General features: G+C 47.5%; 2 protein-coding genes across 3 annotated transcripts; one reads left to right on the top strand and one right to left on the bottom strand.

Annotated features, from left to right (window-relative positions):
* Nucleotides 1-11,125: 11,125 nt before the first annotated feature.
* On the bottom strand, nucleotides 11,126-55,475 carry OXNAD1 (oxidoreductase NAD binding domain containing 1). 2 transcript variants are annotated; one of them, XM_052640888.1, is made up of 9 exons: nucleotides 55,280-55,475; nucleotides 47,417-47,566; nucleotides 45,221-45,353; nucleotides 44,841-44,904; nucleotides 30,209-30,315; nucleotides 21,565-21,706; nucleotides 13,025-13,267; nucleotides 12,164-12,272; nucleotides 11,126-11,487 (listed from the first exon to the last, which is right to left on the bottom strand). In XM_052640888.1, exons 3-9 carry the CDS (start codon nucleotides 45,328-45,330, stop codon nucleotides 11,333-11,335), a joined length of 930 nt encoding a protein of 309 aa, XP_052496848.1. In that variant the 5' UTR covers nucleotides 45,331-45,353; nucleotides 47,417-47,566; nucleotides 55,280-55,475; the 3' UTR covers nucleotides 11,126-11,332. The 2 variants fall into 2 exon arrangements, with proteins under 2 accessions (XP_052496848.1, XP_052496843.1); XM_052640883.1 differs by having other exon boundaries at nucleotides 45,221-45,338.
* Nucleotides 55,476-55,732: 257 nt separating this feature from the next.
* DPH3 (diphthamide biosynthesis 3) lies at nucleotides 55,733-61,075 on the top strand. The gene is made up of 3 exons (XM_052635455.1): nucleotides 55,733-55,964; nucleotides 56,938-57,012; nucleotides 58,429-61,075. Exons 1-3 carry the CDS (start codon nucleotides 55,857-55,859, stop codon nucleotides 58,492-58,494), a joined length of 249 nt encoding a protein of 82 aa, XP_052491415.1. The 5' UTR covers nucleotides 55,733-55,856; the 3' UTR covers nucleotides 58,495-61,075.
* The last annotated feature ends 10,555 nt before the right edge of the window (nucleotides 61,076-71,630 follow it).

The raw sequence follows: 71,630 nt of genomic DNA, 5'->3' as shown, positions 1-71,630 counted from the left end.
ATAGTTAAACCTGCTGCTCACTAGTCATTAAACCCAATATGGCTTTGGATTTTTCTGCTGCCTCTAAACAATATAAAAGTCTCAGTGATGGTAAGAACAGCCTTCACTTATCAAGGTGAGTATTAAAACGCTCCTTGTAATGGACCCCTGTGTCTGAGACTCCTCAGTCCTGTACCTTTCCTGTCATGGATTCTTCAACAAAAACAAGGAAATCATCCTAGAAGGAAGGACAACCAGCAAGCTTGCCAGTTCCTGGATCCAGAAATTGCCCAAGTTGCTGTGTACACCCTCCCTTCCTCGAAGCTGGGGAACTATCGATTCAGCCCTGTCTCCGTGCAGCCCACCTGAAGCCCCAGCAGGCAAATGTCTGTCATCTTCTCTCTTATTAATGGGGATTCCACCGTTTCTCTTGAGCCCCAACTCCAGAATTTAATCAGTGGCACAGTACAAGAGTCCTCTACATCAAACCAAACTTCTCCCTTGCTTCAGTCCAAGGCGATTTCGTCTTATGCTAGAGATGCAAACCACAGTCACTGTGACAATCAGTCACGTGCCTGAGGACAGTTAAGACAGCCTTTGGTCCTTGCTCATCAGAATGGCCAACCGCAGCTCCCCCGGGGTCCGCAAGGCCCGCTTTCCATCATGAAACCGTGGGACGGTAAGGCGGAAAGGGATTTCAGCCGACAGTCCTAGCTGCTTGACGGATGACGGCAGGTCCAGAGACGGGCGCACCACGCGGGTCTCCGGACGCCTGGCGCCGCGCTCCTGCCACCAGACCACACTCTCTCTACGCTTGCTCTCTAGGCGCCTGACGACAGAGACGCTAGTGGGATTTAGGAACCTCGCCCAGAGGAGCGCTCTGCGATGGGGTGTTCTGGTTAGCTGAGTCTCCCTCGGAAGGCGGGGAAGCGCGGGCTTCCCTGGTGGCCCAGCGCTTAGGGCTCCAGGCTTCACACGCAGGGGCGTGTGCTCCAGCCCTGGTCGGGGAACTAGGATCCCGCAGGCCGCCGAAATGAAACTCGAAACAACCAGAAGCGAAGAAGACGGAGGAGAGCCCGCTCCGTGGTGGTGGGAAAGGTTGGGAACAAGGCCAGGGCGGAGTCTGTGCAGAGGAAAGTCCTCGGACGGGAGGGGAAGAAGGCAGAGTCCCAGACGCCTGGCCGTGTCGCTCCCCGCCGGGTGGACCCAGGCAGGACCTCTAACTACCGACCGTCACCCGCCTCAGAGGGAAAACGGGGCAGCTTCCTTCACACGGCCTGTTGCACGGAAACATTGTCATTTAATGAGACAAACGCCAAGTACTTCTGTGAAAGTCACTCAGTTGTGTCCAACTCTTTGCAACCCCATGGACTATACAGTGCATGGAATTCTCAGGCCAGAACACTGGAGTGGGTGGCTTTTCCCTTCTCCAGGGGGTCTTCCCAACCCAGGGATCGAACCCAGATCTCGGCACTGCGGGCAGATTCTTTACCTGCTGAGCCACCAGGGATGCCCATCACCAGTGGATCTTCCCGACCCAGGGATTGAACTGGGGTCTCTTGCATGGCAGGCGAATTCTTTACCAGTTGAGCCACACACTCCCACCAAAACCCAGACCACCAGAGTTCAGGGTATCCCCAGAGGTATTATTCCTGAAGAAGATGAAACAGATGCGGTAAAGAGAAGGCAGAATAATGCTAATGAAAACAGTGTGGTCTCAAAGCAGCAATAAATCAGCAGACTTGGGAATCAGAGCAGTGAGGGGATTTAAGCATGTGATAAAGGGGGAATTTCAAAGCAGGGGGGGAAAGTGTGGAATATCTGATGAACGGTGCTGAGCAACTGGAGCGCTATATGGAAAAAGTCAGACGAAATTAATTCCCAGTGGATTAAAGACCTGCAGAAGTATCAGAAGAAAGTATATCCATAAAAACCAAGGGAGGGGCTCCCAGGTGGCTCAACGGCAAAGAATCGCCTGCCAATGCAGGAGGCCTGGGCTCGATCGCTAGACCGGGAAGATGCCACAGGCCGCGGAGCAGCTAAGCCTGTGCACCACACCTTCTGAGCCCGTGCTCTGGAGCCTGGGAGCCAGACCCACTGAAGCCCAGTCACCCAGAGCTCATGTTTCACAAGAGAAGTCGCTGCGTGAAAAGCCTGTGCGCTGTGAGTAAAGAGGAGCGCCTGCTCGCCACAACGAGGAAAAAGCCCACGCAGCGAGGAAGGCCCAGCAGGCCCAAGCATAAATAAATAATAAACTTGAAAGAAAAAAAGGGGGGAAAGACTGACATACTTTATTACAGACACATTTAAAATTCTGGTATACATTATAAAAAACGGAATTCGGAGACAAGCAGCAGACTGGGAAAAGATATTTCCAATATTTATAAGAAAGGATTAGCACACATTCTATTTTCTAAGGGGTTACAAATCAGATATCAAGATGTATAGAAAATGCGAACACACCATTCTCCAAAGAAAACAAGAGACATGGCTAAAACACTTAAAGGAGTAAAAGTGTTAGAGAACAATCAGAAAATGGTTTTTTTTGTTAGAGGCAACTCTCACCCAACTGACTAGGAAAGCCTTATACAGACTCAGAATATCTAGTGTTAGCCAGAGGCAGGGCAACGGGCGCTTTCACGCTCCATCACTATAAATCGGCTAGGCACTTTACAAAGCAGTTTGACAATACCAGTCAGTTTTTGATTCAGAAATGACAATCCCAGTGGTTGCAGTTTGTGCACCAAAATTATGTGAAAAAGTGTATACACTGCGGACTGTTTGCAAGAGCCCCAGACAGGGAGCAATCGAGATGTGGGTCATAAGGACGTGGTAAAGTACATTCTGACACACATCCGTGATCTGGAGTGTGTGAATGATGGAAACAAGCACGGATATTTCATGCGTGCCCCATGTTGTTATACTTAAACTCTCTAGAAGGGTACCCAGCAAGCTTTTTACACAGCAGTTCATTCCGGGTGAGTGAGTGGCATGGGGTGGGGAATGACTTCAGCTTTTCGCTTTACATACCTTCATATTATTAGATATTTTATAATCATACTGATCAGGTAATTATAAAGAACCAAGAAATGGACAGAATCTTGGTACACTCAGGCACAGCAAAAGGGGACACGGGTGGGATGGAAGAGACCAGCTCAGGCTAAACGGGCCCCACAGGGTATGGAAGAGCTCGGACAGACTGTATCGAGACGGCTGCTCAACATCCAGGATGGTTCTCGGTTCCTGAGCGCAAGGCATTTGAAAATCCGTGCTTTGATCTGACGGTGGTCAGGAGATACCTTTAAAGGTCATCACCAGGCTTCGTCATATGTGCGTATTAGGAAAGAGTAAGATCAAAAGACAAGACAGCTCACTGTTTCTCTCAAGCGAGAGCAGCATGCCTCTCTGGCTTTCACTGAAAATACAGTGAAATAGTAGCTCCCAGGTTGAATTATCTGGATAGGACCATCTGCAATACCCAGGAATGAAGGAAACTGCTGTTTTCCATTCAGAAAGTTAAAAAAATCTCAGGCGAAGGCTGGATGCTGTTTGACAATCACCACGTGTGTTCACACACTGGTACCTGCACGTGCACCTGCCTGCTTGCAGCTCTGCGTCCCATGGGAACAGTTCTGAGCATGTCGCCAGAGTGGGCCAAACCTTCTCCACTACCCCTTCCCACCGCCCCATCACCCAGTGACTTGTCCAGTCAACCACAATCCACAGCTTCCCTCACTCAGATATGAGTTGCAAGAAAAAAAAAAAATTTCCTGCAAAGCATATCTGCTTTAAATCATAAAAAAAGTTTCCCAAAGTATCTAACTTGTTCCTCAAGATAATTCTATCTTACATTTCCCATCTTAAATTTCTAGCACAGTGACAGCACACAGTAGATGCTCAGAAAACAGCAGCTAAGTTATCACCCTCTAGAAAGAGGCCCACTGGCGGCCTGCTAAATGGTTCTTTCAGAGGTTTTCATATAATCAGGCTGTTACCTCCCTCATCTTAAAAAAAAACAAAAAAAAAACCAACAACTGTGGTGTGGTTTAAAGTATTGTACCAATTTAACTGTGCTATTGGTCCTTAGTTTTGATAAGACCATAACCAGACCATGGTTATAAACATGCTGCCACTCAGGGAAGCTGGGTAAAGGGTGTATAGGAACCCTGTACCATCTTTGTAACTCTTCTATAAATCTAAATTATTTCAAATAAAGTTAAAAAAACAAATATTAAGAAATGAGTAAAATCACATGCTCTTGGGTTGGAAGAAATAATATTGTTAAAAGCACTATACTACCCAAAGCAATAAATAGCTTTGATGTGATTCCTACCAAGTCACCCATAGCATTTTTTAGTGAACTTGGACAAGTCATCCTAAAATTTACATGGAACCATAAAAGACCCAAAAGTGCCAAAGCAACACTGAAGAAAATGAACAAAGCTGAAGGCATAACCCCCTCGGACTCCAGACAATACTACAAAGCAACAGTCATCAAAATGACGTGATATCGGCACAGAAACAGAACAAAGACCAGAAACAAACACACGCACCTGTGCTCCGTGAATCTTGGATAAAGGAGGCGAGAACAGACAATGGGAAACAGTCTCCTCAGCAAGTGCAAATCAACAGTTAGAGCACACACCCTCACACCATATTCAGAAATAAACCCAAATAAACTCAGAATAAATAAAATGCTTAAAGACTTAAATGTGAAACATGACACTGTAAAACTCCTACAAGAACACAGGCAAGACCTTCTGTGACATAAATCGTACCAGTTTTCTTAGGTCAGTCCCGAGGCAACAGAAATAAAGGCAAAAATAAACAAATGGGACCCAATCAAACTTATAAGCTTTTGCACAGCAAAGGAAACCAGAAACGAAACGAAAATAATCTGTGGAATGAGAGAAAATATCTGCAAATGATGCGGCCAACAAGGGCTTAATTTCCAAAATATACAAACAGCTCAGACCAAATGACCAAAGGACAATCAGAAAATGAGCTGAAGACTCAGACATTTCTCCAGAGAAATACAGGCCAACCAGCACACGGAAAGACGTGCATCGTCGCTAATTATCAGAGAAATGCAAGTCAAAACAACAGTGAGGGGCTGTCTCACGCTGGTCAAAATGGCTGAAGTCTGCAAGATAATAAATGCTGGAGGTGTGGAGAAAACGGAGCCCTCCTACACTGTTGGTGGGAATGTAAACCGGTGCAGCCGCTGTGGAGAACAGTACAGAGGTTTCTCAAAAAACTAAAACTAGACCTACCACACGACCCAGCAAGCCCACTCCTGGGCACATACCCAGAGAAAAGCATAATCCAGAAAGACACACGCATCCCAGAGCTCACTGCAGCACCGTTTACAATAGTCAAGACATGGAAACAGCCTGAATGTCCATCAAAAGATTTGACTGGATATAGAAGCTGCCGTGTACATAGACAGAATGGAATATTACTCACCCCTTAAAAAGAGCAAGTCAGAAAGAGAAAGACAAATACCACATATCACTTATATGTGGAATATAAAATACTACACAGACGAACATACCTGTGCACAGAGACAGACTCACAAACATAAAGATCAAACTTGCGGTTCCAGGCGGGTGGCGGTGGGGGACGGACAGGGAGTTTGGGGTGAGCAGGTACAAACTCATGTATAGGATGGATAAACAACAAGGTCCTACTGGACAGAGCAGGGAACTGTACTCAATATCCTGTGATAACCCATAATGGAAAAGTGTGACAGAATGTGCAGACGTACCGCCAAATCACTTTGCTGTGCAGCAAAAATAAATACATCGTAAATCAACTGTCAGTTCAGTTCAGTCGCTCAGTTGGGTCCGATTCTTTGCAACCCCATGGGCAATCACTACACTCCAAAAAACTTTTGTGAGTGAAAAAAAAAAAAGAGCTCTTTTGACCCTATTTCCCTTTCCAGCTACCATCCTATCTTTTTCCTTCCCTTAACAGTAAAATTCTTTGCAATTACAATTTGACACTCACTCATTGTAATTTGTATTTCCCTCTTAACATCCCTCTTATCACAACCACTGGTGACCTTCCAGTTGCTGCGTCAGTCGCTGCTCATTGGAACCTCGCTCTCCTGTTACTTCAAGCACAATACAGCTGACCGGCCCGTCCTGCCTGAAACACTTTCCTCACGTGGGGCTCTGACACCACGCTCTTCGAGTCTATTTGAGCACTTTCTGCAGCTCTAGAAGCGCCGAACCTCATCAACCCGCCACAGCTTACTGAGGGCAACTCAGCCCAGGCAGCCCCAGACAAGCTGAACACTGAAGATCTGAGCACAGTGGATGCAAGCAATCAAACATACAAAAAGCCAAGAGTTCACAGGGAGACACAGAAAAACCTTGTCACTTCGGAGGTTGCTTGGACACCAACTCATAGCAGGTTAGTTAGTAAACAAAGGGAAAGAATCAAGCGCTGATCCTGCCTTTCCAATTCAAACTCATTTCAGGGCAAAGTCAATGAGAGAAAGTTTTTCTTAGAAGAATCATGGGCGATAAATGCAGGCAAGATGATAGAAATGGGCCATCAGTCCTTAATGAAACAGCACACAATGATCAACAGCTACTAAGATAACTCGGGTGAAAGGCTGAGAGAGAACTTTATATTGGGGGGAAATCAGGCTGACAAAAGCTGAACCCACTGACCAATCTTAAAAAAACTGAAAGTGGGACAGACGTTAGATGCCACCTCAGGATGCAACAGAAATACGTACCACCACTTACGATGCAGTCTTCCAAAGGAAAAAAAATCTTGAGTCTGACTCTAAATAAGCTCCAGATCTACTTACCAGTTTATGTGACATACAGAGCATAGAGGGGTCATGTTCAACCACACCGAGAGGGTACCGCGGGTGGGGTTCACAACATGGGAAAGGCTGCAGGACGACCGGCTTCTTCAACAAGGTATCTGGGTACATGTGTGTGGAGGGGGAGGGGGCTGTGGATTGAAACACGCTCCCAAGAGGCACCAAGAGAGCTGCGGGCTTCCCGCGATGCAGGGAGAACGACGTGGGGACGTCTCACGACCGCCAGCGGGCGTTGTTATCTGTGCTGCATGACGACAGCGGCGCGGTCATGCTGAGGTGATACAGCTGTTACATGCCCGAGGATCACAGGTATGATTTCTAGGGTTTGCTTCAAAATACCCCTGAAACATCAAAACCCAAGAACTGGAGGACAGACAAAAAGAGACAGCAGCACGCGGCAATCAATGACGTTGGCGATGGGCGTGTAAGAGTGAATTCCTGTCTTCTCTGCTTTGCTGTGTCTGCCATGTCCTTCTCCAGGGCATCTTTGCAGCCCAGGGATCAAGCGCATGTCTCCTGCATGGGCGGGGGCGGATTCTTTACCGCGGAGGCACCAGGGAAGCCCAGCGAGGAGCGGGTGACGCCAGTGTGTGCCTGGTAGTCGCTCGGCCGTGGCCGACTCCTTGCGACCCCAGGGACGGCAGCTCGCCAGGCTCTGCTGCCCGTGGGATTCTCCAGGCAAGAATAGCGAAGCGGGTGGCCACTGCCTTCTCCAGGTGTAGCTAATATTAAAAAAAAAAAACAAAAAACAAAGGCCAGTTCATCAGCTCTGGGAAGGCCCTTTCACCCATGGACGAAGTATCTGCTAAGTGCCTATCGGCCGCTCAGGACAGCGCTGACCGAGGCAGAGCCCTCCTCACGGCAGGCTCCAGGCCGGCGGACGAACCCCGGGCGTCCGGCCTCACACATCCTGAGCAGGAAAGGGGAACGCGGAGCCACGCTGCGGTCCTGCTCCCGCCCTGCCCTGCCGTGCCGTGCCCTCCCCGGGCACCTTCACCCTCGCCCCGTGAACGGCCCTGCGCGGAGGTGGCGCTCTTCTGTCTCACATGCGGGCGCAAGTCTGTGCCCAGACGTGGGTAATTACAAACCAGGGCATCGCGCAGGTCACCCACCGGCGCGGGGCGGGGCTGAGCCGCGAACCCAGGCGGTCGGCTCAGGGCTCCCCAGCCACCGCGCCAGCAGTCCCAAGGCACCGGGGCTGGGCTTCCCCGAGACGAGCTAGGAGCTCCCAGAGGGACCCTGAGCGGCCTGGCGGGCGAGGGCAAACAAATATCCTTGAGCAGCGGACCAGAAGCACCGTTCCCTGCTCATCGCCAGGAAAGACGGAGCTGGAAGGGGCCGCCGTCCAGGCAAAGGTCACAACCTGGCCCCTCAGGGGTTTACAGGCGGTGAGCAGCTGGTGAGTGAACGCAGGCCGGGAGTCCGGCAGTCCGGGCCCTTCCGGGAGGAGGCGAACGTTCCCGCCCATGCCTTCCTTAAGCGTGTGCAGCGCTGGATCCTGCCCGAGAACTGGGCTTTCTTGAGGAGCTAAGGGTCATACGGCACAAGGTCTTACTCGTGGAAATGCTTTTCTTAGGCTCTGTGTTAACGACTGTAATTGTAACGAATCTTGCCGGGGACCTGTTTCTCAAGACTTGTCCCCCTGTTGACACAGCAAGTCTGCCTCGCCCGGAGACGTTGCCCAGAAGCCGTTCTCCCTGGCTGGTCTCGCCGGTTCTCTCAGGATGTCTGCCTTGGGGGAGGGTCTGGGGGAGCTCTTAGGACCCCGAGGTATTCTTTTCCTCTATTCTCAGCCTTCAGCTGAGAAGTATCCAATGCCCTGCCTGAAACAGTGGGGGCGGGTACTCTTTCTGCCCCCTTCCGATGTCCATGTCCGAAGCTTCATCTCACTTTCACTCCCGATGGACACCTGCCCAAGGCTGTCACGGACGAGACGGCCTCTGGTCCCAGAGGTGAGTCTTTGGAGACCACGGACTCGGCGCCGAGGCTCACTGTGAGCTGTCGCGGGCAGCGTGCCGGGCAGAGTTGGGTGCCCCTGGGCGGGAGGCCCTTGTTCTCTGACAGCACAGAGCCTGCCCCAGGCCGCGCTGCAGATGCCCCAGCACCCCGCGACGACGTAAAGGCCCGGGGCGGCCCCCTGCACAAGCATCTCCTCTGGAGGGCCGCCTGGGCCTGGGGCCGAGCGCGCTGCCCCCATCCCCGCCCCTCCCCTCACCTGCTCCTTGGCCTCCTGAGTGCGTGGCCCCCAGGCCCAGCCCTCGCCTGGACACCCCGGGGCCTCCTGACTCAGGGCTCCAAGGAGCCAGAGCCCCCCGTGCACCCGCCACCTCTGAACAGTGCCAACCGCTGCCCTGAACAGACTCCGACGTTCCCATCAGGTCACGGGGCCCCCTTTGCTCCTCAGTTCAGTTCAGTCATTCAGTCGTGTCCGACTCTTTGCGACCCCATGGACTGCAGCACGCCAGGCCTCCCTGTCCATCACCAACTCCTGGAGCTTGGCTCAAACTCATGTCCATTGAGTCGATGATGCCATCCAGCCATCTCATCCTCTGCTGTCCCCTTCTCTTGCCTTCAATCTTTCCCAGCATCAGGGTCTTTTCAAATGAGTCAGCTCTTCACATCAGGTGGCCAAAGTATTGGAGCTTTAGCTTCAGCATCAGTCCTTCCAATGAATATTCAGGACTGATTTCCTTTAGGATGGACTGGTTGGATCTCCTTGGAGTCCAAGGGACTCTCAAGAGTCCTCTCCAACACCACAGTTCAAAAGCATCAATTCTTCGGCGCTCAGCTTTCTTTATAGTCCAACTCTCACATCCATACATGACTACTGGAAAAATCATAGCTTTGACTACATGGACCTTTGTTAGTAAAGTAACATCTCTGCTTTTTAATTTGCTGTCTAGGTGGGTCATAACTTTTCTTCCAAGGAGTGTCTTTTAATTTCATGGCTGCAGTTGCCATCTGCAGTGATTTTGGAGCTCCCCAAAATAAAGTCTCTCACTATTTCCACTGTTTCTCCATCTATTTGCCATGAAGCAATGGGACCAGATGCCATGATCTTAGTTCTCTGAATGTTGAGCTTTAAGCCAACTTTTTCACTCTCCTCTTTCACTTTCATCAAGAGACTCTTCAGTTCTTCTCTGCTCCTAGTGAAATCAAATCTGGGATTGAAACAGCTGACCAATGATCTTTGCTTAAAACATAACAAAATTCAAAATGTCCTAGTCGAGGCTAACGCGGTGATGCCAGCCATCACGGGGCCCCACAGATGGAAAATGCATTTACGCCCTGGAGTCCCCGAGACCTGCCCCGGAGAGGAGAAAGGGCCCCTGCCCTCTCTCCTCAGCTGAGGACTGGACTCTCCATGGTCTCTGCACCTCCACACTGGTCTGCCTCTCTTCCCAGACCCCATGCACCTCATGAGGTTCTCTAAGAAGCCAGCCGCGGTCCTTGTCACAAAAAGGAGGGCCTGGCCTAAGCCTGGGGACATTTCTCAGATTTTTAAAAATCTATACAAGTTAAAGAGTATAGTCTCTTTCCTAGCAGTTCCACCAGAGCAGCCTCGGACAAGGTTCTCAACTCTATCCCCCCATTCTGGGGACCGCCTCCTGACCCCGGGCTTAGCAGGCGCTTAAATGGTAGCTGCTCTCTTTCAGCCACTCAACAGCCGTGGTGCCAGGAACAACGCTGGCCAAAGAATGAAATACGAGGCAGAACAGCAGGTCTTGGAATCAGCTCTGCACCCCCGGATCAATCCTGAGCACACTTCTACAGCCCATCAAGCTCAGCCACTGAGGGCAGAATCACAGAGAACGCAGCACTCATAGTCACCTTGGTCCTGAAAGAGAAGCCGCCTCCCACGTGGAGCGCTGAGACAGCCAGCCAAGTCACGGGCCTCAGAAAAGGTTTCATCTGAGAAGAAACTCACAGTCAGGATACACACTTAGGATATTCATTAACAGAAACAAATAAGCTGGATGTTCAATACCCTAAAGCAGTTTTCCTAACAGCTTTCTATTTCCAAACCCAACTTTTAACGGTCTGAAGAAATGAGGCTGCAGGCCACAAGAAGGAAAACTAAGACATTAAACAGAAACCATTTCAAATGAAATTACATTTACGTTTATTCAACAAAAGATACATAGGTGGCTGTCAAATAATTTAAAGAGCCTGCACTTCACACACAAAACCGTGGTTTCATATGGTTGAAGGATGTGTCTTTTTTCCCTTAAAAGGAGAGAAAATATGTATTGACCAGTTCAAGGTACACCATGAGATAATCAGTTATTCATAAGAGAAAGTCAATGCAGTAAAAATAAGTTTAATTAATGAAGTTTTTGCAACAAGTTTATCATTTGACTGTCAGCTGATTTTACTGGTTTCTCCAACTGGGCAGAGTCCACAGCCTTAAGAGGAGAGTAGGCAGAGGAAAATCATGGGCCGAACCACAGAGCGCCCTGTGTGTGAGCCTTACGGACCTCGTCTGCCTCCTTCTCCCGGCCCCACCTGCCCCTACCACCACTTCTCAAAGCAGATGTGCTCTCTGGGGACACGGCTGCTCTCCAGCTCCTTGGAGAAGAAGTCTGTCATGGGAGGTGGGCCACAAATGTAGAACAAGGTCTCTTTCGAAATGTGATCTCTTATCTCCTTCTGCGTTATTCTTCCTTCTGCCGAAAACACAGAATAAACACCAAGTTGAGCCAGATGTGTTTGTACTGAAAGGAGGAAGCACTGACCACCACTTGGCAACAGAGTTTATTTTCAATAACCGGGCCCAGAGGTTGCGCCCCGAGTCATCCACGCACTGGCTCCTGCAGGTGTCCAGGCCGGACCCCAGCCGAGAGCGTGTCTCCAGGCTTCCTGAAGCCACAGCGAGCGACGCGGGCAGCCGGTCACCACGCACTCTCCAGACAGGGCCGGGCAGCGTGCTGGTCTTTTGGACAGATTCAGAACTGCCTTCAGCAAAGTAACTAGACTGCTTTCTGAGAAATCCTTCCAGGAGGGGAAACCACGAGAAATTTAAATGACTATTAATGGCAAATGGAACTGATTCAGTCAAAGCCGGAGGATAAATTCTCTGTATGCATATTACAGCAATGACGCAAAGGTCCCCTTAAAAAATGCAGAAAATAAATTTTTAATATAGGCAGCAGGAGATCTGTATATAATAAGTGAACCCAACTAATCTCTCCTTATGTTTCCATGATGAATCATCTCTCAATCCCCCAGGTAGTGACATTCCCACCCAGCAAATCCCAACAATAAAGCATTTACACTCAACCAACTGGTACATCCACACGGTAACGGCATGGAGACAGTCAAAATACCTTTTAGGAGACTCACCCGTGATGTATGGCCTGAGGTCTGCAGTGATTTGTGTAGTCTGTTTTGTAACATGCAAACTGCAGGCAATCTTCTCAGGAAATTCATTTACTAGATCGAGGATATTTTTCTGGAATGTCAAATGTATTTGGTCACACAACAATTTTAAAAAATCAAAACAGATGTGCACTCCCCACCCCCTGCCTGGACGCCGAAGCTCCACTGCCAATTCTGCACACGTCCCCGCTCAGCTCTCCACTTAGGGAGGCATTGTTTGCAGCCGGGCAGGCCAGAGCAATCTGAGGGGGGTGGGGGCTATCTGCCTTTAATTGAAATCTGAATATGCTAACAAGCATATTGCTAACTCTCCAGGAGTTTTTGCTTTTTTCTTCTCTCTCAGGCGTGGGCAATTAAGCAGCAGTTTCCTGACCACAGTTGTGTCTTTTAACTGTTTCTCTTCTGTTGTTCATCCTTGCAGCTGCAAGGCTACCCAGAGCGACAGCCTTCTCCTGTCAGATGGACTTAGTTCCTGCAGATGCAGCCGATGGGGATTTCACGTACTGAGCTGGGTCACACCTACTCCTTGGGCACCCACACCCACTCGTAGGCCTCTTGACCCTCTGGGGAGCCCCGGAGGCAGGCTGAATTTTCTGCTCACCCACCTCCAGACTCAAGCCCACCAGACCTGCCATCTTCTGTCACTGCACTGGGAGCTCCTTAGCACTAGCTTTTTAATAGTTCTGGGCAGGATAGGATGTGTTGGTTAATTCTCACTTAAGGCCTCTGGTTTGAACTGTTGGAGAGAAGAGCGAATGGAGAGAAGAAAGGCCCATGCGCAAGCCTGCTCACGCCCAGCTAAACGAGATGCACACTGCTCCCTACCTTGAAGAGGAGCTCGCTGGTGTCTTTCGCGCTGTAGAGCAGTCTGACTGTCCCCATCTCATACCCCCGTCCCCTGCTTGCCCGCTCTCTGAGGAGGTCAGCTGCGTGCCGCAGGATGGAAAGCAGGGGGTTAATCCCGACGCCTCCCGCAATCAACATGAGGTTTCTGGAGGCGTCCGCAGGCTGCGGGTCAAAGAAGAACTCCCCCCCGACTCTCACAGCCACCTCGGAGTCCAGGGTGCACTGCGGGGGACAGAGAAGAGCCTTCAGTCCTCTGTGGCAAGGCCTTACACCAAATACTCGCCCGCAGTAAGGCTGAGTGTCCGCCCCCGGCGCACCTATCAGTTTCTAGGCCCATCTTCACTCATTCACAGTGGCTGCAGGGCCGTGAACTGATTCCACTCGCCCGTCACCCAGGCTGTTGAGCGTCCGCCTTTGTGACGCAGGTGGCACAGCCACGCCGGATGGAGACAAGGAGGCCTACCTCAGGGACTCTGCCACGTGCTGACTTTCTGGGTGATGAACTAGCTGGCTTGTGCAGAGAGGCCCTGGGCCCAGGGGACAGCCTGGAAGCAGGAGGTGAGGACCACTCCCACCGCTGTAGGCAAAGGGGGTGCTCCCGGGTGAGGACATTTACACCAGGGTGACCATCAGAGCTGCATGCGCTGGCTCTCCAGGGGGGGCACGCTGCCCCAAGGGGGGCATTCTGGAGGGTGTAACTGTGATCTGAGGGGGCCCGAGATGCCGGATGTGAACTCAGGGGTGTCCCAAAGCTGCTCCTACTAAGCAGACGGCTAAACCTGCAGGAGTTCCGTGGGCCAGTTTCTGCGGGTAGTTTGATGCCAGCCATCCGGGGGGCAGGTACACCACCGGAATCAGCAGATACAACAAATGAGGACTTTTTAAAGTCAGAGAGCCGGTCTGACAGCACACTGTGATCTGCAACGCACACAGGCTGCCCTGCATGATGTCTTTCTGAACGACCCATGGGACGTTCATGGAGGTGAAACCAGTTCGCAAGGATCCGAGACTAGACCCTAACTCATTTTATAAAAAAAACTGAAAGGAGTATTTGCATGGATCTACTGTCACCTGAATTTTCCATAATGTTACAACCATGTAGACTGTGTGGTGTTGTGTCCAGAACTTTACCAAGCATGTTCACTGTTCTAGAAAACCAGACCCGAGAGTGCAGCACGCATGGGTGGTCCTGTCACCAGGCGACAGCGGTGCTCCATCTGCATTTGCAGACGTGCATTCACACGCAGAGACCCTACGCCGAGGAGCAGAAGCCTGACCGACTGCCTCAGGCTACCTTCTAGTTTCCTGGGCTTCCCTGGTGGCTCAGCTGCTAAAGAATCCCCCTGCAATGCAGGACACCTGGGTTCAATCCGTGGGCTGGGAAGATCCCCTGGAGAAGGGAAAGGCTGCCCACTCCAGTATTCTGGCCTGGAGAATCCCATGGAGTGTATAGTCCATGGGGTCGCAAAGAGTCAGACATGACTGAGGGACTTTCATGTCACTCACCATTTCTGTGATGAAGCACAGTCTGATTATGGATCACTTTCCTTTGCTTCCCCTTTGTATTATACTTTGTACTATAGACAGCATATTAAAAAGCAGAGACATTACTTTGCCAACAAAGGTCTGTCTAGTCAAGACTATGGTTTTTCCAGTGGTCACGTATGGATGTGAGAGTTGGACTATGAAGAAAGCTGAGCACCGAAGAATTGATGCTTTTGAGCTGTGGTGTTGGAGAAGACCCTTGAGAGTCCCTTAGACTGCAAGGAGATCCAAGCAGTCCATCCTAAAGGAGGTCAGTCCTGGGTGTTCTTTGGAAGGACTGATGCTGAAGCTGAAACTCCAATATTTTGGCCACCTCACGTGAAGAGTTGACTCACTGGAAAAGACCCTGATGCTGGGAGGGATTAGGGGCAGGAGGAGAAGGGCATGACAGAGGATGAGATGGCTGGATGGCATCACCGACTCGATGGAGGTGAGTTTGAGTGAATTCTGGGAGTTGGTGATGGACAGGGAGGCCTGGTGTGCTGCGATTCATGGGGTCACAAAGAGACACGACTGAGCGACTGAACTGAACTATTTTAAATATATAGGAGATTTTTACATAAAGGATGGTAAGTGAGTTTTCATTTTTGACAGAAGAAATTAGCTGCAAGGGCACATTCCATTCAGTTCAGTTCAGTCGCTCAGTCGTGTCCGACTCTTTGCAACCCCATGAATCGCAGCACGTCAGGCGTCCCTGTCCGTCACCAACTCCCGGAGTTCACTCAGACTCATGTCCATCGAGTCAGTGATGGCATAACTAAAACCTAGGAACTGCGACACCGGCTACCACGTGCTTTTACAATGCTCCTTCCTTACAAGTCTCAAAAACAGCAATCTGCAGAGGCTCAACCTCATGACAACAGGGGAGTTAATCCCTGTCTAACCCCCTCCCCTTCTTGCTTGCCTCTCTCTTTATATATATTTATATATATTTCTCTCTCTATCTGTAAGAATCGAGGCGTAAAAGAGGCTAAGAAACAGGAGAGAAGACACTTTACCCAATGGTCACCTGCAGCGTGCTTAGTGATGACAACAAGCAAAGCCTTTAGGTTATCGTTTTTAGAAACCAGAGTATTTTCAACCCTAAAGTTGGCGAGAAAACGTGCCCCAGGAAAAGATAATACTCAAGAAGCCTGTCGTCTCTTTCGTGACAAGATGATCTTCAGGAGATCTATCTCCTAATTTGCTGGCATCTGGAAAGAATCAAAAGCCATCTTTGTCTTTTGTTGTCAATGAAAACCGCCAGGGTAGCAGGAACATGAGACTCAAAAGCACCGTAGAGCATAAAACACAAGCACGTAACGGGACATTACCTCCAATTACACGGCAATGTATCTAATTTGGGTGTAGATTTTCTACTTGTGAAACAAACCACTTTTTCACAGCAACTGGAGCCCAGCACACAATAGCTGTCTAGAACCCTTTACCCTGCCAGGAGCCTGAGCCAAAGTAGATACAATAAAGGAAGACGTTTCCACGTCCCAGCAGAGCAGCCTGCTGCCACCCAGACACTCACGTGCCTCTATTGTCCACTCTAATAGCTTAATAAGACAAATCCTCAGGAGGAAAACAGCCACGTGAGAACGGTTCCAAGAAAAACCTGACTTCATAAAGGCTGCCTGCAACTCCCACTGGGCAGAGTGGAGCAGGCTCCACAATCAGGATGTGCATTCAAGCAATGCCACGTGGAGATTTTCTACCGCCTCTTAGAATAAGTTCCTTCACTGAAACGTCAGTGAGCCATGAAACCAAGCAGGGAGCTATGGACCAGGACCAGGTTCAGGTCACGTGGGTGGCTGGAGGTGGCGCACGGCACTATGGGCCAGGGTGGCTGAGCTCCTTCTAACAGAGCTCGGGGCACAGGGCGCCCCTGCCGCTCCCGCCCCCAGGGTATCTGTTATCAGCTCAGGATACATTCTGGAGATAGCCATGGGGGAAAATCCACAGAGAATCTAAAAAGCAATGAGGTAGCCGAGGCCACACCAAATGAAGGACACAGAAGGTTGCAGGGAAAAAATGTGACAAGATACACTTACAATGGAAACGCTAAGGCAAGCAGCTGGAGATGTGTCTAAACTGACACAATGTGCCGTGTAAAACCTAAGAATACATTTTTTATGCTGCTGTAGGTTTAGAAATCTTTTAGATTTTAAAATTATCTTCCAGTAACAGTTTCGCTTTTCTTTTTGTTACACAGTTCGATGAATTTTAACACAAACATAGAGAAGTGCAGCTACCACCAACACCAAGACACCGAACAGTCCCGTCAGCCCCCGAACTCCACTCTGCTAGCCCTCTCTGCTCCCACCCTTCCCCGCTCGACCCCACCGAGCGCTGATCTGGTTTATTGCTGTATTTCTGTCTTCCAGACTGGAGCATGAATGAGACTGGCTTCTTTCACGCAACACAGCGCCCCTGAGGGTCACCTACGTTGCTGTGTGCATCAACAGCTGATCTGTTTTTACTGCTGAATAACAAATACAGGCAGACCTGGGAAGTACTGCGGACTTGGTTCCAGACCACTGCCATGAAGTACTGAAATCAAGCGTGCTTGCTTGAGCATGTTCAGTCGTGTTGGACTCTTTGTGACCCCATGGCCTGTAGCCCGCCAGGCTCCCCTGTCCATGGAATTTTCCCAGCAAGAATACTGGAGTGGGTTACCACTCCCTTCTCCAGGGGATCTTCCTGACTCAGGGGTCACACCTGCATCCCCTGCACGGGCAGCCAGGTCCTTGATCGCTGGGCCACGTGGAAGATCACAGCTGCTGCTCGGCCTCCCAGTGAGTATGAAAGTCACGCTTACATTCTACTTTAGTCTTTTAAGTGTGCCACAGCGTTCTGTCTTAAAGAAAAGTGCAAAGGTTGATTTTAGAATACTTTACACTATTAATACTAAGCTATAGCAATCAAAACAGCTCTGTACTGGCATAGACAGATCAAAGGAAAAGGTCAGTAAGCGCAGAAATAAATCCACACTTATGGCCAATTAATCGATGACAAAGGAGGCAAAAATACACAGTGGAGAAAAGACAGACTCTTGACTAAAGTGGTGCTGGGAAAACTGGACAGCTGTATGCAAAAGAATGAAATAAGAACATTCTCTAACACCGTACAGAAAAATAAAACCTCAAAATGGATTAAATACCTAAATGTTAAGACCAGATACTATAAAACTAGAGGAGAATATAGCCTACTCTTTGACAGAAATCACAGCAATATTTTCTTGGATCTATCTCCTAGAGTAATGGAAATAAAAAACGAAAAAAAAAAAAAATAGGACCAAAAAAAAAAAAAAAGGACCTAATTAAACTTAAGAGCTTTCCTTTGCATAGCAAAGGAAAACATAAACAAAAAGACTACAGGAAAACATTTGCAAATGCTGCTACCAACAAGGGTTTAATTTCCAAAATATACAAACAGCTCATAAAGCTTAATATAAAAAAGGAAAAAAAAAAAAGTTAAAACATGGGCAGAAGACCTAAACAGACATTTCTCCAGAGAAGACATCCAGATGGCCTACAGGCTCAGGAAAAGACGCTCCATAGCATGGATTACTGGAGAAATGCAAATCAAAAAACTACAATGAGGAACCACCTCACCTCACTCCCGTCAGAATGACCATCTTCAAAAAGTCTACAAATAAGAAATACTAAAGAATTAGTGGTGGGAATATAAACTGATACAGCCACTATGGAGAAAAGTATGGAAGGCCCTTAAAACACTAAGACTAGCGCTCCCATATGACCCTGCAACCCCAGTCCTGGGCACATCTAGAGAAAAACTCTAATTTGGAAAGATACAGGCACTGATGTTCACAGCAGTAGTATTCACAGTCGCCAAGACACGGGAACAGCCGAGCTGTCCCTCCACAGATGAATGGATAAAGAAGAGGCGCTACACAAATGCAACCGAGTACTACTCAGCCTTAAGAAAGAACGAAATATGCCGTGTGAAGCTTCAGGGATGGACTTGGAGAGCGCCATAGTAAGTGAGGTCAGTCAGAGAGAAAGACAAATATCACGTACCACATATGAAGTCCAAAAGAGGATACAAAAAATGTATTTACAAAACAGAAATAGACTCTCAGACATACAGAACAAACTTACGGTCACCAAAGGGGAAAGCAGGGGAGAGAGAAATGAGGAGTTTGGGATTAACATCCATGCGCTACTATGACTAAGTAAACACCGAGGACCTACAACACGGCAGGGAACTATGTTCAATACCTTATAATAGCCTATAATGGAAAGGAGTCAGAAAGAACGCACACGCACTTATGGATAGCTGAGTCACTGCTGTACATCGGAAACCCATACAATGTTGTAGATTACATTAATAAAAATATTTCTTCATAGAAAACCCTATAAAACCTAAAAAAAATGCTAACAACCATCTAACAGCGCAGGGTTGCCACAAACATTCAACTATCAGTTCAGTTCAGTTGCTCAGTCGTGTCCGACTCTTAGCGACCCCGTGAACCGCAGCACGCCAGGCCTCCCTGCCCATCGCCAACTCCCGGAGTCCACTCAAACCCGTGTCCATCAGGTCAGTGATGCCATCCAGCCGCCTCATCCTCTGTCGTCCCCAAGAACACAATCATCCGTAAAGTGTAGTAAAGTGGAACACAGCACGGCAAGGTCTGCCTGTGCGCCGTATGAACGCATCGCAGCTCCTAACCCACTTGCCTGCTGAGGGGCGTTCGCATTGTTTCCAGGTTTCGAGGACCATGAATAGAACCGCTATAAGCACTCCCATTCAGATTTCTGTATGAACAATTCTTTTGTTTCTCTAGAATGAATACCCAGGAGTCACACTGCTAGGTGTTACGGTCAAGTGTGTACTGGTTGCACATGAGACTGCAGAGATGCTTCCCGGGACGGCTGCAGCCTTGCAGCCCTGCTGGCACTATAAGCAACGTGAGAGTTCCAGCTGCTCCGCGCCACCGGCACCACCTGCTACGGTCGGCACTTTAGATCGTAGCCATTCTAATAGGCCTGCAGGCGCAGCCCACCAGGTGTGGTTCTAACCTGCACTTCCCTGATGATGGATGATGTGGACTGTCATTTCACTGCTTATCTGTCATCCTTATATCCTTTTAGGAAGTGTTTAATCCTCTGTCCATTTAAAAATTAGGTCTGTTTTCTTTTTGCTGCCTTTTGAGTTCTTTATACATTTTGGATGCAAGTCCTTTGTTGGATATCTAATTTGCAACCACTTTCTCCTAGGCTGTGGCTTGTTTTTTAAATTTCTGTTAATAGTGTATTTTGTAGAAAAAAAATTTTTAGTTTTGATTAAATTCGATATATAAATCTTTCCTTTTGTGGATCTTGCTTTCTGTGTCATGTCTAATAACTATCTGCCTGCCCTGCTGTTCAAAGTATTTCCTATGTCTTCTAAACCTTATAGTTTTACATTTTGGACCTTACGCCTACAACATATTTTAATTTTGAATATAGTGTGAGATCTAGGTCAGGGTTCTCTGTTTTATTTTTGCATATGGACAGACAACTACTCAGCACGGTTTGTTGAAAAGGTCACTGCTTCTCCGTTGAGTTTCTTTAGCACCTTTGTCAAAGTTCAAAAGGCTGTATGTGTCAGTCTATTTCTGAATGCTTTAATTTGTCCCTTTGATCTCTATGCCTACTCCTTCACCATTACTACACTGCATTGATTATTGTGGCCTTATTTTAATCTTAAATTTGAGCAATGTGATTCCTCACACTTTAGGCTTCTTTTTCAAAACTGCTTTTGCCATCCCAGTTTCTTTTCTCTTCCATATAAATTTCAAAATCAGTCTGTCTGTATCTACAATATTTACAACGCAGCACACTCTGTTTTGTGTCCCCAGGTGGCTCAGTGGTAAAGGATTTGCCTGCTAATGCAGGATATCCGGGTTCAGTCCCTGGGTCAGGAACATCCCCTGGAGGAGGAAATGGCAACCTACTCCAGTACTCTTGCCTAGAAAATCCCATGGACAGGGGAGCCTGGTGGGTGGGCTACACGCCATGGGGTCGCATAGAGTCAGACAAGATTTGAGGACTGAGCAGGCACACCCCCATTCTCCTTTCTAGTAAAGAGGAGAAGAAAGTGCCTGGGATGGGATGGAGATTGTTGGTGAGTAAAGAGGGCACACCCTAGAAATGAAGGGGATGGCAGTAAAAAAAAAAAGACAAGGATCAAACATCAAGAAGACAAATCTTTCCTGAGCTCACTCTTTGTTCTCAGAATTCTAGTAGGTAGTAAGGAGCAGCATAGGGCTGTGCTGAGTCCCACGGTGAACCATGAGTTATTAGCAAAAAACGTGGACTCCGTCTCAGACTCATGAGTGAAGAGCTTTCCAGAGACTGAAATAGAGAGGCGACCGCACCACGGGCTTAGCAGAGCTCCGGTCTGGGCAGGACAAGTGTGTAATCAGAGATTGTTTCCCCCCCAAATAATGAGAGAACGGTAGCTTAATTCCCTTCACTTAGGACAGTGAGGACAAAATAATCTGATTAATAGAATTACCACTGACAAGACACCCAGAGAGCCCATTTTCAACAACTTACATATAAAGTAAAATGCCTTAATTCTACAGCAGGATCCCACTAAATACCGCTTGGGGACCCAGGAGGAGTTTCCCGACCCCAGGGTATCTTTGCATCATCCTTTAGTGCACCAACGCGACCCTGCTTCTTGGGGGCCTCCTTGGTGGCCCCGGGTTAAGACCCCACCCTCCACTGCGTGGGGTGCAGGTTCTGTCCCTGGTGGGCGAGCTGGGACCCCACACGCCACGTGGCATGGCCAAAAAGTAAAAAATAAACAAATATGCTGCTCCTGTACCCCTTCTGGAATCCAATTCTGGACGGAAGGGAGCTCTCTGTGAGCGTGTACCCTTTGCACCCAAGCCTAGGTTCCTGAGGTGGATTAAGTGAGCTGAATTTTGCGAGAGGCAGAGAGCCCAGATCTCCAAGTTTAAACAGAGGTTTGCTCACCTGATTGTGGATCCAGAGAGCAGGAGGGTGGTTTGTATGTTTCACTGCCAGCTCTATCATTCTCTCTTGTTCCAGCAGCCTAGGGCTGGAGCATATTGAGAACCCACCAACCACAGAGACTCCTGGGATAAAAAAATCAACCCTAAAAGGAAAGGCAAATAAATCGACTATCGTTAATGCAATTTTTAAAGTGCAAGGTAAACACAACCAACAAAATTTTAGCTAGAATGACTAAGAAAAAAGGAGAAAAATATAATTACTAAAATCAAGAATGAAAGATGGGACATTATCACCAACTTCACCAAAAAAAATAAATAAATAAAGGAATTCTATGAATAACTGTAAGAAAAAAATGGCTAACTCATGAAATGGATGCATTTCTAGAAAAACAAAAACTACCAAACTGGACTCTAGAAGAAACAGAAAATCTGAACAGATCCATAATAAATGGACTGAATTAGTATAATTTAAAACCTTCCCATAAGGGTAAGTCCAGATGGCAACAGAGGTGAACTCCATTAAACATCTGAAGAATTATTAATGCTCATCTTTCACAAATACCCCCCCACACACACAGAAAAAACCCTTTCCACCTCACTCTACCATGCCAGTATTATTCTAATACTAAAGCCAGACAAAGATATCACTAAACTACAGATCAACATCCCTTATGAATGCAGATGCACAATTCTCAGGAACATTGGCTCAACATATGAAAATCTTCAATGACTTAAACCACTTAACACAATAAAGGACAAAATCCATGTGATCATCTCAACAGACGCAAAAACGGCATTTGACAAAATTCAACACCCTTACGTAATAGATATACTCAACAAACCAGGAACAAATGGTAATTTCCTCAGCGTGATAAAGACAACTACAAAATATCTAATCATATTTAACCCTGAAAGGCTGAAAATTCCCCACCTGAGAAGAGAAACAAGACAAAGATGTGTGCTCTGACCCATTCTACTCAACACTGTACCAGACATTCTAGCCAAGGCAATTAAGCAAGAAAATGAAATAAGAGGCATCCGGATTAAAGAGTAAGAAGCTGCAGATGACATGGCACTATGTACAGAAAATCCCAATGAGTTTACTATAAATATATGAGAACTAATAAACAACTTCAAATAAAGTTGCAGAATATAAAATAAATAATAAAGCAATGAACAGTCTAAATGTAAAATTAAGAAAAAGTCCTATTTATAATAAAGTAATAAAATAATTGGGAATAAACTTCACAAAAGAAGTGTAAGACTTATACACTAAAAACTACATTATTGAAAAAAAATCAAAGAGATCTAAATAAACAGAAAGAAGATCTAAATAAACAGAAAGGCTTCTTATATTCATGGGCTGGAAGACTTAATATTATTAAGATGGCGATAGTTCCCAAATTGATCTATAGATTTAATACAATGCCTATCAAACCCTAGCTGGTTTCTTTGATAAGTTGATCATAAAACTGATATGAAATTCAAGGAGCCTAGAATCATCAAAATAATCTTTAAAAAGAAGAATAAACTTGGAGGATTCACACCTTCTGGTTTGAAAATTGTTTTAAGTCACAGTAATGACGACACTGTGGTACTGGTGTTAGGACAGGCAGGTATCAAAGGCAAAAGACTGAGAACCAAAAAATAAACTTAGTTTTATGGTCAACTGATTTCCAACAAGGCTACCAACACAATTTAATGCAGAAGAAGGGTCTTTCAGTAAGTGGTGATGGTTTTATAATAATCTATAAAGGAAAAAGAATCTGAAAAAGAATAAACACACACACACACACATGACTGAATCACTGTGCTGTCCACCAGAAACTAATACAACACTGAAAATCAACTATACTTCAATTAAAAAAAAAAGTGCTAGGACAAGTGAATAGTACCTGGGAAAGAATACAGCTGGACTCCTACCTTATACCATATACAAACGTTAACTCTGATTAGACCACAGACCTAAATATAAACATTAAAATCATAAACCCAGACTTAGGAGCGGCTCTTCACGGCCAGTTACTCAGAAACGACACTAGAACACAAAGGTCAAAGAGAAACTGGAGAACCTTGACTGCATAAAACGAAAACTTCTGTGCCGCACACTTGTGTGTAGTACCCACCATCAGGACAGTTAAAAGATGACCCTTGGAATGGGAGAAAATATTTCTGCATCATGTATCTAACAAGTAATTTATATACAGAATATAGTAATAAAAAGAAGATTCAAAACATCGGTAAATGGGGCTTCCCTGGTGGCTCGGTAGAAAAGGACCTGCCTGCCAGTGCAGGAGATGCTGGTCTGGGAAAGGAGCAACTAAGCCTGCGTGTCACAACTTTGGGCCCGTGCTCTAGGGCCTGGGAGCCACAGCTCCTGAGCCACACACCTGGAGCCTGCGCTCCACAAGCAGAGAAGCCTCAGCAACGAGAGACGCATGCACCACACCTGGGAGCGCCTGCTCCCCGAAACTAGAGAGCAGGCCACACAGCAACAAAGACCCAGCACAGACACATAGATAATAAAATCACATTTCAAAAGTGGGCAAAGGACTTTACAAACATTTCTCCAAAGAAGATACATAAATGGATAGTAAGTACATGAAAAATTGCTCAACCTCATCTGTCATTAGGGAAATGCACATTAAAATCACAATGAGCCATTACGTCACTCTCACCTGGACGCATGGCTGATCAAGAAGACAACGGCGAGTGTCAGTGGGGATCGGGAGAAACTGGAACCTTTGTACACTGCTGACGGGAACGTAACATGGCCTTGCTACTTTAAAGAACAATTTGGCAGTGCCTGAAAATGTTAAGATGTGACAGCACTTCTACTCTGAGGTATATACTCAAGAAAAAAGAAAATATATATCCCCTTAAAAATATGCACACCAATGTTCACAGCAGCATTACTGATAACAGCCTAAAAGTTCCAAACAAGCTAAATGTTCTCCAACTGATGAACAGGTAAACAAAGGCGGCACGTTCGCAGGACGGAATGAAGTACTGAAGCACGCCACAGGCAGATGAGCAGCGAAACTGCATGAAGTGGAAGAAGTGACGTCGCTCAGCCATGTCCCACTCTGCGACCCCCTGCCAGGCCCCGGTGCCCAAGGGATTTTCCAGGCAAGAGTGCTGGAGTGGGTTGCCATTGCCTTCTCCAGGAGATCTTCCCGACCCAGGGATTGAACCCGGGTCTCCCGCACTGTAGACAGAGGCTTTACCGTCTGAGCCCCCAGGGAAGTCAGAGAACTGAGAGAAGTGCAGGAAGCTGGTCACGAAAAAGACCACACACTACAGAATTCCACTGACACAGCGTGTCCCGAACAGGAAATCCATGGAAGACAGGAACCAGAAGAGTGGGTGCCCACGGGTGAGGATGGGGAGTGAATGATAGTCAGGGCAGAGCTTCCTTCTGGGATGACAAGCATGTGCTGAAAGTTGACTGGCTGATCACCGCACAATTCTACAATATACTGTGAATTCAATTCTGTGAATATACTGGAAATCACTGAACTGTACCTTTTAAATGGTGAATTTTATGATACGTTTATCTTGATAAAAGAGTTTCCTAAATGTGAAAAAGAACCAACAAAAACTCTCTTGCTGGCATTGAATAGGCTGATGCAGCCTCCTAAATTCTGACAGTCTCACGTTGCCTTCTTCACTTCTAAGCACTCTCCTGGAGTGGAGAACTCTTGTGAGTTTCAAGCCCTCAATAATTGCACGCCACAAACTTTTTTTGGGTGAGGGTTCTAGGAAATGCAATAAATCTAGTCACATACCAAGGAAAGAGAAATTTACTACCGAGACCACAGAAAATTTCCATCCCCACGTCCAGGAAACTCATGTATCCATCAGAGCTGATCCTCAGCCATCGAAGGACAGACAGTATAATCAAAAAAAGGCGACAGTCTCATCCCCCGCCCTCGGGAGAAAAAAGCACTTGATATCCTCTCCTGATCTGATCTATAGCCTTAGAAGCTGTTCTCTTCTCAACTCTGGCCTTAGGTACCTGGTCATGTTTTAGTCTTAGAAAACAAGTTCTGGGCAGGAAGTGCTCCAGAAAAGGTCCCCAGGTTATTTCTGCCTGTATTCACTTCCTTCTTTCCCACGAATAATTTCCCTTCCATTTCAGACAAGACACAAATTTTTAAAGACCGCTGCTACACGCTGTCAGAGAAGAGGTGAATGGCGTTTCCAGAGCGTCTGTTTAAAAAACTGACCTCCGAGCTGACTTCGCTGCTTTATTTCCTGAACTATAGCGCCCTCTGCTGCTTGATGCTGATAGAGACCTTCTTCTCCGGTACCTGAGGGGGAATCCCTCTTCTCTAGGAACTCTGGAAACCCTCCACCTTTAGGGAGAAGGGCTCCTTCATGAAACGCTGCAGAAGAACCGCATCTGAATAGGCTTAAGAAGATATCACAATGCATATTTAGTGAGACATCCTTCCAAGAAAGAGTGAGTTTTAGACACACACACACACTCACGCACACACCGTTAAAAATGCCGTCCTTCACAGCGAGTACATGAAGAGCAGAGGGAAAGGGCCTCGTTGCAGCGAAGCATGCGTGTCCGCGTCTACGGTGGCACAGGCAGCCTCGTCCCGCCCCAGGGCCCAGCACACAGCGGGCACACGGGCTGCAGCCGAGGGACCCTGCGTCACCCTGAGATCCCCACTCTCAGCCGCCCAACTCGGCACAGGCAGCCAGCCCATCTGCCAGCCATGTACAGGCGCAGGGGCCGGTGCTGGCAGTAAAGACGCAAGTCTGTCTTGGTTCCTGCCCTCACAAACCTCCCTCATGGGAGGAAGATTAACTGATGGCTCAGCAGGCAAAGAATCTGCCTGAAATAAAGGGGACACAGAAGACCCCTTGGGTCTGACCCAATCCCTGGGTCAGGGAGATCCCCTGGAGGAGGAAATGGCAACCCACTCCAGTATTCTTGCCCAGAGAATGCCATGAACAGGGGAGCTGGGTATGCCACAGTTCAGAGAGTCGCAGAATCAGACACGACTGACCACTAGCATGAAAGAATCCGCTTGGGAGAGAGAAGGCAGCGTCACCTGCAATGCGTCTGGAAGCGCTCGTGCTTAGCGCAGACACCTGCGTAGCTCCAACATGTGATCCTGATGTTATCAGGGAAATAGAAAGCTACCGCATTTCATTTTTTAAAAAATCTGCTGGGGGGTGGGTGGGACATGCGGAGGGGAGGAGAGGAGAGGAAAAAGAAAGCAGTTAATTCCACCAGGGATGGAGGCATCAGGAAAGACTTCACAGAGGAGTCCTGAAAGGCAGTGCTCATCAGACAGGCTGTGGAGGAGGACACCACCTGCCCAGAGACTCCCAGGAACGCGGCACCGCCTCCACGTGGGCCTGAGTCGGGGCTGTGGCGCCGCCGCGCTTACGTTTGCAGTGCAGCTGCCCCGCTGGCAGGCGGCGGAGAGTCCTAGTTCTTTAACCTGGCTCCTCTCACCTCCTTACCCCGAGCACTTTCAAGCGTGAAATCCTGTTATCTCATATGAAGTCAGAGACACAGCTTGCCCCACGCAGAAATGCATCGCCTGCTCCCCGGTGTGTTCTGCACACAGCCCGGGCGTGCAGCGGGCACCGGCGGCGTGCGCCTGCCCACTCCTCGCAGGCCGGCTGCTCTTCCCACAGCAGCCTCGGTGCACAGGAGGCTGGCAAGGAGCTCAGTCTGTCCCCAGGACCCCACGGACACTCCTCACAGGGGACCTCACCAGCACGCATGCTCTCTGACGGCCTGAGCAAAGCACTGGCTACAACAGACACCCAAAACAAACGCATAAACCCCAGGCACTGTGCCAAATGCCTGCCATATCCTACAACACCGAAGTGTTACTCTTTCCTCTTCAAGGACATGGAAACCAAAGCCCCGAGCAAAAAGGAAGCCGCCCACCTTGCAGAGCAGCAGGTGGAAGGCAGGGTGGCAGGTGGAAGGCAGGGCGGCAGGTGGAGGGCAGGGCGGCAGGTGGGAGGGCAGGGCGGCAGGTGGAAGGCAGGGCGGCAGGTGGAAGGGCAGGGCGGCAGGTGGGAGGGCAGGGCGGCAGGTGGAAGTCAGGGCGGCAGGTGGAAGGGCAGGGCGGCAGGTGGAAGGCAGGGCGGCAGGTGGAAGGGCAGGGCGGCAGGTGGAAGGCAGGGCGGCAGGTGGAAGGGCAGGGCGGCAGGTGGAAGGCAGGGCGGCAGGTGGAAGGGCAGGGCGGCAGGTGGGAGGGCAGGGCGGCAGGTGGAAGGCAGGGCGGCAGGTGGAAGGGCAGGGCGGCAGGTGGAAGGCAGGGCGGCAGGTGGGAGGGCAGGGCGGCAAACTGGGACGCATGACACAGACCCCGGGTCGCACCCGCCCATAGCACCGACACCCTGGGTACACTGAACCTGGCAGCCCCGGGCACTCACCAGCACCCAGGGGCACTGAACCTGGCAGCCCCGGGCACTCACGGGCGAGGGGAGACTGTTGGGGCCATGCCCAGCTCCATCCTTCCCCCCTCAGTCGGGGGAACTCCAATCAAGGTCCAGAGCAGGATTTCCCAGGGAGCTGTGTGCTAAGCCGTGAGCTCCTGGTGGGAGAAGCCGGGAAGGTTCAGCCCTGCTCGTGGGGGAAACTGGTCTGAAGTTCTCCCTTTCTCTCTGGATGGGATGGCGTGAGATCTGAGAGCTGTCTCCCAGTACAGGAACCCCAGCAGCCAACAGCCCCGGAGCACCACCCCTGGTCTAGGCTGTGAGTGTCCACCCGAGGGTCAGGGCCCAAGGCCGCAGAGCGTGCACTCGCGCACTCAGAGGCGGCTCTGTGCCTCCCCTCGGAGCCTGGCAGGTGTCGGCGGGGACCACCAGTCCAGAGTCCGGGGACGAGGGGTCACGGCTCCAGCAGCTCTCTCTCCGACCACCCCAACCCCGTGAGCGTACGGCAGCCCCCTCCTCTCTCCCCCCGAGTGCCACGTGGGGTGACGGGCCAGCCAACCATCTTAGAGAGCCTGCGAGCAAGCCGCCCCAGCGACGGTGCCGACGGAGCAGTGCCCACCACCTCGGTAACCACCAAGTCACACGGCCAAAGAGCTCACAGCGTCCAGAGCCGTGCGGAGAGGCGGTGTGAAGGCAGCAGCCTTCTCAGGAAGACGGTCGACGCCAGGGACGAGGGACCGACTCGCCTGGCAGGGAAACACGGGCCAGCTGGAGCAGACCCCGCCCCGCCGCGGCATGCACTGAGCCAGCGCCCGCGCGGATGGGGCTACGAGAGCCATCCAGTGACGCGGCGGACGCGGCGCCACCCCGGGGAGTCTTCCGCTGAGGCTCAGGGGGAGACCCTATTTCTGTGCATATCGCTAGGAGATGATGACGTTTTCTTACCATACTCGCACGCACACCGCGGGAGCAGCAGGATAACCAAGGCACAGCTTTCTCTAATCGGGACACCAGGGTCAGAGTCGGCACCATTCCAAGCGGAAGGCACACAGATAACTGTGTGCACAGGACACAAACGCCTCCCCGAGGGAAACTCTGGAAAGGCAGATCCTTATAAATGGACTTTGCACTTTTCAATGCAATAACTGCTAAACTAGTTTTGAAGGGTAAAAACGTTGCCAACCCCCCCTCGAAACAGCCCAAATGCACTTAATATGTATCACTGAACATGTGCAAAGATTGCAGTAAATTGCTTCACAAGCGCAAATTATTGCAATCAGCATCTTGTTTTCTGGTTCTAAATTCAAAGCAAACTATTAACACAAGCCTGCTAACTCTTGCTATTATCACACATCCTCCTCCTAACAAAACCACATTTCCAGATGGACTGCCAAAATTAGTCAAGTGGCTCCTAAGAAAGACGACCAAGATTGACATGCCAGAAACTCATTTAGAAATGAAAGCTGGATTTAAATAAAGGAAACAGACACCCAAACACACCTTTCCTAAGGAAATACGGGTTGCATTCTTTACTATCCAAATTCCACAGCCGCTCAGTGAGGCCCTTCGCAGGAACACTGGGACAGCTGGGCTGCTCCCCGTCAGCATACTGACCAGCCCTCGGCCATGAGCACAACGCGGGCTGGGTCCAATGCGGGGGGAGGGTCCTGCTAACAAATTCAGCAAAAGCTATTTCAACTCAACCCAGACAAGGCGTGAAGATTGCAGAATTCAGGAGAGAAGGTGGGCGCCTCTGTGACAAGACTGGTTGCCATAACCAGTTTCAGACTTCTGCGTTTACTAGGCGTTTGACATAAAGGCTGATTTTTTAGGAATGTATCCACCCCCAGCAACACGTAAGGGAAGCAGAGGAGACGACTGCAGTGCACTCTATTGGCAGCCAGGCCTGCGGAGCAGAACCAGCTGTCAGAGTTGTCGGGTCCGGACTACGACTCACCGCTCTGTCTCCCGCTGGAAACTCAAGGCAGCAACGTTCATCTACAGCTGAGAGGCTCCGGGGCTCAGAACCAAGGTGGGCCCTGAGGCTAGGAAAGGAGTCAGGTTCTCCATGCCAGGAAGAGGCTCAGGCTGAAGGGAGACACCCTAGAATTCCTCTTCCCCGGGAGCAACAGCAGTCACAGAAGTCCTTCCGAGAAGGAAAAAGCAGCTCTGATGTCTGATGGCACCTTGACCACACATGCTAAAAAAACAGAAGAGCCACTTACCACTGGCCGGCCTTAAAAGAAAAGTCTTTATCCGCAATGAGCAGGCGGAGCCTCTTCACCGACAGGGACTCGCTGGCTACTCCACACACCTTGGCTGCCGAAACGACCTGGAACCAAAAGATGATGCTGCCTGAGGTTCCATTCAGTTCAGTCACTCATTCATGTCCGACTCTTTGCGACCCCATGAATCGCAGCACACCAGGCCTCCCTGTCCATCACCAACTCCCGGAGTTCACTCAGACTCACATCCATAGGGGTGCTCAACTCAGAAACAAACTGGCTTTCTAGTAACTGCATTTTTTTTAACTCTACAAAGATGTGGTTTTCAAAAATTGTAAAACAAGGTAAAGCATACTTTGCTTCAGAATTCTACCTACCACCAGATGAACAAACTTCAATTATTTGGGGAGACTTGCTATCATACTCATTGAATTTTATTCTGCGTATAAAAACTGTCTCTTGAGGGGACTGTTTAACAAGCGCGTATTTGCTGAGTGTGCAGCGTGCGCCAGCACCGGGCTGGGCGCTCTGGAAAGAGTGGTCCCCCCCACCCCCCCCCGCTCCCCGCCAGCCCCGTGAGGGCCTGCCTGCAGCCTGACCGCTCTGGAGCAAGCACGCTAATGAGAGCCATGGTCAGCCACAAGCCTGTGTTTGTCCTAAGCCTGCCTAAGTCCAAGTCACGCTGATTTCAGAAATGAAAAGCAAACACTTAGAAACTTTGTGTTTAGCAATTTCGAAGAGTAAACTGTGTCTCTGTTGACTCTGACAACAGACAACAAATTGGGTGTGTGCTCCCTGTGTCTCTGTTTCCTTCATTTATCTTTTCCAGCTCATTTTTATTGTCTTTTACAAGATATAAACAGTTCACAACCTTCAAACAGCGACGAAAACAGCCTTTTGCTACAGGCCGCTAGAGAAGCACTGCTTTAAATGACGCGTCTGATTTTCAGAAAATCCTAAAAAGGCCTGAGTCAGGCTCTCTTCAGTTCAGTGTCATCCACGCCCCACGTTCCTCAAGCTCCACATGGTTCTACTTCCGACATTCCTTGTTTCTTCCTCCTCCCAGAGCTGGGACTTCTTCACAACAGGAGAGAGAAGACAGTAAGACTCCCCACCTCCTACCGCTCTGGGCTCCACTTCTGGCAGCAAATCCCACCAGCAGCAGGTGTTCAAATACAGCCTTTCTGCCTGTTACCTTCTCAGCTCCACCAGGGGGCGCCCCGGGGCTCGGTCAAGGTCAGGGGGCCTCCCTTCCTAACGGGAGTTTCAGTTCAGTCGCTCCATCATGTTCGACTCTGCAACCCCATGGACCGCAGCACGCCAGCCCTCCCTGTCCATCACCAACTCCCAGAGTCCACCCAAACTCATGTCCGTCGAGTTGGTGATGCCATCCAACCATCTCACCCTGTCATCCCCTTCTCCTCCCGTCTTCAATCTTTCCCAGCACCAGGGTCTTTTCCAATGAGTCAGTTCTTCGCATCAGGTGGCCAAAGTATTGGAGTTTCAGCTTCAACATCAGTCCTTCCAACGAATGTGACCTCATCCAGCCCCTTTTCTCCAGTAGGACCAAGTCTAGTCAAACGAGCAGTGGGAGACAACTCCTAAAATTCCACAGAAAGTTCTCCAGATGCTGGTGGTCTCCCCGACTGCAAAGCACCTCTGAAAAGGTGCTGGCTTTCTCATGCTCCTGTAAAACCCCCACCACTGAGGACCTTTCTCAGCGTTCTCACCAGCCGTCTCTCCTGTCCCTGAGAGCAAGTCAGGTTGGTCTGCCCTGCGGAGCCTCTGCCTGCGCCTCTGTGATCCCAGCCTCACTCACCCTGCCTGGAAGGCCACCTCACTCAGCTCCCACCAGCCTTCCCCCACGTCCAGCCTGAGCCCCAGATCCTCCAACTCATCAGACACAATGCCCGATGCTAGCGGCCCCTCCTCTACAGCTCAGCCGACAAGACGAAGCGGCAGAGGATGGCTGTTTGCAGCCAGGGCCCCACAGCCACAGTGCAGCTGCCGCAGCCTGGCTCCACCATGGGCCAGCCGTGTGAGCCTGGGCACACATGTGAGCCTGGCCCCTCAGCTCGGTGACAGGAACAGTGTTCGCCCCTCACAGAGCTGGCGGGAGGGGCGCCTCATGCAAAGCCTTTGTGAGCAGCACTGCTGCCCCTGAGAAAGTGCTCAGTAAGCGTCGACTGTAGCTTACTACATTAATGGTAACGAGTCCACCAGTGTGTATCTGCCATGACAGGGCAATCTTATACTCGATCCATGCACCACTGCACAGGCCACACCATCGCTGCCGCCACACAGGGCCTCGAAGGCCGAGCACCCAACCCCAGGGGGCGGTTCTCACGGGCAGCCCGGTGGCCTTGGAACCACAGTCTCCACGTTATTTTGCTTAGAACCAACTTAAAAGCCATACTGTCTTTATTTTGGAAATCCAGACTTTAACCCCAGAATCTACTGACACTCTTCTATCCAACAAAACCGTCCCTGCTCCCGTGACGCTCTCGGTGCCCATGGTCACCTGGCTGCTGCCCTCCTGTGACTTCCCCCAGGGCTGGGGGGCATCTTCTCCGACAACCAAACTCAACGCCCCGGCTCAGTTCTCAGCCTCCCTGATCTCTCTGAATCGGACGCTTCTGACTTCCTCTGCACGTCCCAAGGCCTCCTCCTTGCCTGGGACATGGGACACAGAACTCCCCCGTCCCCCTGCCTCCCTGTCCTGGTCCCCCTGCCCCTTCTCTGCCCCTCCTCCCACTCCTCACCAAGAGCCTCACCCCTGCTCGCTCTGCCTCCGGGCCAAGGCCCTCGAGCACTCCCAAAGCTACTGTCCCTTCACCCCGACGCGGCACTCCTTTTCTGCCAACTGCCAGCTCACAGCTACACTCTCCGCGATGACAGCCAGCACCTGAGGGGCACCCAGTGCAGGAGCACTCCGGGTTCTGAGGCAGATGCTTAATGCACATTAATTCACGCAGCTAATACGGACAACCACATTCCACCCCAAGAGACAGGACTATTACCCTCCATTCTGCAGAAGAGCAAACAGAAAAGGTCGGTGATGTGCTCACGAGCACTCGGGCATGGCTGAGCCCAGAGTCACGCCCAGGTCTGCCCGGCCCTTGGCCGCCTGAGAGCTCTGTCCCAAAGGCAAAGTCACCGACACGCACGACTAAACCCACCACGCTCCTTCCTTCCACAACCCTTCTGGAGCCCAGGGCCTGGCCCCAGCGGGGCTGAGGTGGAGAAGGCTATGCCTCACTCAGGGGCCCTGCCAAAGCAGCCGCCTCCCGCAGCTGGGGCTTCCGTTCTGGGTCCACCTGGGACTCAGCATGTCAAACCCACATTGGGCACAGGCACACACAGCCTGGCTCATCCCGGAGCCAGCTCCATGAGCTCCCCTCACGCCTTCTCCCCCGGCTCACCCACCACCACCCTGAGCCAGGAATCCCACTCTTCTCGCCTGAACTTCTGTCGTTTCCGCCTGTCTATCCTACTTAGCACGTTTTATGTAAATGGAAATATTCATAAACATATCTTTTCCACACATAGACCACAAGCCTCCTGCAGGTAGGAGGAGACAGAACTGATATCTAGATCAACTCCCAACCTTAAGCACAGGGCTAAATGCACAGTTAAGAGTCAGCAAATATTTGCAGAATGGATCAAAACTCTTAACTCAAAGTGACCTAAAACTGGTTTCTAAAACAAAGGTTAGTAGAAATTCAGGAGCTTTTTATGGTCAAAACAGAAAGAAGAAAGGAGGTGGGAGACCGTTAAAGAAAGCCTGGCCTAGTTCATATTCAAAACACAGGAGAGGACGGGGAAGACTGGGATCTTTTCAGTGGGACAGGACTCTTCGTTTGCCACACGCTCTAAACATCTTATTACAAAGACAAGTAACAACGATCATCAGAGGACTCTCCATTACATGACTAATCTCAATTTTTTTTTAGGTTTACAAAAAAGAAACATTTGTCTTCATTATTTTCTTTCAGTTTGATAATCTGTGAAAACATAGCCAAGAGCTCGGTTATTTCACCCGTAACAGTTTAATGGGCTTCTGTCAGGTTCATTAAAACCTAGGTAAGTGCAAGCTTTAAACACATCCCAAAGAGTCACCTGGTGGCAGGGAAGTGACATTCATGTCATGGGCCGGGAGGGGTGGGGGGGGGTGGCGTGGAGGCGCAGAGAACCTGAGCTGAAACACAAGCTTGCTTGGTCAGCAAATGCCAGACCATGTAAAATACCATCAACAACAGTTTGCCAAAGTCCGAATAAAGAATTCAATGAAGAAGGGAAAGAAGTTACACCTCCTATTGGAAAGGTCCACTTTTCATTTGGATAGCCTTCATGAAAATGTCCCCAGATGCTTTTTGCCTCCTTATATTACTATAAAAGGCAACATTCCTGTGGCGATTAGTCTAAATAATCTGGGCAAAAATGCGAACTACCTTGCACAATCCCTGATTTTTAAACGTCTCCCTCTTAACATTTTATTTTCCCAATAGAAATACTGTTCACTATAAACAGAGTCCTGGTGACGCAGAGTGAAAAACACTAGCAAAATCTTTTTGAAGGCCACATCACTTTTATTCTAAAAACGATTTCATATAATTAGGATCTGTAATCATGGCTCTGGTTATATGTTATTCTTTCTCTACTTTTAGTGAAAAGGGAAAACGTGATGGAGAAACTATATATTTTAACACTTGTACTTGTTCTCATACTCAATGAACCAGAAGATTCCACAACTGAAACCTCAACCAGCAACGTCCTAAGTTAAAACACATGGCAGGAAATGAAGTTTCCCATAAAAAAACTCTTCTACTGTTCAACAAAATAACAAGCCAGCTCTCAGTAGCACACATTTTTCATGCTTTGACGGAGTCAGCACCTACAAGGAAATGCCATCCTACTGACTGAAAGGTTCTGTGGATGGTATTTTGAGGTTCCTGCTGCTACAGAAGTCTCTGCAGGAAACGGGCCTTTCTCTGGGAAACCCGGCTGTCTTCCCCCGTCCACGCCCATTCATTCTTTTGCTGGCTTAAAAAATGAGACCCAGCTAGGCCTGGAGACAACCTGAGACAAAAACAATCGGGGCAGAGAGCATTCCAGGGCTGAAGGAACATTCAGTCCTTGCCAAGGATAGTGTGTCATCTTACACATAAGGGCTCCAAGACCCAGAGACATGATTCCAACTGAGGCCGGAGCGACCTGATAGGCAGGAATCTGAGGACAAGAGGTGGGTTTGCGGAAGCTAATCACTGGCGAGCGAAGAGCGCACACTCTGCCACCTGCAGGACCTCGTCAGTGGCTGAGCCGCCAGCACCGCGGCCTCGTGTGAGCACGCACTCGCCCACTCCTCGCCAAGACTCTGCCGCCCACCGGACCGAGTCTGCTCTCTGCCCCGCAAGCCTTCCCTCTCTCTCAGGCAGCACCCTCTTCTCCCTCCGTCTCCATGACAACACACGCGCACAGGAGGAGACCGAGAGCAAACGCCCCCCAGAGAGCTCGCCAGGCGCTGCATGCACAGTAATTGACGCGATTGTCACCACAGCCCCAAGGAGCGAGTGTCACCAACACCCCCACTTTGCACGCGAGAAAACTGAGGTCCCAGAGCTGCTAAGCGGCAAAGCTGAGACTTGAACCCAGCCACTTGACTCCTGTGCTCCGCTTCTTTTCAAAACACAACACACAAAACAAGCCTCTCCCTTCATCGAGCTGTTACCCCACGTCTCTGCTCCCATCCACATAAAAAACTGAAGCACGGTCTACGGTCCTGGCTCCACTTTATTTCCCACTCGACTCCCCGCCACAGCCTGGCAGGCGTTCACACTCGGCGATGCACGGAAGGTGTTCACTCCGGCCGCCCGCCACCCACTGCACGACGCCCGGCGCTGGCCACTCGGCATCCCCGTGGCTGCCGCGCCCTCCAGGAAGCGCTCTTCCCGCCGGCTCCACCCACACCTGCTCATCACCCTCCCGCCGCGTTTCCTCCACTGGCCCGACCTCTTCTGTTTGAGACCTCTTCTGTTTGACCGCTAGATGTGGGCGCATGCCAGGCGGAGTCCCGCAAGCCCACCCCCTCCTCTCCACGAGGCTCACACTGGTCATCTCCAGCCGCCAACTCCAATCTCACACATTCAACTGCCGACTTCAGTTTCCATTTCAAACAACATAATCCGACACAGAACGCTTTTCTCTCTCAATGTTTCTCTTTTTCACTATGGAAAACTTCAAGCACATACAAAACCAGTAAAAACAGCATAATGAATCTCCATGTAGATTCAATGGCTGACGTGAGCTGACAAAGCTCATGACTGATCTCATCTCACCTGTAACTCCATCCACCTTCCACCTCCCACCCCAGGTCATCCCCAAACAGAGCCCCTTATTCCCTCCTCCAAACTTGTTCTAACAAGTATGTGCCACCACCATCATCTTCCCCGATTATCCAAACCCCAAAGCTGGAAGTCTCTGGCTCTCCCGCCCTCGTCTCTCTATGTGTACACCCCCACCCACCTGTGAATCCCATCAGCCCCACCCCAATCCCCACCGCCCTGCTCTAAGCCACCATCATGTCTTCCAGGACAGTCATGTCTGACTCTTTGTGACCACATGGACTGCAGCCAGCCAGGTGCCTCTGTCCATGGAATTCCCAAGCAATGCTGGAGGGGTTGCCACTTCCTTCTCCAGGAGACGTTCCAGACCCAGGGATTGAACCTGGGTTCCCTGCATGGCAGGCAGATTCCTTACCGTCTGAACCATCAAGGAAGCCCCCCAGTAGCCTCCAACTCGGTGTCAAAGCACAACAAAAGCAAAACAGAACCTCTGCAGGCCAGAAGAGAGTGGCATGATACACAACATTTAAAGTGACAACGGGGAAAACCCACAACCAGGAATACCCAGCCAGGCTCTCCTTTAGATCTGACAGAGAAATCAAAAGCTCTACAGATAAGCAAAAGCTGAAAGAATTCAGCACCACCAGACTGGCTTTACAACAAATACTAAAGGAACTTCTCTAAGTGGAAAAGGAAAGGCCACAACTAAAAACAAGAAAATGAGGGAATGGGGAGGCTCACTGGAAAAGACAAACACAGTAAAGGGAGGAAAAGCCCCCACACAAATACGACCTCAAAGCCAGTAATCATGAGGAGAGGAGGGCACAAGCGCATGGTATTTGAAACGCACATGTAATTACGAGACCAGCAACTTAGAACAATCATATATATACACATACAGACTGCTGTATCAAAACCCGATAACCGCAACTGAAAAATCTATAATAGATATACACACAAAAAAAGAAACAGGAATCCAAACACAACATTAAAGATAGTCATCATATCACAGAACAAAAGAGCAGCAAAGAAAGAAAAAAAAATCTACAAAAACAGATCAAAAACAATTAACAAGATGGCAACACAGTAAGTCTCCAACATACAAACCTTCAAGTTGTTAACTTTCAAACATGCAACATGCATTCAAATGTCCAATCATGTGAGTTCACATCTCTGTAAAAGTTATCTGTAAAAGCTGGATGCCTAGGTTAACTTTGTTGGACTGACAAACTGGACTTATGAACGCACTCCCAGAATGCACCTCATTCACATGTAGGAGACTGACTGTAAGAACATATATAAATGATAATTCTCTTATATGTAAATGAATTAAATATTTCAACCAAAAGACACAGACTGGCTGAATGGATACAAAAACAAGACCCATATATATGCTGTCTACAAGAGACCCAATTCAGATCTAGTGATACACACAGACTGAACATGCAGGGATGGAAAGAGAGATTCTGCACAAATGGAAATCAAAAGAGAGCTGGAGTAACAATACTCAGATCAGACGAAATGGACTTTAAAATAGAGACTGTTAGAAGAGATAAAGAAGGACACTCTGATCTTTGAAAAAGGACAAAATGATCAAAGAATCAATCCAAGAAGAAGATGTAACAATTGTAAACATGTGTGCCCAGCACACCTCCACATATAAGGCAAATGTTAACAAAAAGTGAGAATTGACAATAACGCCATAATAGTTACATCAATGAACAGATCATCCAGACAGAATAAAAGAACACAGACCTTAAATGACACATTAGATCAGATGGACTTCAGTGGTATTTATAGAGCATTCCATCTGAAAGTAGCAAGGTTCAAATGTACATGGAACACTCTCCAGGACAGCTCACATGCGAGGCCACAAAGCAAGCCTCAGTAAATTTAAGAGAACTGAAATCATATCAAGTAATTTTTCCAACCACAACATTATGAGATTAGAAATCAATTACAAGGAAAAAAAACTGCAAAAAACATAAACATGTGGAGACTAAACAATAAGCTACTAAACCACCAATGAATCACTGAAGATATCAAAGAGATTAAAAAATACCTAAGAACAAGTGAAATGAAGACACAGCCATCCAAAACCTGTGGGGTGCAGCAAAAGCAGTCCTAAGAGATGAGCTCACAGCACCACAAGCCCAGCTGAGGGGTCAGGACCCACAGAGAACCTAGCCTGACATCTGAAGATGAGCTTACCGCACCACAAGCCTTGCTGAGGAATCAGAAAACTCACAAATAATCTAACCTTACATCTGAAGCAACTAGAGAAAGAGGTCAAACAAAACCCAAAGTTAGTAGAAAGAAAGAAGTCATAAAGATTGGTGCAGAAATGAAATAGAGACAAAGAAAATACAAAAATCAATAAAACTAAAAGCTGATTTCCTGAAAAGATAAACAAAATTGATAAACCTTTAGCAAGACTCATCAAGAAAAAAGGGAGAGAACCTAAATCAATAAAATTAGAAATGTCGAAGAAGTTACTACTGACATCACAGAAATACAAAGGACCATAAGAGACTACTACAAACACACTATATGCCAATAAAATGGACAGCCTGGAAGAAATGGACAAGTTCTTAGAAAGGTATAATTTCCCAAAAGTGAACCAGGAAGAGAGAGAGAATATGAACAAACCAATTACAAGCACTGAGACTGAAACTGTGATTTAAAAAGTCCCAACAAAGAAAACTCCAGGACCAGATGGCTTCACAGGCAAATTCTATCAGATACTTAGAGAAGAGTTAACACCAATCCTTCTGAAACGATTCCAAAATAATTGCAAAGGAAGGAATACTTCCAAACTCATTCTATAAGGCCACCATCCCCCTGATTTCAAAACTAGACACAAATACCACAAAAAGAAGAAAATTACAGGCCAACATCCCTGATTGGGATGAAAAAAAATTTTTGCATAGATGCAAAAATTCTCAACAAAATACTAGCAAACTGAATCCAACAATCCATTAAAAGAATCACACACCACGACCAAGTGGGATTTATCCCAAGGATGCAAGAATTTTTTAACACGTCATTGACAAGAGGAGTACTAATGCGTCGTTTGTTACCGGAATGTTATTGACCACCATGTTTCAATATTCACCTACATAATAAATCACTGGCTACAAGCATCAATTTCTGCAAAAACCCCTGATCACTGTTTTAATATCCACTAATCAATCAGTGTGACATACCACATTAACAAATTGGAGAATAAAACCATAGGACCATTTCAGTAAGTGCAGAAAAAGCTTTTGATAAAATTAAACATCCATTTATGATAAAAACTCTCCAGAAAGTGGGCTTACAGGGAACCCACCTCAACATAATAAAGGTCACACATGACAAACCCACAACTAACATCATACTCAACAGCGAAAAGCTGAAAGCACTTCCCTCTAAACTTGGTGGCAACACACAGAGGCCCACCCTTGCCACTTTCATTCAACATACTTTTGGAGGTCCCAGTCGCTGCAATCAGAGAGGGGAAAAAGGGAGGGGGGTCCACACTGGAAAAGAAGTAAAACTGTTGCTGTTTGGTGATGACATTACACGATACATAGAAAACCCTAAAGATGCGAGCAGAGAACAGCCAGAGTTCAGCAGCGAATTAAGTCAGGTTGTAGATACAAAATTAATACAAGAAATCTGCTGCATTCCTATACACTAACAATCAAAGATCAGAAAGAGAAAGGAAACAACCACAGTCACGATCCCATCAAGAAGAATAAAACCCCGAGGAATAAACCTACCTGAGGAGACAGAGGACTTGTGCTCAGAAAACTACAAGACGCGGACGAAAGAAACCAAAGATAGAGACACACCCTGTTCCCAGGCTGGAAAGATCAGTGCTGTCAAAATGACTATGCTAACCAATACAATCTACAGATTCAGTGCAATCCCTATCAAAGTATCAATGGCATTTTCCACAGAACTAGAACAAAAAAATGTTTTAATTTGTATGGAAACACAAAAGACGCCGAAGAGCCAAAACAATCTTGAGGAAGTAAAGTATAGCTGGAGAAATCAGACTCATGATTTCAGACTATACTACAAAGTTACAGTCATCAAGAGTAAGGTACTGGCATAAAAACAAACATATAAATCAACAGAACAGGATTGAAAGCCCCAAAAGAAACCCATGGACCTATAGTCAATTAATCTATGATGGAGGCAAAAATAGATAATGGAGAAAAGATGGTCTCTTCAATAAGTGGTGCTTGAAAAACTGGACAGCTACATGTAAAAAAATTAAATTTAAATGTTCCCAAAGACCACACACAAAAATAAACTCAAAATGAATCAGAGACTTAAAAGTAAGACTGGACACTATAAAACTCCTAGAGGAAAATATATGCAGGACACTCTTTGACATAAATTATAGCAGTATCTTACTGGATCCATCTCCTAGAGTAATAGAAATAAAAACAAAAATGAACAAATGTGGCCTAATTAAACTTAAAAGCTTTTGCAAAGCAAAGGAAACCATAAACAAAATGAAAAGACAACCTACAGAATGGGAGAAAAAAATTGTAAACAATGAAACCAACAAAGGATTAATCCCCAAAATATACAAACAGACTACACAGCTCAAATCAAAAATCAAACAACCCAATCAAAAACTGGGCAGGAGATCTAAACAGACACTGCTCCAAAGAAGATATACAGATGGTCAACAAACATATGGAAAGATGCTCAACAACGCTCGTTATTAGAGAAACGCAGATCAGAACCACCAGGGACTTCTCTGGTGGTCCAGTGGGAATCTGCCTTTCAATGCAAGGGACACAGGTTTGATCCCTGGCCATGCAACCCAATGGCTACAGCAGTCAAGACATGGCAGCAACCTAAATGTCCATCAACGGGTGAACGGACAAAGAAGATTTGGTACATATATAAATAATACGTGTGTGTGTGTGTGTGTGTGTGTGTGTGTGTGTGTGTGTGTGTGTGTGTGTGTGATGGAATATTACTCAGCCATAAAAAAGAATGAAAAATGCCATTTAAAGCAACATGGATGGGCCTAGAGATTATCATATGAACTGAAGCCAGAGAGAAAAAGACAACTAGCATATGGTATCAGTTATATGTGGAATCTAAAAAAAATGATACAAATGAACTTATTTACAAAACAGAAAGAGACTCACAGAAATAGAAAATACTCATGGTTACCAAAGGCAGAGGGGCAGGAATAAGTTAGGAGTTAGGGATTAAGATATACATACTACTATATATAAAACAGATAATCAACAAGGACCTACTGTATAGCGCAGGGAACTATACTCAACATTTTGTTAATAACTTATGAGTGAAGAGTCTGAAAAGACACACACATATGTAAGTGTGCGTGTGTATAACTGAATCACTGTGCTGTACACCAGAAGCTAATGTAGTACTGTCGATCAATTATACTTTGATAAAAATAAACTTAATTTTTAAAAAAAGAAAGGGAGGGAGAAGGATTAATACATTAGAATTAATCAGCCACACAGAATCAGCTTCTTCTGACCACTGAGAATCTGAGATGAGGAACCTTATCTATCGTTTTCAACACTGCAGCCCCAGGACCTAGCCTGAGGCTGCTGCTGCTGCTAAGTCGCTTCAGTCGTGTCCGACTCTGTGCGACCCCATAGACGGCAGCCCCCCAGGCTCCCCCGTCCCTGGGATTCTCCAGGCAAGAACACTGGAGTGGGTTGCCATTTCCTTCTCCAATGCATGGAAGTGAAAAGTGAAAGTGAAGTCGCTTAGTCGTGTCCGACTCTTAGCGACCCCATGGACCGCAGCCCACCAGGCTCCTCCATCCATGGGATTTTCCAGGCAAGAGTACTGGAGTGGGGTGCCTAGCGTCTGGTACATTTCTCAAAGTAAAACATAAGGATTAGTAAGTTTAAAATTCTTTCATTACCAGAATGTCCCAGTAATTGATGAAAAGGTCTTGCTCAGAGGCCAGCCCTGTGTAGAGGCCAAGCAGGGAGTGGCTCCTGGGGTGAAAGCTTGGTCTTGCGTGGATACTCCTTACTGCACTGCAGGACCTCTGCTCTCATCTCCCTGACATCTCTAAGGCTACCCAGACTGCTTACACTGGATCCTTAAGAGGAAAACACGTGCACCCGAGCTCAGAGCTCAGCTTCCTGCGTCAGCAGGACTCTACAGGCCCCGGGTAAGAGGTGTCACTGTCACGGGATGGCCATTCAGGGGATCCTGCAGAGGGGACCCCGGGAGTACAGAAGGGACGCTCCTGGCAGGGTGAGGGCCCCGTTCTGGACGCAGAGTCCCAGGGACCAGGAATCAGACGCAGGGCTTCCCTCTGGCTCCAGGCTCTGGCCCCTGTGCGGAAGAGGCAGAGGCCACGCTACCCTTAGGCTGCCTCCCAGGCTGGAGCTGCCGGGAAATGACACGTGGGGAGTTCTGTGAAGTGCTCTCACCAAATGGCAGCGCCAGCAGATGAGGCAACGAGGACGTGATCCGGCCAGGCCTGAGGAGCCAGTGGTGCCCACGTGCCCGAGTTGAGGGCCTGCTCTACGGCGGGGGGCTGCCCTCTGGGGGTGTGGGCGAGGCCCTGGTCACCTCAGACGGCGGAGACCACCTGACACCGCGGAGGTCACGGCTCCTGACACCCCCAGGCTTTACCCAGCCCCCTGCCCCCAGCTTCTGCTCTCCTTCTTCTGTGTGGAGGAGTGGAGAGGAGAGGAGGGGCCGCTGGAAAAAATCCGCCCCAGCTCCCTGCAAGCGATGCCACAGCTGGAATTGCCCCACAAATCTGACTTCTGCGCGTTAAAACTCTCAGCTGTTCAATCACACTAACGGAGCTTACACTGACTTTCTGTCGCGTTTTCTTCAACTTGGCTCAAAATAACCTCTCACCAGTCTCAATAGTTTTGTCCTGGCAAATTCTGAAATGCTACTCTAACTGAGGGACTGGCAAACTACAATCAAACCACGGGCCAGATCCGGGTGTCCTGGTAAACACCACCTCACTGGAAAGCAGCCCCAGCGATCTGCGCGCAGGCTGCCCAGGGCCATCCTCACACAACAAAGGCAGAGTTCTGCGGCTGTAACCAAGACAGCCCGGCCCTGGAAGCCTGAAACACTCACTGTTGGGCCCTTTAAGGAAGGCTGCCAAACTCAACTCTAATTCTACCTGCCTCAAAATGCAACAGAAAAAAGGATAGTCCGAGCTGCTACAGAAACTGCTTTTTCTTCAAAACTGGCAAGGTTTCACTTTTCAAAAAAGAATTCTAACAAATATCACACTTACAGAATCAGCACTTTTGTGTGTTGAACAAACCAAAAAAAGTAGTATTTTCAGATTTATCATCAGTGGGAAAAGCATATTTTCCTACACATCCTCCTCAAAAACACACAGGCTTAAAGCTGAATTCACAAATATACCACTCTTGGTCCCAAAGCAATTTTCTGAAAGTAGAATAAGCTTGAAAAGTGGAGCCTAAATAATGCTCTCTTATATTAAACTCTATTATTAACACTAAAAATTAAACTGTAACAACAATACAATTTCTGACCATGTTTCTAGAAGTGGATAATCCTTCTTTATATAAAATACATAGTTTTTTAACCATTAGTTTAAAAATACCTATAAAACTAAGCTAAACACAATCCAAGTATTTGAAGAATCATTCAAAAGAAAAATCAAATATCTAATTATGTTTTTAAAAGAAAATGGGGTTACTCACGGAGGTAAAGGGTGAGGATCCTTTATTTCCCAGCCCGTGACACCCCTTCGGGTTGGTGGATTAGCCCTTCCATGGTCTGAATATGGAGGAAAAAATCTGCACATGGGAAGGTAACGAGAGCTCATTCACCTTCCTTTCTCAGATGTTAGTGCTTTCTCCCTTTTGATGAAATAAGAAGTTGTTCTAAAGTAGGGATAACAACAAGGACTTTGAGACATGGTGCCAAAAAAGAAAGAAAAGGCAAGCTACTCATAAAATGTAGGCTCTAAAGGAAGATCTCTTCCTAAAATAGCACCCTAAACCTTATGCCTGTGAGGCCAGTTCCCTCCGTTGCTACAACACTCCCTTCATCAGAAACAAATCCATCCATTCTGAGTTTAAAGGGAATGACTGGAGTATTTGGCTATCATCTTTTCAAATCACTTGTCCCAAGTCACATTTGGAGAAGTTCTGGACAGAAATATAACAAACCTGCCCCACTGTCCCTCAAAGGGATGCAAGCTCATCTAAAGCTCTTGCGGTAAGCCGGGCCTAACCGTGTGCAGACTGCAAGCTAGGAGAGCCTGCCTGGCCCAAGATACAAACCTCCTGCCGAACGACGTCTGCAGTTCTCTCCAAGTGATCAGGTCTCCTTTCGGATTTCATTACACTTTAATAGAAAGTAAGATTAGGTTATTAGGCATTATCCTCCTAAAAATTCATTACAGTACTAATTACCGTGACTATCCAGTACCTGTGATTGGAAAGGAATGCCATCCAGTACACAATGTAACTGGCTGTCCAGGATACAACAGAACATTGTGGATCCCAGAGAACAGTCCTGGAAATCTATACACTAACTAAACCTTACGACCCACTGACAGCAGCACAGTCAGGAAGGATGCTACGCCCTGCCTCCCACCGTCCTCAGCAGGTCCAGGCTCTCAGAACACCCGCCGCAAATGACACTGAAGGTGAGCACTCACCTGCTCCGCGTGAGGTGGCGCAAAGCGCTGGGCGCTGATCTCAGCAGAGCCGCCTGAGTGAAGATGGCACCCAGAGGGCCTCGCAGCAGCCTGGGGATCACGCCCACCATGGTGCTTCCTGGGAGCCAGCAAACTCAAAGTCACAACATTCCAAGAATAAGGAGGGAAACATCAGACTGTCTTAGGGGCCAGTGAAGAAGAGTTTGGATTTTTTTGCTGATGTTATGAGCTGATCTAACAGCAAAACGATTAAAGACCTAACTTCACCCGACAAAACCGCGGCTGCTATTTAGAGCTGAGTCCTCTGATCCCCACAGTACATGCACACGTGTCAGTGACTATCGGTGCTGGCAAATATTCCTGTCCTCCATTAGTTTCCAAAATCTCTGACCGAGCTCGTGGCACTGATCTTACGCTATCACAGAAGAGGACAGCGGATTCTGTAACTGCCTGGTAACTATAGTAACGAAATTCCGCCCAGAGCAGCACATAAGTCTGCAATGCTCCCTATGAGATAAAGAGAAAAGGCAGACACATTTTCTGAGGTTCACAGCAATGAGAAGAAACAGACTCCAACCCCAGGCAGTAACAGAAATGAGCAACACAACTACCTCAGTAAATGAAAAGAATGACAGAGAAGACTCACAAAGGCACCTACACAAAGCACCTAGTCTATGAGTCCAGTCATACAAAGTACAAAAGCAGGAAGAAACCAATCTGTGGAGTTGGAAATCAAATTAGCAGTCACCCATGGCGAGGTGACCGTGACAAAGCTGTTTCTTAGTCTGAATGTTGATTATATGGGTATTTTCATTTTGAAAAAAATTCCTCAAACACAAGAGGAGTTTCAGAGCAGTCAAAATACTCCCGATGGTACCATAATGATGGATACACGTCATCATATGTTTGTCCACATCCACAGAACACACACCACCAAGAGTGAGCCGTGCTGTTAGACTTGGGATGACTCTCCGAGTCAGTGCAGGTTCACCGATTACAGGTCGGTGATTAAAGGCCCCACTCTGGCGGGGGCTGTGGACGGTGGGGAGGCTGTGGATGTGGAAGGGAAACTCTCTACTTGCCCTCAATCTTGCTCTGAACCTAAAACTGCTCCCCCAAAAGTTTGTCCTAAAAATTCAACCAAGCAGTCTTCTTAGGATTTATGTACTTCCATTTACATGTCTAATTTCAATAACAAGTTTAAAGAAAAAAAAAAAAAACAGATTAACACATCAAATTCTAAAAACTACTGCCTATCAGGAAAACTACTGATTGGGAGTCAGATGATGTATTTTTTTTTTGCTTCCTATCACTCTGTTTTTTCTCTGCTAATTCTTAAATCTTTCTTTGCTTAAATGGGCTTCCCAGGTGGTGCCAGGTGTAAAGAACCCTTTTGCCAATGCAGGAGACATAAAAGACATGGGTTCGATCGCCGGGCTGGGAAGATCCCCTGGAGAAGGGCATGACAACCCACTCCCGTACTCTTGCCTAGAGAATCCCAAGGACAGAGGCGTCTAACCCTACAGTCCATGGGGTCGCAAAGAGTCGGACATGACTGAAGTGACTTAGCACGCGAGCACACTGCTTAGGATGGCCACTTTTAACAAGTTATATTGCCATATATATCTGTCCTTTCCTATCTTAGTTGGCTTCAGAACAAACGAAAATGTATGTGGACACGATTTCCTGAGCTCTTTGGGAGGTGCTATATAAATGAATCGTAACAAATACAATGTTAGAAAATATTCAAGTGAAGTCTACATTCCTGCTCCAAGGGAAGTGTGCCACATTCCTATACCACACTCACTAATTTAGCCCTTCATTTGACAAACATTTATTAAGAGTCCATCATGTGGCAAGCCCTGGGGACACATGAACAAAACAAAGACCTTCTGGAGCTTGAGGATATTTTAGAAGATACAGACCGGAAATAAAAGTAAATAAATTGAGAGGTGACAATTATCATACGTAATTCGTTCAGTTACAACCAAATCATATTAAAAAGCCACTGCTTTCTAACTAGCCTTCAGATAAAAGATCTATTTCTTGCCACTGTGGATAAACATGCTACTTGCTATTTTTCTGTCTAGTAAAATGAAAGACGTGAAAGGCCTCTTTCCACCTCACGTAAAACGTAGTTCCTCTCCTCTGAATGTGCTAAACCAAAAATGGTATATTAAAGAAGGCAGAACTTACTTCAGAGGCCCATGAGAGTTTAGGAGCTGTTAACTGTACAGCTGGCTGGCTGACATGCAATATTCTGGTCCTGGAATCACACTGAGACCTTTGGCACACAGACAGGCTGGAACAGAAACGGCACCATCCACTGAAACTCTCACCAAGTTCCTGCAAAGGCAGAGACAACATGTAAGAACAACGTTTGGGAAGCTGTTCAAAAGGAATACCATCTCGGGACTTCCCTGGTGGCACAGCGGATGGGAGTCCACCGGCCAATGCAGGGGCGTGGGTTCAACCCCTGGTCCAGGAAGACTCCACATGCTTAGGAGCGACTCAGCCCGTGCGCCACGACTACTGAAGCCTGTGCTCCTAGAGCCGACGCAGTGAGAAGCGCGTGCACAAGCCCCGCTCACCACAACCAGAGAAAGCCCCTGAGCCACAACCAAGACCCTGCACGGCCAAAGATAAATAGATAATCAAACTTATTTAAAAAGAAAAGAAAGGAAATCACTCCTGTCTCTTAGCTGTAAAAGCAAAGGCTCATTGCAGCAGGCAAGCATCACCTCATAGCCAAGCTCCTCTCAGTGGCGCCCCCCCGTGGTGCCCCCTTCCACCCACTCCTCACGGTCCCACTTTTCTTGTCTGTTTCTCTTGCTGCTTCTCTCTTTCATCTTTCTTGTTGTTTCACTGAGGAGTCATGTCCGACTCTGTTGCGACCCCATGTACTACAGCCTGCCAGGCTCCTCTGTCCATGGGACTTCCCAGGCAAGAATACTGGAGTGCGTTGCCAAGCCCTCCTCCAGGGCATCTTCCCGACCCAGGGATCAAACCCACGTCTCCTGCATTGCAGGTGGATTCTTTACCGCTGAGCCACCAGGGACGCCCACTCATCTTTCTTGAACCGTCTGTATCTCCTGCTGCTTAGGGTCTCCACCCCATGAACAACCAGTCCAGGGGCTGGGCTGATAACAGGTACATGTCATCTGGGCCCAAACTCCCTGACAAAGTTTAACTGGCGTGCAGGCAAGCATGGACACACTGCCCTGCTCAGTTTTGGACACCTATTGCTACAACGAGCTGCCCTCAGCTAAGACACATCTTCCAGTGGTCACACTGTTTGGGCTACTGCTCAGCTTGAACTAGAAAACAAGAAAACTTAATTTTTAAAAGCTGTTTTCTTTAAAATTCTAAAATCTTCGTTTTTTAACAACAGCAATAACCATGACCAAGAGTGCCACCTACTGGTAAATAAAAGGTATTTTATCAAACTGTGTTCAAAGCGCCTTCTAAAGCAATAAGGTATTTAAAGAAAAAAACCTATCCATATTTTGAAACACATCCAGTGGCTTTATACAGTCAATGAAAGTGTTAACTAACTACAGAAAATTAGCATATACTAAGTAATTTACTACTAGAGCTCATCAATGAATTTGGTAAAGTCCCAAGATGCAAAATTAATACACAGAAATCTGTTGCATTCCGATACACTAACAATGAAAGATCAGAAAGAGAAAGCAAGAAAAGAGTTGCAATTAACATACATCAAAAAGAATAAAATACTTAGGAATAAACCTACCTTAGGAGATAAAAGACCTACATTCTGAAAACTACAGGAAGCTGATGAAAGAAATCAAAGATGACACAAACAAATGGAAAGATAGACCATGTTCTTGGGTTAGAAGGATCAATACTGTCAAAATGACTGTATTACCCAAGGCAATCTACAGATTCAATGCAATCTCTATCAAGTTGCCAATGGAATTTTTCACAGAACTAGAACCAAAAAAAAATTTTTTTAATTTGTATGGAAACACAAAAAACCCTGAAGAGCCAAAACAATCTTGAGAAAGAAATGCAGAGCTGAAGGAATCAGACTCCATGACTTTGGACTATACTACAAAGCTACAATCATCAAAAGAGTAGGGCACTGGCATAAAAACAGACATATAGATCAATGGAACAGGATACAAAGCCCAGAAACAAACCCAGACACCTATGGTCAATTAATCTATGACAGAGGCAAGAATATACAATGGAGAAAAGACAGTCTCTTCAATAAGTGGTGCTGGGAAAACTGGACAACTACATGTAAAAGAATGAAATTAGAACACTTCCTCACACCACACAAAAATAAACTCAAAATGAATCAGAGACCTAAATGTGAGACTGGATATTATCAAAATCCTAGAGGAAAACATAGACAGCACTCTGTTTGACAGAAATCGCAGAAAGATTTTTTAAAATCTGTCTCCTACAGTAATAAAAATAAAAACAAAAATAAACAAATGGGACCTAATTAAACTTAAAAGCTTTTGCAAAGCAAAAGAAACCATAAACCAAATAAAAAGACAATCTACAGAATGGGAGAAAATATTTTGCAAACAATGTGACTGACCCACAAGGGCTTTATCTCCAAAATACACAAACAGCTCTACATAAAAAAAAAATAACCCAATCAAAAACCGGGCATAAGATTAAACAGACATTTCCCCAAAGACACACAGACAGCAAAAAAGGCACATGAAAAGATGCTCAACATCACTGATTATTAGAGAAATGCAAATCAAAACTACAATGAGGTATAACCTCACACCAGTCAGAATGGCCATCAACAAAAAGTCTACAAGTACTAAACGCTGAAGAGCATGTGCAGAAAAAGGAACCATTCTACACGGCAGGTGGGAATGCAGATCGGCACAGCCTCTATGGAGAAGAGCATGGAGGCTCCTTAAAAACTAAAAACAGAGCTACCACATGATCCTTCAATCCCATGGACATGTACCTGGAGAAAACCACAACTGAACACACACAGGCACTCCAGTGCTCAGTGCAGCACCATCTACAACAGCCAAGACATGGGAGCGACCTAAATGTCCACTGACGCATGAGATGGGTAACACCGTGGATAAAATACGCAAGGGAGCATTACTCAGCCATAGAAAAGAATGACAGAATGCTATCCGCAGCAACACGGACGGACCTAGAGATTAACAGACTAGGTGAAATCAGACAGAGGAAGACAATCGTATGGCATCACCTACACATGGATCTAAAATGATACAGATAAGCTTATCGACAAAGCAGAAACAGACTCACAGACACAGAAAACAGACTTACGGTTACCAAAGAGGAAGGGGGGTATACGTCAGGAGCTCGGGATTAACATATACACACTACTAAATATAAAACAGATAACCAGTGAGGACCTACTGTTAACACAGGGAACCACACTCAATATTACGTAAAAACCTGTAAGGGAAGAGAATCTGATACATACGCATGTATGTATGATATAACTGAATCACTGTGGTGTTCACCGGAAGCTAAGGGGCACTGTAAATCAACCATACTTCAGGAAGGGCTTCGCAGGCGGCCTGCCGATGCAGAAGGCACGAGAGATGCAGGTTCGATCCCCTGGGGTAGGAAATGGCACCCCACTCCAGTACTGTTGCCTGGAAAATTCCATGGACAGAGGCGCCTGGCAGACTACAATCCAGGAGGCTACAAAGAGCAGGACACAACTGAGCATGCATGCGCTCACACTTCAATTAAAAAAATTAACACAAGGCCACAGTCAAAAAACAGGAAGTGAACAATACGGGGCAAAAAGGAAAACACCTATCCATATCCTGAAACGTGTCCAGTGGTTTTATTCATTCAATGTAAACATTAATTAACTATAGAAAATTAACATATATTAAGTAATTTTCAAAACCATAAAAAAAGAACATTCCATCAACGTTTGTATCCTCATTTGGCCCTTACCTCACCAAAAAGTTATTTTATTTCTGAAACAGAGAAAAGTATCATAAATACTGCTGCTGCTGCTGCTAAGTCGCTTCAGTCGTGTCCGACTCCATGCCACCCCACAGACGGCAGCCCACCAGGCTCCCTCGTCCCTGGGATTCTCCAGGCATGAACACGGGAGTGGGCTGCCATTTCCTCCTCCAATGGGTGAAAGTGAAAAGTGAAAGTGAAGTCGCTCAGTCGTGTCCGACTCTTCAGGACCCCATGGACCGCAGCCCACCAGGCTCCTCCGTCCCTGGGATTCTCCAGGCAAGAGTGCTGGAGTGGGCATATAGCCATTTAAGCAGTCCTACAAGCAACAGATTACATTTAAGATTTCAAATGAACTATACTAGTTTCTGTTCAACAAGTACAGTCAAATCATTTAACAATTACTGGGGCATCCAGCACTGGTTTAGGCTGCAGAGACACAACAAAGAACCAGACACAAGGCCTCTGCCATTACATGAAGCTTTCATCGCAACGTCTACTGCAGCTAATAAACAGATAATTAAAAGACACGGATTACAGTAAGTGTGCAAAGGAAATAAGAGTGACGGAGGCTGGGGAGTATCAGGAAAGGTCTCTCTCAAGAGGAGTCTGAGCAGAGACCTGAACGACGAGGGTAAGTGCAGAGCCAAGGAGCAGAGGCCCTGTCACAGAAACGAGGCTGGTGTGTGAGACGGAGCACAGCCAGCGCGACTGCGGGGCAGAGAGCCGGGCGAGACGGACGAGCCCCCGCGCGAGACAGGGCCAGGCCACGGCCGCCCACGGCCAGGGGGCAGGCCTTCTTCCAAAGGCAAAGGGAGGCGACTGGAGGGCTTGAACAAACCAGGGGAGGGGCGTGATCTCACTCACGCTAAAGGGCCACTCCGGCTGCCTTGCAAAGCACCGACTGAAGCAGGAAGTTCAGTTAGAAGGTGCCCGGCTAAGCTCAGAAGAATAAAACCAAGACAGAAACAGATGAACACGGACTAGATTTTGAAGCCAGAGCCCTATCACTTGCTGAGACAGGATGACGTGTGAACAGGCAGTGAGAGAAAGAGAAAAAAAGCCAAGAATGCCTCACAGAGCAGGGAGCGCAGAACTAAACTCAGAGCTGGCCCTTGCCGACTTAGAGCCCCAGGTGCCAGTGAGGAAGCACAGGCTCTCGGCATTCCGAAAGGGGCCCCGAGTGAGACACAAGTCACTGCAGAGTGCTGCAGTCAGAACCAGCAGAACCGGGCTCAGATCTGACTCCCTTCTGGCTTTCAACCTTGGGCCTGTCACCTCTTCCCCTTTTTAAATAGAAATGCCAAGACTACCTCACTGGGTTGCTGAAAGGGGTACATGTCTGGGGAAATACCTGGCACGCAGGAGGATCACTAAAAATCAACCCCAATCTAGAGAGGCAGTGGGTTATGTGCCCAAAAAACAACTGCCCAGCCTGACCTACAACAACATTCATAAAACACAGCTGCTATGACGTAAGTATGACCTAGCTCTAAATTCAATCTCATGCTAAGAATTTTGTTCACTGTTGTTTTCCAAATCAGCAGCATTACGATGTTTAAAAAATTATTTTTAAACCATAAATTTGTGATCTCAAATGACTGTATAGCTACTATTAAACTTGTTTTTGTCATACTCTCTGAGTCCAAAGATATCTCATTATGAAATGTGTCCACTCTTTTGTAGGAATAAATGTAGTTCAGCAGTCACTGTTATGTTTTATTCAAAAACGCTGGGTGGCGTAAAATAATGCATCACGGGTTTTGCTACAGTTTTACTTTCTTCAGCACAGTATGCACTCAAACTGGCAGGTAAGCAGACCCACCTCTGGCCAAACAAGGGATGTGGCAACAGACAGCAGGATGAAAGCAGTAGGCAAGGCCAAGGAGACCCCCAAATCAGGTCTCAAGGGAGCCAGCACCACTCTAGAGGAAAATCTGAGCCCTCTGCAGACTGCCAGAGCTGCCTGTTTAACCCAGCTCTGCTTCAAGCAGCATCAGATCACAGATGGCGCTGAAGGTCACAAAGACCCAGTTTCTGGGCTCAGCCAGGCCCGAGTTCTCACCATAGCTTACTGCCATTCACCAGCTTGGCCCTTTTAGGCAAGTTTCTAAACCTAAGCCTCTAACCCTCAGGTTTCCCAATGCTGAAAACGGGAGTGATGCCTATACCTCGTTGTTTTAATAACATGATGCATGTAAACACCAGTTGGTACAGGGTCTGGCACACAGTGTCAACTACTATTAATAAAGTGGTTCATTCACTTTTCTTCTATTTGAAGTAATACATACTCAAAGAAAAGTTGGAAAATTACAAAGAAACTATAAAGAAAATTACCCAACAACTCCTGTAACTTTTAGGATTACTAACTTCAGATTCCAAAATTCCTCAGCAAATTGTTTTTGACAGACCCAAACTGCTTCCTAAAAAGTGTACCAATTTATACTTCCATGAACCAAATATGCACCCATTTCCAGACCTTCAAAACCAACTCACCTTTATTCTGGAGGTACTTATGCTCAGAAGTACTAAAGAACAAAAAAGATTCCCAACCTCAAAACGATCACTGGGACTACAATTCTGACACTAACAACTCTCTTCTGTCCTCCTCTCTCCAAGAGGCAACCTGGGAAAATCCTCATCTACAAAGGCATCCCCTGTGGCTCAGCTGGTCAAGAATCCGCCCGCATTGCAGGAGACCGGGGTTCGATCCCTGGGTTGGGAAGATCCCTTGGAGAAGGGAAAGGCTACCCACTCCAGTATTCTGGCCTGGAGAACAGTCCATGGGGTCACAAAGAGTCTTTCACTTCACTCACAGACACAGAGAGCAGCCTCTGAGCTACATAGACTTTACCAAAAGGGCTTTTCTGCTCCTTTGCTCAAAGCAGAATCAGTCCAGTTAACCCGCAATGAGTTTAACAAACGTTTAACAAACACTTTCCAACTGCTGGTTAGATCTCCAATTAAGGAAAACAGAATGTTTGTGAGGCCTCTGCTATATTCTATAAACCCTTTTAATGTAACTTCCAAATTTTCTCCCAAAGACTCCTTTGCCATTAGGTTTTCAACTTCAGCACACACAAAATTAATTCATGCAAACGTTTGTGTATTCATAAATAAGCATAGGGACGTGGACATTTGTAGCATGCACATGTATTATGTTAACATAAATATGGTACATGTAATTGCTGAACCACGTACAACTCGCAATTTCCACGCAAAAGTAAAATGTTAGACCTGAAAGGAATCTTGTAAATTATCTCTAATCCAACTCTTTCAGTCAGAAGAGAAAATAAGGCCAAAGAATGTGAATATCCAGCTCCCAGATCGAGATCCAAACAGTCATCTCCTGAGCCCAAATCTGCTTCTCAATAGGGCTTTTCCCCACTGCCTTCCTACTCTGCCAAGATTTGGATAAATGCTTAGTAATAGAGTAAAACTCCCATGAAACCCCACTTTGCCAACACAAGACGTATCACCTTTTATCTGCATTTCACTTTAACGTATATCAAGGCCTCACGGTATTATAATAACTCTGCGTGCTGATTCCATTTCTCTTTCAAAGAAGAAACTGTGGTTCGGTTCAGTTCAGTCGCTCAATCGTGTCCGACTCTTTGCGACCCCACGCACGCCAGGCCTCCCTGTCCATCACCAACTCCCGGAGCTGTGGTTCAACACTACTTAAGTCATTCGTTCCTAGGCTTTGGGGACAGCCAGGCTCTCATTTCCCAGGTGTGCGATTTGGGCCAAGACACCTGACTCTCTGTATCTCCGTTTAAAGCCTACTAACACGGAATGAATGACACCTAGATTCCCAGCACTGGTGGAAGAATGATACTGAGCGTCAACCCCGCGTGACAGACCTCGCTTAGTCCTTTCGACCACACACCTCACGGGCCTCTGAAGAGAAGCTGGGCTGAGGGAGAGGCCGGGCTGTACCTGGACAGCCGAGCGCGGCCCGATCACAAGCCACGCGCTGCTCGATCACAAGCCACGCGCTGCTCGGAGCGCAAAGTCACTCGGTGAATCAAGACCTCTGAGGAGCTTTCCGTCCCTCACCCCGGAGGTCAAGGGGGCTGAGCAGTCTCCGCCGCCGCCTCTTACCCCGCAAAGCGCTTTCCGCCAGCGGCGCCAAGGGCAGGGCTGACACTACGTAGGCCGACCGGGGCCTCCTACGGAGTCTGCTTAAGGCCTGAGGCCCACGGACGTGAGACACAGGACACTACGCCTCAGTGAAGCGTCTCCACACCACCGCCGCCGCCGCCGCACCAACCCAGCCGCTTGCTTAGCGCCAAGCTCCGCTCCGGCGCCGGAGAGCTTCCGGCGTCCTCGATGTGACGCATAGACGCGCGAGCAAAACCCATATTCCATTGGTTGCTGTCGCCCAATGGGCGGAGCGACGCTCGACCGACCCAGAGCCGCGCGCTCTATCCGCCCGTGTCTCCGCCCCCTAGAGCCGCCATCTCCGTGGTGACCGCTGCCCGGTCACCCCTTGGGCCTCACGCCCGGAGTTGCGTCATTGTCCCTGAGCCGGAAGCGGGCCTCCGTGGGCCGGAAGCGGGCCTCCGCGGGCCGGTGCTCTGTGCAGACGCCCGTGTGGGCGGGCGCCAGCTAAGTTGGGCCGGGTCCCCGGCCTGCGTCGGACGGCGAAGTTGACAGACTTGTGCCCGTTCCAGTGATAATGGCGGTATTTCACGACGAGGTGGAGATCGAGGACTTCCAATACGACGAGGACTCGGAGACCTACTTCTACCCCTGCCCGTGTGGAGATAACTTCTGCATCACCAAGGTAACGGGAGGCTCCTCTGAGCGGGCGCGCGTTCGCCTGCCGAGTTCCTGCCGCGGACCCGCGCGGCTCAGAGTTAAACGCTTCCTTTTTTCATCCTTTTCTGAATTCTCCCAGAGTCGGGACTTTGCGCCGTCTGTGGTTCTGGCCTTCAGTCAAGCGTTAGGAGAGCGGGAAGGGGGTGGATGGCAGCGAGTACCAATCTTCTCGCCAACCCCCGCCACTCAAGCTTCCCCTCCCTAGGATGCTTTTTGAAGGAAGGAGTGTGTTTTTGTCTTCCGAGGTGGGGGTGAGTTTTTAGACGACTGAACCATGACTCACCCTCCTGGGTGTTTTTTCCCCAAGTGACGCTTCCAGGGAAGAATGGGGCTGGCGTTTCTCTCCGGAGGTGCTTTTGGTCCACACGTGCCTTGTGGGTTTGTCCAGTGGTCATGTTTGGATGTGAGAGTTGGACTGTAAAGAAAGCTGAGCGCCGAAGAATTGATGCTTTTGAACTGAGGTATTGGAGAAGACTCTTGAGAGTCCCTTGGACTGCAAGGAGATCCAACCAGTCCATCCTAAGGGAGTCCTGAATATTCATTGGAAGGACTATGAATAGTCCAATACCTTGGACTCTAATGAAACTCCAATACCTTGGCCACCTGATGTGAAGAACTGACTTCTTGGAAAAGACTGATGCTGGGAAAGATTGAAGGTGGGAGGAGAAGGGGACAACAGAGGATGAGATGGTTGGATGGCATCACCGACTCAATGGACATGAGTTTGAGTAAACTCCAGGAGTTGGTGATGGACAGGGAGGCCTGGCGTGCTGCGATCCATATGGTTGCAAAGAGTCAGACAGGACTGAACTGAACTGAACTGCCTTGTGGGTAGGCCAACCTCCAAGGAGCTTGCCCACAGAAGTGAGAGGGTTGGGGAGGAGGAAATCGCCAAGGGAAGGCTGTGCTGACCATATGGTGTTTAATTTTATTTATAGGAAGATTTGGAAAATGGGGAAGACGTGGCAACGTGCCCTAGCTGCTCTCTCATTATAAAAGTGATTTATGACAAGGTAAGGAGTCAGGTTCTAAAATGGGTGAGGGGGGAGAGGGTTGCAGGAACCTTGAGCAGTCTGCCTGTGATATGTTAGTGCAGGAGATTGTTTTCTAGTGGTGTGTTAGGAAAATGCTATGTTTTTTAAACGAATTTTAAAGAGCCATTCATGCTGCTGCTGCTAAGTCGCTCCAGTCGTGTCTGACTCTGTGTGACCCCATTGACAGCAGCCCACCAGGCTCCCCCGTCCCTGGGATTCTCCAGGCAAGAACACTGGAGTGGGTTGCCATTTCCTTCTCCAATGCATGAAAGTGAAAAGTGAAAGGGAAGTCGCTCAGTTGTGTCCGACTCTTCGGGACCCCATGGACTGCAGCCCACCGGGCTCCTCCATCCATGGGATTTTCCAGGCAGGAGTACTAGAGTGGGGTGCCATTGCCTTCTCCGTAAAATGTCTCTACGCGTTGCCAAAAGTCCCAAAAGATAAAAGTAACGCCTCCTTTCCACCACCCATTGAGAACCCTGTGTTAGAGCAAGAAGGCTGTTTTACAGAGGTTGAGAACGTGGAGCCTCATGTTGATGGTGGACCATAAGTTCCAAAGAGCATGATGAGAAGGTTCCAGGGGCTGGGCAGGAGTCAGAGATTGACAGGGACAGAATAAGGCTGATCCTTAACAGGGATCAGACTACAGGAGATGAGGAGTAACCTGGGAGGCAGAGGTTTCCTGGGATGGCTGGCATAAGCCAGGATAAATCATCAGAGGTTGAACTTCGTTTACAGAGTAGCTAATTTGCAGATTATCTGTGTTGGGAAACATAAAGAGCTACCCACTTTAGCTGGAAGAAGTAATTTGAAGAGAACAGGTATTTGAGCGACCAAATATTGACGTGGAGAAGTAGTAGTGCACTTAGTAATTAATACAGAACCTTAAGAGATGTAACGTGTTTCATAAATGTGATTTCTGAGAAGTGGGAGCTCTGTCGTGAAGATGGACATGTTTGTCTATAAGGTAAGGTGTGTACGTGCTGCATCACTTTAGTCGTGTCTTACTGTGTGACCGTATGGACTGCAGCCCGCCAGGCTCCTCTGTCCATGGGATTCTCCAGGCAAGAATGCTGGAGTGGGTTGCCATGCCCTCCTCCAGAGGGTCTCCCAGCCCCACGGATCAAATGTATGTCTCTTACCTCTCCTGCATTGGCAGGTGGGTTCTTCACCACTAGCGCCACCTAAGATAATACTATGGTGCATTAAATATGAATTTGGGTCTAAACCTGGGCAAGACCATGTTTCTAGTGCTGACTTTGACCAAGGATGAAGTCATAGAGCAAAGGAACACCTTAACAGAGCAAGGCTGACTGTGTAACAAGGTGAAGTCTCACTATTGGTGCACCTGTGACAGACACTCGGTGAGTAATGTGATTTCTTGTTCTGTCTTAGGATCAGTTCACGTGTGGAGAGACAGTCCCAGCCCCTTCCACCAGCAAAGAACTGGTTAAATGCTGAAGAAGACTTTTAGGTTCTAGAACCTGAACTTGGGGAATGAGGCAATCTAGAAAAGTCAAATGTGGAGTCACTGGCTTCTTCACAGGGACAGTCATCTTGTGGTTTGCTGTTCATGAGAGTCTGGATTCTTTCCATCGGGTGCCAAGTTCATCTCCAACTGAAGCAAGTCCACCACATGACATACCTGGATTTTGTGCTTAAAACCTTGAATTGAAAGTGTTTCCATCCAAACATGAAAGAAGATACTTTCAAATCAGTGCTTTTTTCCCATAGTTTTATTTTTATATCTTTACACTATTACTTCATTATCTGACAACAGCATCGTCTACCTCAAAGCATTAGGTTTCTTTAACTTAAAAAAGATTTTTATTTTAGTCGCTTATGAAGATTTTTAAAATCAGCTGTTTCTGTGCAATTTGACGTCAGCTTTGCTGTTATAAACTGAAGGAAGTCAGTTGCCTCTAGTCCGTTGGGACTGTGCCTTCTACGCCCTCACCACGCTGACCTTCATCAGGGATCTGTGTTCCATTAAACGTGCCGTTTCATTATGCTTCATATACTGGGTCCTGGTGGTGGTGCAAAGAAGACATATACTGAGCTCACAAAGTTAGTGAGTTAAGAAGAAAAGTCAAAAAACAAAACAGTCAAAGGATATGGACTTTCCTTATCAATAGTCTGCATTTTCCTTGAAAATCAGGACATGATAAAAAACAGCAAAAGGAAGTGAAACTGGTAACAACGAGAAGAGAAAACTATGCCTACTTAGTTATTTAATTAAATGCTTGAGTGGTTTTGCGAGATTGGTGCAACTAATATTTCTGTATCTGGGTTCTCGTGTGTGTATTTGTTTTTCGATAAGGCTAATGAAATTTTACTCTAGACAGGGGTTAACATTAAGTCTTCATGGCTGGCGGCCGTGCTTTCAGCACTACCACCAAATCAAGTCACTAGTCCTAAAAGGTAAAGCTTTGATAACAGCCCTTGTATTTACTAAGGATGAACTTGAAAATGAGATGCCTGTTCTAATTAAATATGCCCCTGAGGGCATAGATGTGCTGTGCTTAGTTGCTAAGTCGTGTCCGACTCTTTCTGACCCCATGGACTGCAGCCTGCCAGACTCCTCTGTCCATGGGGATTCTCCAGGCAAGAATACTGGAGTGGGTTGCCATTCCCTTCTCCAGAGGATCTTCCCAATCTAGGGATTGAACCCAGGTCTCCCGTATTGCAGGCAGATTCTTTACTAACTGAGCCACCAGGAAAGCCCAAGGGCGTGTATAGTAAGCGTTTATAAGCTGCAACCACACATACATTCACTCTTGTAGAGAATTGTTGCCCTGGAGAAAAAAATACAAAGATAAGCCATTGGTCTTCCTTTGCCACAGCCGTGAGAGTAGCAAGAAATAGAATCACTTGCATGGAAATTCCAAATTTCCCTTTATGTACACACCTTTGTTGTGTGTACATAAAATTAACTGATGTCTGGTGGGTTGTTGTGGAATTGGCTCCTGCAATTAACGAGAAAAATAGCTTGCCAGAATGTGAGCATTTTATTACTAACTGATAAATATTTTGTACACTCATTGGGGGTTTAAATTAAAACAGGCCAGTGGCCTTTTTTCTCCTGCCAATAGCATAGCTATGTGAAGCCATTAGACTGAGAAGTAAATCACCAAAAATTGTATGCCAAAACTGCTTGGTACGTTATAAGAAGTGTACACCATGTTCTTGATGTGTTGAGAAATCACTGTCGGGGTCACTGACACCCCAGAAGTCATCCACAGTTGCTTTGAAACCAGTGGTGGCTCAAGTGGACAGAGCAGGGTGTGTGCTAACTGGTGGGGATGAATTGCAAAGAGAAAAAGACTGTCCCACACTCAGATCTGATGGTTTTGTAGATATCGATAACCGATGATGAATTTCGAAAAAGAATAGATATCTTTAATGTCACCACTGCTGTGAGCATAAGAGCAGGAAGAAAAGGTGCCCAAGTCCAAACGTCCCAGGAGACATTGAAGGCACTCGTGAGCAATGATACTTAGGAATGTGATCGCAGGCATGATTTCATTCCCAAAAGCAACTGAGTCACTACGTCTGTTGACCACAAAGAACACATCAGGATTTAATCCTTTGTTAAGCAGAAGGTAAAACCAGGGTCTTGCAGATATGACTAGGGTTCTGTGGTGTCCCTTGCTTGGCTTCACAGACATTTCAGAGCTCCTCTAAGGACTAATTTGTAATCCAGCTCCATGACCTGCTAGCTTTGTAATCTTCAGCAAGACCAGTGGGTTCCTCATCTGTTAAAATCAGGAGACTGAATCGGGATTTCTAAATTCAGTACTGTAATTTCAGGCTTCGTAGTTTGCAGGAGCTGGAATGGTAATCAAAGCCTTTCTAAACGCTAAAGATGAGTTACAGAGAAAGACTCCATTCTTCAGTAACTCCACATCAGAGGCTTCTGCAGATACTTCACTATACACATTCAGAAACCCTTTTCTTGGAAAGCCCCCAACATTTTTGATAACTGTATGCACTAACTTATTACCAGTTTAAACTGTATTAGCATGCTGAATAAAGTCACATTATTCACATCCATTTGTTTTCATGTGATTTTTCCTCCCCTAGATACCAGCATTATGTATTTAAATATTGTAATGTGATTATATATGAGATGGAAAATCTTTAACCTGCTTTGGGACTTTGGAGGTAGCTTTCTGTTGTGGACGGTACAGTTTTTAAATAGGAAAGAAATTGCCACGATTACCACAGGTGGGCCACATGGGTATTGGTTCCGGATTTTTAATAGTTATCTGGGAAAAAATAAGCTTCGGATTAAGTGGCAGTAAGGCAGATATAATTGACATTCTTAGGTGAGTGATTCAGTTTCTTGCTGGGAAGGAAGGTTGCTGCTTAAGACATGGTAGTTCTTATAGTGGTTTAAGAGCCCAGCTCTGGTCAGGACACGGGTTGAATCTCAGTTTCTCCACTGTGATCTTGGACAGGTTTCTTAGTGTTTGTGTATCTCTATGTCCTAGTCTGTGAAATATAGGCCATAATGGTGCCTTTTTCCCAGGGTTGCTCTGAGGGGGCAACAGACCCGCATTCAGCAAGGGTCTATGGAATGCTTGCCACTAAGTGAAGAAGGCAGGTAGGCTTCTGTCATCATGGAGCTTACCTGCAACAAGAAGAGAGGAAAAAAGAGAGCAGGCTGTGTTTAGGGCCCAGGTGATGTGATACAGGTGCCTTTCTGAAGGGCATACTGAAGGCATCTCAGTCTGGCACCTTTTCTGAGACCTGAAGGATAAGAATGAAACAGTCTCATAAAAATGACTACATTAGCTAATGACAGCATTCAATATTGCCCATTGTATGTGCAAAAACAAAAAGGTTACCTATTCTAATGCAAAAGGAATTCATTATTTTGAGCACTGACAACATTATATGAAACATGCAAAATATTGAACACCCTCCACATTTACTGATCTCTGGCATGGGTTTTGACAAGCCCTCAATGTAGTGCTGATGCCGCTGAAGCTTGAGAACCACTGGTTGAGCACTGGGGTTCAAGCCCAGCAGCTCACTGGAATCACCTGAGGAGCTTTTGAAACTGCTGCCCCACTGATCTGTGTTCCTGTTTCTGTGCCAGTACCATACTGTTTTGATGACTGTAGCTTTGTAGTATAGTCTGAGGTCAGGGAGGTTGATTCTTCCAGCTCCATTTTTCTTAAGATTGCTCTGGCTATTCGGGGTCTTTAGTGTTTCCCTGAGAAATCTGTATGCAGGTCACGAAGCAACAGTTAGAACTGGACATAGAACAACGGACTGGTTCCAAGTTGGGAAAGGAGTATCTCAAGACTGTATATTGTCACGCTGCTTATTTAACTTATATGCAGAGTACATCATGTGAAATGCTGGGCTGGATGAAGCACAAGCTGAAATCAAGATTGCCAAGAGAAATATCAATAACCTCAGATATGCAGATGACACCACCCTTATGGCAGAAAGTGAAGAGGACCTAAAGAGCCTCTTGATAAAAGTGAAAGAGGAGAGTGAAAAAGCTGGCTTAAAGCTCAACATTCAAAAAACGAAGATCATGGCATCCAGTCCCATCACTTCATGGCAAATAGATGGGGAAACAATGGAAACAGTGACAGATTTTATTTTGGGGGGCTCCAAAATCACTGCAGATGGTGACTGCAGCCATGAAACTACGAGATGCTTGCTCCTTGGAAGAAAAGCTATGACAAACCTAGACAGCATATTAAAAAGCAGAGACATTACTGACAGAGGCCCATCTAGTCAAGGCTATGGTTTTTCCAGTAGTCATGTATGGATGTGAGAGTTGGACTGTGAAGAAAGCTGAGCATCAAAGAATGATGCTTTTGAACTATGCTGTTGGAGAAGACTCCTGAGAGTCCCTTGGACTGCAAGGAGATCCAACCAGTCAATGCTAAAGGAAATTAACCTTGACCATTCATTGGAAGGACTGATGCTGAAGCTGAAGCTCCAATACTTTGGCCACCTGATGTGAAGAACTGACTCATTGGAAAAGACCCTGATGCTGGGAAAGAGTGAAGGCAGGAGAAGGAGATGACTGAGGATGAGATGGTTGGATGGCATCACCAACTCGATGGACGTGAGTTTGAGCAAGCTCCGGAAGTTGGTGATGGGCAGAGAAGCCTGGCGTGCTGCGGTCCATGGGGTGGCAAACAATTGGAGATGACAGAGCAACTGAACTGAACTGAGCTGTTTCCATACATTTTGTGAATTTTTTTGTTCTAGTTCTGTGAAAAATGCCATTGGTAATTTGATAGGAATTGCGATTGCTTTGGGTAGTATAGTCATTTAGACAATTTGAGTCTTTGAAGACAGCCTCTTCAATAAGTGGTGCTGGGAAAACTGGACAGCTATGTGTCAAAGAATGAAATTAGAACACTTCCTAACACCATACATAGAACTAAATTCAAAGTGGATTAAAGGCTTAAATTTAAGGCCAGAAACTATAAAGTTCTTAGAGGAAAACATAGGCAGTATACTCTGACATAAATCACAGCAAGATTCTGACCCACCTCCTAGATTAATAGGAATAAAAACAAAAATGGGACCTAATGAAACACTTTTGCACAGAAAACTATAAACGATGAAAAGACAACTCTCAGAATGGAAGAAAGTAACTGCAAATGCAACAACTGACAGGGATTAATCTTCAAAATATATAAGCAGCTCATACAGCTCAATATCAGAAAAACAACCCAATCAAAAAATGGGCAGAAGACCTAAACGGACATTTCTTCAAAGAAGACATACAGCTGGCTAATAAACACACGAAACGATGCTCAACACCTCTAATTAACTCAGTTCCGTCCCTCAGGCGTGTCCGACTCTGCGACCCCATGGACCGCAGCACGCCAGGCCTCCCTGCCCATCACCAACTCCCGGAGCTTACTCAAACTCACGTCCATCGAGTCGGTGATGCCATCCAGCCATCTCATCCTCTGTCGTCCCCTTCTCCTCCTGCCCGCAATCCCTCCCAGCATCAGAGTCTTTGCCAATGAGTCAACTCTTTGCATGAGGTGGCCAAAGTATTGGAGTTTGAGCTTTAGCATCAGTCCTTCCAATGAACACCCAGGACTGATCTCCTTTAGAATGGACTGGTTGGATCTCCTTGCAGTCCAAGGGACTCTCATTATTAGAGAAATGCAAATCAGAACTAGAATAAGGCCTCTCTTCCCACCATTTAGAATGGCCATCATCAAAGAAAATCTATAAACAATAAATGCTGGAGAGGATGCGGGGAAAAGAGAAGCCTCCTGCTTTGTTGGTAGGAATGTAAACTGATGGAGCCACTATGGAGAACAGTGTGGAGGTTCCTTTAAAAACTAGGAATAAATCTACCACATGACCCAGCAATCCTGCTACTGGGCGTATACCCGGAGAAAACCACAATTCTAAAAGACACATGCACCCCAATGTTCATTGCAACACTGTTTACAATAGCCAGGACATGGAAGCAACCTTGATGTCCATTGGCAGATGGACGGATAAGGAAGATGTGGTACACATTTACAATGAAGTGTTACTCGGCCCTGCTGTGGACAAATTAGGGCGGGGGGGAGAGGGTAGGATGAACTGAGAAAGTAGTGTTGACATATACCCACCATCGTGTGTAAAGCAGACAGTGTCGACTTAAAAAGGAGTTACAGCCCAGAAGTTGAGAGTTACGTTTTATTTGGTGGTCATTCTTAGGACTTCAAGCCTGGGAGACAGCATCGCAAGTTACACTGAGAGAACTGAGCAGGCAGACGGAGGAGTCAGTTTATATCTAAGTTTGGCAGCAAAGGGGGCAGGTATTCTGGACATTAGAGATTATTGATAATTAAGGAAAACCAGATACCTGAAACTAAGGAATTTAGTGCTCGTCTAGGTACGGGAAGATGCAAGCAGTGATCTCAGTGACTCAGTGACCTCACTGACATCACTCCCTTCATACGCATCTCAGCTGTCTAGGGCCAGCGTCCTGCTTCCTGCTTTTGCCCATCCTTGGTCCTCGCTTACCGCAGGGAGTGGCGGCAGCCGACAGCTGCTGGATCGCAGGCATTGTTCTCCCTTTTGGGTGGCCCTTGGACTCAGAAATTTATGTTTGGAGGCCTGAGATCGCAATGACATGACATCCTTGTTTACTGATATGGCAGGAAATACTCCATTTCACAGTAGCTGTGGAAAGCTGGTATATAACACAGGGAGCCCAGCCTGTCGGTCTGTAATGACCCGGAGGGGTGGGTTGTGGGGAGGGGATATGAATATATATAATTCTGACTGATTCTCTTTGGTGTACAGCAGGAACCAACACAACATTATAAAGCAATTTTCCTGCACTTAAAAAAAGAACATAAAACTGCTGCTCAAGAGAGGTTGATTTACTTGGTCTAGGTGCAATTTGAACATCAGGGTTTGTAGAGTCTCCCTGGTGATTCTAACGTGCCAGCCATACTGTGAACCACCACAAATCAAAAAGAGAATTCACAATCACAAAGTAAGAAGGATTCCGTTTTTTTCAATGGTCACAACTTGTTTGCATGTGAAACAGGCGTGTGGGCTCGCTTGGCCACCTGCTTTCATGTCCAGGTATGCAATACGCCTTAACAAATGCCTGCAGAGCCCACGCTGGGCTAATGATCCCAGTAGGAGAGCCTCAGTCTGGGCGGGCTCTGAGCTGTGCCCCAGGCTTAAACAATCACATTTTCCCAGCACACACTTGGGCAGCTGATTGTACACCTTACAGAAGTGACAGCTTCTGCAGGTGTAAGTAATTAGGATGCCTTTAATCCATTTGAGGGCGCCTGCCATCCCCTTCTTCCTACAGAGCAAATTGTTCATGATTATATATTTGACTGGGAAACAATTTTTCAAATTATTCTTCTTTAAGGGTTTAAAACAAAGGACACATGACAAAGAAATCACAGTTAAAAATACTGTCTCCTAGCTCACAGCCACCTCGGTCTGGCAAATGAAGGGTATTTGATGGGGAAGGGGTTCCATACAAAGTGACTCCCAAATGGAGTGAATGTCTAGTAAGGGCTGGGGTATCCTAGTAAGTGGCCCTGAGCCCAGACAGCACTTCAGGGGGTCAACATTTGGGACTGCGACAGGCAAGCAGGACCCAGTCCCCAGGCAGAGATTTGAGGCCATACTTCATTCTTTGTTCTAGGATAGGGCCAAAGTTTGTCCATTTGGGCAGTGATTAATGCCAAGACTGACGGTGTGGAAGAGGGGAAACACACTCTTAATAGGCAGCTCCTGTGTTCCAGGCTGTTTCCATGAAAGTGGGACAGGGCACCCAGGGTCACCCCAGAGAGCAGTGGGTCCCAGTCTACAATCCCAAATGCCAAAGCCTGGACTATTACTGGACCCAGCAGGGCTCTGAGCCACCAAACGGTGATGATGAAAGAGTCAAGCAGCGTGGAGGGGGCTCTGAACCATGTAAGGAGATTAAGTGAGATGATGCACACAGCAGGGAGCACGGTGTCTGCGCACAGTAAGGGCTCAGTAAACAGCGTTTAATTGTGCGTATTTCTTGCTGCATCAGAAATGACCCAGGACCACGGTCTGAGAAACTTGCCTGAATTCCAAGGCCAAGACCACAGGAAACCCAGCCATGACGTGTCAGGGTTCGATCCGGAGAAGTGGAAGAGCCATGAGTGGTAGAGAATGGGGGGTTTGTTAGAGGATCAGGCAGGCTTCACGTGACTGCAAGAGTGAGAAGGAGGTATCAAGCCTGTCATCTTGCGCCTGGTGTTGAGACAAAAGCCACCTACGGGTCAGCCCAACACGTAGGTAAGGAGAGAAAAGCTTGGTGTGCAGAAGACAAAATACAAATGGTGGTGTAACTGTCTCCTCATTGCCAACCTGGGCACCGTGGGTGATTTTAGAGGGAGACTGGCACCATTCCCCAGGGAGCTGTGCAAGTAGTTAGCCCGGAACAAGGCAAGCTGGTAGATGGGAACAGTGTTTGTGGCCATTCACTGTTGCAGGGGCCCTGCTCCAACCTTCTGAGCGTAAAAACACGTCTGCCATTTGCCTTCTTGCTCCCTTTTCTTGCCCACATTACTGGTGGAAATTTAGTTCCCCAGCCAGGGATTGAACCCAGGTCCCAGCCATAAGAGAGCCTAGTCCTAACCACTGGACTGCCAGGAGGTCAGTGTTCACCCAGGACCATACAGAGAAGGGAGTTCTGGGAAACGTAGTCCCAGGTCAGTCACCATACTCAAGGTTGGGGAAGCCAAGGCAGGGATGGGACACTTGTTTTGTTGTTAAGCAGGTAAACTGATCCTAGCATGATGTCATTTAGATTACACTGTGATGTTGATTTCATCATCCCCGTATTAACTGAAATACTAGGTCGTCAGTCTCTTTTGCTGGCCAGACATCAGACAACAGTCCTGTAGGATTAATTTTTGCTACACTTATGTTGTGAGATGAGCAAGGCTTTGGCTGTGATTTCTGTATTCAAATTTAAAGCAACTTCACCCTAGTATTAAATAATCAGTTCAGTTGTGTCTGACTCTTTGCAACCCCATGGACTGCAGCACACCAGGCCTCCCTGTCCATCACCAACTCCTGGAGTTTACTCAAACTCATGTCCATTGAGTCGGTGCTGCCATCCAGCCATCTCATCCTCTGTTGTCCCCTTCTCCTCCTGCCTTCAATCTTTCCCAGCATCAGGGTCTTTTCCAATGAGTCAGTTCTTCACGTCAGGTGGCCAGAGTATTGGAGTCTCAGCTTCAGCATCAGTCCTTCCAATGAATGTTCAGGACTGATTTCCTTTAGGATGGACTGGTTGGATCTCCTTGCTGTCCAAGGGACTCTCAAGAGTCTTCTCCAGCGCCATAGTTCAAAAGCACCAATTTAGGTTAATATTTTCAAAGTCTGCTCTATATAGTCACATGAAGGTATGCTAAGTCGCTTCAGTCGTATCCAACTCTGTGTGACCCCATAGACGGCAGCCCACTAGGCTCGTCTGTCTCTGGGATTCTCCAGGCAAGAATACTGGAGTGGGTTGCCATTTCCTTCTCCATTGCCTGAAAGTGAAGTTGCTCAGTCGTGCCTGACTCTTAGTGACCCCATGGACTGCAGCCTACCAGGCTCCTCTGTCCATGTGATTTTCCAGGCAAGAGTACTGGAGTGGGGTGCCATTGTCTTCTCCGGAAGGTAGGTATACATGAGCTCTAATTATAGAGAGAAATGGGATATATGGTAACACAATGTCATTAAAAGTGAAATCTAATACCCCTGGGAATCTTACTGGTATGTCGTTTCCTGGTTGCTGGAATTGGGGGTGACCCATTTTGAGTGTCTTTATTGCAATGGATTCCCTGATACATTTCAGTGGCGCCCAACAGTTTCTTATCCAGGCTGTTTAAAATCGGGTGAGAAGCTCACGTCACGTCTGATATGGTCTGAAACCTTGAACCTGGACCTTGAACAGAACCTGCCAGCTATTGTTTATATATTCCTGGCAAAATATGGCCTACTTATGACTTGTCCATCTGGCTTGGCAAAGCACTCATCATACCATGCTGAGGTCTACAGAAAAAAATCTGTGAAGTTAGACATGGAAAAGGACTTTCTGCTTGTAAAATGTTAAGGTTATTAGTAGTTACTCAGCCACCAAATTGGATAAGCCTTGTCACTCAATCAATAAAGATGCTGTAAGCACTTTTGTTTATGAGTTGGGCCAAATCTCTGTGCCAAGGGGGGATTTTAAAAAAATAATTATATTACAGAGAAAGTTTAAGAACAGAATGGAAATGCTTTTCACCAATGTGACAAATATGTGTTGGCAGTTATTATAAATGATTGGAAGCTTTGTTCTCTTTGCCGAACACACCCCTTCCTCAGAAATTTTGAGGCATTAAGCACCGTACAGACATAATGAAGCAGAAGGGCCCTGATCTCAGCCAGATGGCTTCTGTTCTCCTAGCTCTCACACGTGTTCCTTCCCGTCTGTGGGCTCCGTGTGGCAGGGCCCTGGGCAAAGCGTCCAAGGACGGTGTTGGTCACCTGTCCTGGCCTCAGTCTCTCTGCTGTAACGCGAGAGGGGGGTTGAAGGATTTCAGAGGTCTGTCAGCTCTGTTCTGCTGTGACTTTGATAAGGTGACTATTCTCAGACTCCAGTGAAGTTGTTCTGGCAACCTGAAGGGGCCACCTGGAGGTGACTGCTGTGCCCTGGGCGGGGAGGGGGCACAAACAGCGCAGGGGAGGGGACAGCCTGTCGAGAGTGACCCTGAGTGACAGTCATCAGGGCCTGTGGAGGAGCCAGAGCCCCATGGGGTATGGGTGTGGGCAGCCCAGGCCCCACCCGCTGGTGGAAGGACTGTGACCCCACAGATGGCAGCCCACCAGGCTCCTCCGTCCATGGGATTTTCCAGGTGAGAACACTGGAGTGGGTTGCCATTTCCTTCTCCAATGCATGAAAGTGAAAAGTGAAAGTGAAGTCACTTAGCGGTGTCCGACTCTTAGCGACCCCATGGACTGCTACCCACCAGGCTCCTCTGTTGGTGGGATTTTCCAGGTGAAAGCACTGGAGTGGGGTGCCACTGCCTTAGGTGCACCAAAACCTCCCTGGCCCCGTGTCCTCTCTCCAAATGAGCAGGCTACCACATGTGAATGCCGCCTGCGGGCCCTTCAGCCCAGGTCTGCGGCAGATGTGGCCCACTAGGTCCTGGCCACCTGATGCAAAGAACCGACTCACTGGAAAAGACCCTGATTCCGGGAAAGATTGAAGTGGGAGGAGAAAGGGACGACAGAAGATGAGGTGGTTGGATGGCATCACCGACGCGATGGACATGAGTTTGAACAAACTCTGGGAGTTGGTGATGGACAGGGAGGCCTGGCATGCTGCGGTTCATGGAGTCGTAAAGAGTGGGACACGACTGAGCGACTGAACTGAACTGAGTTACTGGCCTTAACATCTCAAGACACACTTAGCACAGCCTTTGCATTCCAGATCCGCCCTGTCCAACACGGCAGAAACTAGCCACATGAGGCTTGTAAAATCTACATTGAAGCTGAGATGAAATAAAATTAAGAAGTCAGTTCCTCAGCCATACTACCATATTTCAAGAACTCATGTACACGTGCTTCTGTGGCTCGCGGCATATTGGGCAGTCCAAGATAAGGGTATTTTCATCATCACAGGAAGGTCTATGGGAAGCCTTTGTTCCAGAATTTGCCAGAATGTATACTAAAGAAGCAGGAAACGCCTCTCCCAACTTCCTCTTCTTCTTCTATGCCCTTTCTCTTTTTGCTTCCCTTAGAATATCCTAGCTATACATTCTTACAGGGTGAAAAAATGAGACGTGATATTAAAGACCTAGGTTCAAGCCTCAGCTTCCTCACATCAAGTTTATGAGAGTTATCAACATAGTCTGTTTCTGTGTCAATAAAATGAGGATAATTAACCACCTTCCTGGGTTGAGAAAATCAGATGGGATGATAAACAGGAAGTTGTTGATAAGCCCTATGCACTGTACAAATTCTCACCAGTTCAGTTCAGTTGCTCAGTCGTGTCCAACTCTCTGCAACCCTACGGACTGCAGCATGCCAGGCCTCCCTGTCCATAACCAACTCCCAGAGTTTACTCAAACTCGTTGAGTCGGTGATGCCATCCAACCATCTCATCCTCTGTCTTCCCCTTCTCCTCCTGCCCTCAGTCTTTCCCAGCATCAGAGTCTTTCCCAGTGAGTCGCTCTTCGCGTCGGGTGGCGACACTGTTGGAGTCTCAGCTTCAGCTTCGGTCCTTCCGAGCCCTTCAGCATCCGCCCTTGTCTGTAAGAGTTCCTGGTTCCTGGGCGTCCGCCTGTTCCAGTCCGGCCACCAGGTGGCGCAGGTTCCCCTCTCAGCGCCGCGGCGAGAGGGCCGCTCCTACCTTGAGTCCTTTGTTGCACGGCGACCTTGGGAGAGCCGGTTTCGCCTCCTGCAAACCCGGAACAGTGAAAATCACCTCGCAGGGCGGCTGTGAGCTTAAACAAGATGATACAGGCTAAGTGCCTTGCACGAGTCAAGCGCGCAGTGGACGCTGTTTCCTCCCTGCCTTTCTCTTTCCTCTGTTCACTCCTATTCATGCTTATCAGCCCCTGCTTCTGTGCTGTGGGTCATACAGACTTTGTCCCCAAGGTCCCTGCATGTAGCAGTGTCTTACACTGTTACCTACACACACACACACACACACACACACACACACACACACACACACACGCCCCTGTATATTACTGAAATAAAAGACATGGCCTCTCTCTCCCCCAACCTCGCCCAGTTCCTAAATCACCCAAAATTTCCTCTTGTTCAGATGCATTTCAGTATGACAAGCCGCATTCTAAAGGGCAAAAAATAATGGTAAAAGGTGTAGCAATTGTAGAAGAGTATTAACTATGTGTTCAGAACCTGCTATTCCCCACTGAGCTCCACTGTAGAGGATTATGCAGGCAAGATAAGATGTTGCTCCATAAAACTAACTCCAAATCCTTCTCGAAACAGGTGTGAGGTTTTCCCCAGAGGAGGGGCAGTGACGCTGGCCCAGGACATCTCCCTCAGGACAGCCTCGGGCTCGCAGGCCAGTGAGCCCTGAGTTACAGGGTTAC

Source organism: Budorcas taxicolor, chromosome 1 (assembly GCF_023091745.1).
Source record: "Budorcas taxicolor isolate Tak-1 chromosome 1, Takin1.1, whole genome shotgun sequence".
NCBI lineage: Eukaryota > Metazoa > Chordata > Mammalia > Artiodactyla > Bovidae > Budorcas > Budorcas taxicolor.
Note: the sequence above shows the minus strand (reverse complement) of the source record. Positions and strands in the feature narration are given on the sequence as shown.

What these genes read in the sequence shown, in the direction of transcription:
- OXNAD1 (XM_052640888.1), bottom strand. Translation starts at nt 45,330, where the DNA reads ATGGTGGGCGTGATCCCCAGGCTGCTGCGAGGCCCTCTGGGTGCCATC. An exon ending in CGCCACCTCACGCGGAGCAG is followed by an intron (nt 44,905 to 45,220) that starts GTGAGTGCTCAC and finishes TTTCTATTAAAG; the next exon opens with TGTAATGAAATCCGAAAGGA. An exon ending in TCTTTTAAGGCCGGCCAGTG is followed by an intron (nt 21,707 to 30,208) that starts GTAAGTGGCTCT and finishes CTTTCCTTTTAG; the next exon opens with GGTTGATTTTTTTATCCCAG.
- DPH3 (XM_052635455.1), top strand. Translation starts at nt 55,857, where the DNA reads ATGGCGGTATTTCACGACGAGGTGGAGATCGAGGACTTCCAATACGAC. An exon ending in ATAACTTCTGCATCACCAAG is followed by an intron (nt 55,965 to 56,937) that starts GTAACGGGAGGC and finishes TTTTATTTATAG; the next exon opens with GAAGATTTGGAAAATGGGGA. An exon ending in TAAAAGTGATTTATGACAAG is followed by an intron (nt 57,013 to 58,428) that starts GTAAGGAGTCAG and finishes GTTCTGTCTTAG; the next exon opens with GATCAGTTCACGTGTGGAGA.